Source organism: Nicotiana tabacum, chromosome 11, assembly GCF_000715075.1.
Source record: "Nicotiana tabacum cultivar K326 chromosome 11, ASM71507v2, whole genome shotgun sequence".
Taxonomy (NCBI): Eukaryota; Viridiplantae; Streptophyta; class Magnoliopsida; order Solanales; family Solanaceae; genus Nicotiana; species Nicotiana tabacum.
This window is the reverse complement of record NC_134090.1, coordinates 90561433-90633521: the sequence shown is the minus strand read 5'-3', so window position 1 is coordinate 90633521 and position 72089 is coordinate 90561433. Positions and strand designations below refer to the sequence as shown.

At 39.9% G+C, this 72089-nt stretch overlaps 1 protein-coding gene and 1 long non-coding RNA gene across 2 annotated transcripts; one reads left to right on the top strand and one right to left on the bottom strand.

Moving 5' to 3' along the window:
• The first annotated feature begins 35975 nt into the window (after positions 1-35975).
• LOC142166313 (uncharacterized) lies at positions 35976-62655 on the top strand. Its single transcript, XR_012696643.1, has 3 exons — positions 35976-36396; positions 61244-61311; positions 61776-62655. It is a non-coding gene; the product is annotated as an uncharacterized LOC142166313 (long non-coding RNA).
• Positions 62656-66394: 3739 nt separating this feature from the next.
• On the bottom strand, positions 66395-69756 carry LOC107817933 (peptide methionine sulfoxide reductase). Its single transcript, XM_016643828.2, has 2 exons — positions 69211-69756; positions 66395-66958 (listed from the first exon to the last, which is right to left on the bottom strand). The coding sequence occupies exons 1-2, from the start codon at positions 69574-69576 to the stop codon at positions 66707-66709; spliced, it is 618 nt and encodes a 205-aa protein (XP_016499314.1). The 5' UTR covers positions 69577-69756; the 3' UTR covers positions 66395-66706.
• Between the last annotated feature and the right edge of the window lie 2333 nt (positions 69757-72089).

Below are 72089 nucleotides of genomic sequence, written 5' to 3'. Positions count from 1 at the left end.
TGGACGTTGCCTCATTAAAAACCTTGTCGGCAAAAACCCATTTCGGGATAAAAACTCGATCGAAAGAAAAGAGTGCAACGGATGCTTCGAAACCTCGAGGTCCTCGAGCCGGATCGGCACCTCGACTACTTTGGTCGATGTCCTGTGCAAGAGTTATCGTAAAGTAAAAGATAGAAAAAAGGAGAGATGATTATACCTTAGTGGAGATGGTGCTTTTGGGTTCCGGCATTCGTTCGGCGGATGCGATGTGGTCGTTTATTTGAATACAGTCGAGGGAGTGTATTAAAAAATCATGTGGAAGACGTGTCGGGGTTCATCTACTTTGTCCTTTTTGGTTGTTTCTCTTTCTCGGGACTGGTTTTTAGTTCGGTCATTGAGGAATTCCTGAAGGTGTCCGTTATCGAGTAGACGGACCACTTCCTCCCGGAGTTGCCTTCAATCCTCAATTTTGTGCCCGCACGACTTGTGAAACTCGCATATCAAGTTGTAGTTCCTTTGGGAAAGATCCGAGTTTATAAGCTTGGGCCATTTGGCGTCCCTGATTTCTTTGATGGCAAACACGATGTCCGACACATCAATATTGAAGTTGTATTCTGATAGGCGAGGTGCCCCTGTTGGCCCCGTTTCCCCGTCGAATCTGCCTCTGTTGATGGGTCCCCGAGAGTTCTGCCCTCTATTCACCAATCGATAGTTGCGAGGCAGATTGTGTCTTGGGGCATTCCTCCTATCATCAGGGTACGACTGATACCTCTCTTTGTTTGATTTTGAATCCTTCGTCAGGAGTCTGCTCGGATATACTAAACCCAAGAGGGCTCCCAGCCGGTCATCCTCAACCCCGATCTTTGACTTGTACCGATTGTGGATGTCCGACCAGGCCACAGCGGGATATTCGATCAGATTCTCTTTCAGCTGCCTTGAGGCTACTGAGCTTCATTCATTTAGGCCTTGAGTGAAGGCCTGCACCTCCCAGTCGTCGGAGAATGGGGGTAGTTCCATTCGTTCCATTTGGAAACGAGGCACGAATTTTCACAGCATTTCATTCTCCCTCTGCTTAATCTTGAATACGTCGGACTTCCTTGTTACCACTCTGATGGCACCGGTGTGTTCCTTTGTGAAGGAATCTGCTAGCATGGCAAATGAATCTATGGAGTTGGGAGCTAGTTTGTGATACCACATCATGGCCCCCTTCGAGAGCATTTCTCCGAACTTCTTCAGTAAGACGGACTCGATCTTGTCGTCTTTTATGTCATTGCCCTTTACTGCGCATTTATAGGCAGTGAAATGTTCGTTGGGATTTGAGGTCCCATTGTATTTTGGGAGTTTTGGAATTCTGAACTTCTTTGGAATGGGCTTTGGAACCGCTTCCTCTAGGAGTGGCCGTTGTACGAACTTCTTCGAATGTACACCCTTCAGGACCGGAGGTGCGCCCGGGATTTGGTCGACTCTGAAGTTATAGGTTTCGACCTTTTTGTCATTGGCTGCTATCATTTTCTCGCCTGACTCGATCCTTTTGGTGAGGTCCTTTAGCATTTTTACGATGGCAGGATCGATTACTGATCCGTTGTTGCTCGATTTCTCCAGTACCTGTTCGACTAGGGGAGTAGTTTCCGGTGCTTCTATGCTAGGAGTCTCTGGGTGGCTTTGCAACTGAGTGATAGCTAACTGTTGTGCCTGCAACATTTCAAAAATAACATGAAGACTAACTTCCTGCTCTCCCCGAGCTGTGGTTTTTTGGGCTTCCTATTGGTCGCCATGTCGTATGCTCCTATCGGTGTATGAGGTTTCGTCGACCTACTGCGTGTCCTGCGAATCCGCATCCGCTGGAATTGGTCCGGGCGCGTTATCGGGGTTCTGCGGTGGCGCACCGACAACTAGAATAGCCACACTATTTTCTCCGTGGTTTTCAAGGTTGTCGTTCTCAACTTTGTTTACTAAGCCAGACATTTTGACCTGAAATCGAAGATCTCAGAAAAGAAAAAGAGTGAAAGATAACTTGCGTTGTGTAACAAAACTAGCAAGAAAATAATCACTATTATTTTTAGCCCCACGGTGGGGTGCCAAACTATTTACCGTGAAAATGGTAATAACAATTAAATTTGTTAATGGGACTCTAAAAATATGTGAACTATTTTTATGCTAGTTGTTAGAGCAGTTGATGCTAGATATGTGAAGATAAAATATGAAATGCGAGCTAAAACAGCGTTACGATCAAACCGATGAGTTAGCTGTCCGGGCCTCGGGCTAACCGATGAAGTGCCTCAAGGTCGATGCCTGGGCTCGGGCTCAAGCTATCAGGGATAACCGGGAAGGGACTAACAGTTAGAATATAATTAAAGGAGGCTCTTTATGGCCGATATCAAGCAATAAATGAAGAACAAGTATGAAAGCAATAATGATAGCGTCGAGAGAATATGTTAGAGAGAAAAGAGAAAGGAAGTTGTTATTGATCTTGTGTAGAATAGTTTGAGCAACAACAGCCCCTTATAAAGTGATGGGGATCCCCTTTATATAGGAGGGGAAATACAACGTAGTACAGAATACATTAATTGTAAAGATACGGAAATGGGACGGCTAGACATGATACCACACTTTGTAGGTGCTACCTGCTCGCCTTGGGAATTCACCATCCTCGGCATTGTCATTGGGTCGAGCGTAAATGAACATCGAGGGAGAGAACTCGACCGCAACCCCATAGCCTCGAGATCTCGACATGACTTCCCAAAACCCCTTAATGACAAGAAATTGGACCCTCCGATTTTACCGTATACAGGTATCTCATCTTTTTCATCTGAATCACTATTCTCATGTTGCGTTGCCTCATTACATGTCGCAGTCACTGGTTCATCAGGAAAAGTAATAATAACATTGTAGAAAGGAAAAGTGTAAAGATAGTAGTGAATAATAAAGAGCAAATGCATTTGATTAAAACTGAAAAATCATCCAGACAAAGTACGACTCGACGAATCGAGCATTTATTTTGAAACAAGTAAATCTCAAAACAAAATTGCAGGAAATCTTAAATGCCTAGAATGGCTATAGAAGTAAAATCTTCCAAGCTACCCAGGGACTCAGCGGGCTCAGGATGGTGTAGCGGTCCAATTCCTGAGAACGGCTCCATTCTTTACGTTTTGAATGGTGAGGCCTTCTTCCTCCTCCTCCTAAATAATGGCACTGCAGTCCATGTCCTCATCCTCTAAGAACAAATTCTTCAACCCAGCTAGTGCTTCCTCTTCTGCAGTCCCCTATATCATATCAGCTTGGTGAAAAGCTTGTTCCAAGCGTGGCACTGGTTGCTCGAGAGGGTAGTACGGTCCATGACATGGAGGCGACCAATTTCGATACTCTTGCCATGTGTACTGGTATCCGAGCCCAAAGGTGGTACCATGATTTTTCAGTTGTATTGGTTTGGTGATACCTTGGAGGTTCTTTCCCAATCCTTTGCCGGGTTCATATCTAGAGCAGGCCAACATGCTTTCTATTTTACTGCTCCACCATTTATCCTTCTCGATGGCATTAACCCGTTCAATGTGATGATAGGTTTCCCCTCCTAGCCTTCTTCTATGTCCAATTGCCGGGATAGTTTGACTAGTGTAAATAGGGTTACTTCCATCTCCATGAATGATTACCTCCTGACGGTTTCATTTAAACTTCACGGCTTGATATAGTGTGGAAGGCATAGCTCCAGCGGCATGGATCCATGGCTGGCACAACAGAAGATTATATGAGGCTGGTATGTCAAGCACCTGAAACTGACGTCGAACCAAGTTGACCCCATATACAAGCAAAGATTGATTTCCCCGATCGTGGCCCTTGGGGATCCATCGAAAGCTTTCACGTTCATGCTTCTTACCCGTATTTCATGAAAACCTTTGTCCAACCTTTTAAGAGTGTCTAATGGACAAATATTTAGGCATGAAGCTCCGTCAACCAAGACCATGGCAATGAATTTGTCTTCAAATTACACTATAATGTGTGATGCTTGTGAGCATGTGATTTTTGCTCTATGAGAACTACTTCCAAAAATTCAAAATAAAATAATTTTCCTTTGTTTGCAATTTTGAGAATTCGCGTGGCTTTTTTTTTGGATAATTATTTGTATTTTGTCTGTGAATGTTTATTCTATTTTAATTAATGAAAAATACAAAAAATATATGTGTTGCATTTGCATTTACGATTTAATTTTGCAATTTAGGATTAATTAAACAGTAATTAGTTTTACGAAAATGAAAAATCGAAAAAATAACGTACTTCGCATTTTTAGTGTCTAATGTCAAAATTGTGTAATTATCTTTGTATTTAATTTTGTGTGATAATTATTATTAAGGGTTAATTAGTATTTTCTAAGTTAATTTTGGCTTTACAATTTATTTTAGAATTTTTGATAATTAGGAATTAAAAAGAAAATAAAAGAAAAAGAAGAAACAAGAGAAGAAGAGTTAAAAATCGGACTGGGCCAGTTTTAAGGAAAAGTTCAGGCCCAATGCCACACCCCATATCCAGGCCCAACCGGCCGGACCAAGAGACCATACCAAACGACACCGTTTCGTCGCCAATCAATCTCAACTGTTCAATCACTCAATCCAACGGTCCAAGATCCCCCTCCCATAACCCGTCTCTAGCCTGACCCGCTTACCCCGAACCATACCCGCCCCAGCTAAGCCTAGCCGAACCTGTTTGGCCTAAGTGACTTAATCTGGACCGTTGGTTCCCATCATCCAACGGCCCAGATTAATCAACTAATTTTGATATACCAAACACCCCCCTACTCGTCTCTTCAAAGACCAAAACACACACCACAACACACTACCGCCTTCCGCCCGCCGGAAATTGCCCACGGCGGCGGAGGTGGCCAAATAACCCCAAATCAACACCACATACCCCCCGTGACTCCTTCATAAGGAATTCATCATGGATTCCTTTCGAATCAGACCAAAGTTCGTCAAATATCAAATCTAAGTTCAAGCCTTAGAACCCTAAATTGGGATCAGTGCACAAGAGGGCCGTTCGTTTGGATTTCTTGGTTTATTCAAGTCCGTTTCAGCATAAAATAATGATGCCCGTTTGTTCTCCAACAAGAACAAACGTTTGGCATTATGTTGTGTTGACTCAGCATGTCATTTCCCAGTTCGAGCCTGGCCGGTGAGTTTATTTCCTAGGTTTGTTTATTCTTTTGTCAATCTTTCCCCGTCTTTTTTTCTTTTCTATAGTCGTTTTCGGATTGAAACTCGACCAGTCCTCTATTTTGGCATTTTGTTTATTGGACCATTTTGTTTATCAAGAACAAACGTTTGGCATTTTGTTTATTCTGTTGCCAATTCGTTGTTTTGTTTGTCATAATATTTGGGGAATCTGTTCTTGGTCTCACAAGTCTGTATAATTAGTTGTGTGAAACCCTGCCTTGTTTAATAATTTAGTCAGTCAAACTGGTTCATTTCAACTTAATAGAACATGTTCATCTTATGCTCTTGCGTACTGTTAAACAATCTTATGGGTAATTCAGTGTTGTCTTGCTTCTTTTGCTGTTGGAATAAAACATTGAATTGGTTAATCAGTTGAGTTTTGTGAATTTGTTTTTTTTAGATGTTGTTTGAATCTGTATCATGCTTGTTAGTCGTTTTAGGAATCATTAGTTAATGAAGTTAAGGGTAAATCACTGAAGTGAAAGTGTTAAAATCAAGTGGAAGCCCATTCTGGTTGTCAGGGCATGCTTGAGTTTTAAATTCAGGCTGCCCATACACCTTTGAGTTAAATAATGAAATTACACACTTAGTAGTGGCTGTCAGGGAATATGATGGAAGAAATACATTTCTTAATGATCTAAGTGTTAAAACAGGCTGGAAAAGGGGTCTGTCTTAGGGTATAAAATACAGGGCAGACCTTAGAATAGGGGGGTTCAGACCTTAAGAGGGCTAAAAGAGAGACAGAGTTAGGGGCGGAATTTTTTTTGAGAGAAGGGAGATCAGTCTTTGATCAGTTTTTTTTAGAGAGTTAAAAGAGTTCAAAAGGTTCTGAATTTTGAGACCTTAGGAGTTTGAGAGAGGTTCTGCTTTTGGTTCCTCTCTAATCAGTCTTAGAGAGCAGTTTTGAGGATCCAAAAGATCAGTTTTATTTGAGGGCTTTTAGGATCAGTTTTCAGAGGTTAAATTTAAAAGAATCTTTGAGGAGAGTTGAGGCCAGTTTTTGAGAGTTTTAAACAATCAGTTTCTTTTAGAGAGTGCTGGAGAGTTTAAGAATAGAAAACCAAAAGAAAGATACGGTTTCATTGCATCCATAGGTGTAATTTGAATTCTAGACAGTGATTCTCATTCCTTTTGATTGCTTAAGTTGTTCAGTGGTCTACCGGTTCAGTTTTGGGTTTAATACAAGCTTGGTTAAGTCTGTTTGTCTTGGTATTTCCTGTTGTTGTTGGTTTACAACCTTTCTGGGTTTTTCTGGAGTATTGATTGAGTCGCTGCTGCTGGTGTATTGTTGTTGTATTGACTGCTACTAGCCTGTTGCTGACCTCCTTCTCTTCTCATTGTATTGCCATTTCCAGGTATCACTTGAATCCGTAGAAGATGAGATACAGAAATATGTAAAGTTGTAATTACATGAAGCTTGATGAATGAATGATCTTTGGCCTTCAGTCTTCAATAACAACTTATTTGGAATCCAGTAGCATAATGTGAAATTAGTTAGTTTAGTCTGTTTCATCCTAGTACAAGTAGTATATTCTGGGAATCATGTTGCTCTTTCTTTCTTATCTGAATATTTATGGTATGTAAAGTTAATTGAATACTTGAGATACTGTGTATATGGACTATTAACCTATGCCTATTCTCTTCAATAGAATCGACTTTAGTGTGGTTCAAATTTTAGTATAGTCCAAGTATGGCACCCTGTTCTATAAAGTATTAAAACTGGAATATGATGGAGCCTAAAGGTTAGGAAGAATGTCTATGTTCGTACCAGTAATTCCATGTATAATAGATGGTAGAAATGGTTTATACTTCATTGTTTAGTGTCAATAACCCTAGTTTGGATATCATGTAGTCATAGTTCAGAAGTTGCATCTCTTCTAGCTTCGATATTGAGTTATTATGATTCGCCCACTAATTGCATATTGAAGGAAAGGATTGAGGCATTAGTGTAAGTTCGTTTGGTTAAAGTCTGAAATTTTTTGACCATGGAGATTGGGCTTGAATGCGTGGCAAACAAGTCCAAAGATTTCTAACCCACAGAAGGGTCTCCTAGGGGAGATTAAAAGAACGTTGGGCTCTAGAACTGATCCACGACTTTGAGCCCAAACGCTGGTGGCTGAAATGCCGGGTTGCTGCAATCGTGCACAAGCAAATTCATTATTTGGATTTGGCTGGAAGAATTCAATTCATAGTTCAACGTATTATAATTCAATACATAATTAACTAGGACTCTTTCTTTTAGTTTAGAGACAAATAAAGTAGAGAATCATAGTTGCTCTTAGGTTTGCCCTTTAAATAATGAACGAGATGAGCCTCGCCAAATAAAGTACCTAGATTACGAGGCCCTCGTTAAATGTATATAAAAATACTTAGATTTTGGGACGGACCGTTTAGTAAATTTTCCGGCCTTTCCTAAAATAATAACGTGTTAGTCTCTTTTAGGCGCATATTTTAATAACATTACCTCCCTAAACTCGGGTGCGCATTTATGTGACCCAAATCCAAATCTCAACGATGTTAAAATATGTCAAAAACCACGGGTGCATTTATGTGACGTGGTTCAAGACGTGTTTTAATGACGTTGCAATTCTCTTTTAAATAATAATAATAAAAGCGATAAAAAGTTAAAATTTGCACATAGGTTCATAATTATTAAAATCAGATAAATTAAGCCGAATATAACAGTTGAGAGACCGTGCTAGAACCACGGAACTCGGGAATTCCTAACACCTTCTCCCGAGTTAACAGAATTCCTTACTCAGATTTCTGGTGCGCAGACTGTTAAATAGAGTCATTCTTTTGCTCGATTCGGGATTAAACCGGTGACTTGGGACACCATAAAAATCCCAAGTGGCGACTCTAATTCTTAATAATAAATCTCGTTTCGATTGTCCTTTAATTGGAAAAACTCCCTTTACGTCCCTGGGGGCGCAGGTAAAAAGGAGGTGTGACAGCTCTGGCGACTCCGCTGGGGACGACACCCAGAACTTCTAATTCATGGTTCAAAATTCGAGCTTAGATGAATTGTTATATTTAACTTTATCTATTATCTGATTTTATTACATGTTTGGGCCTAATGTGCTAAATGTTGCTTTTACCGCTTTGATATTATCTGAACTGTATATAAACTGCTACGAAATCATTCTCTTCTCATCTTTGGGGATGTGCTCGCTGGTCGAGACTCCCTATTCTGTTAGTGTCATACCTTGAAATAATAAAGAGGCTCGGACAAGTTACTAAGCCGGATGGCCTTTTGGTTCCCGGTACGTACCCCCATCCTCGGCTCGAGTTATCCGCTCGAGTACATAGTCTAGAACATATACCCAGGTTTTGAACCTAGAATAACTCAGCCTCATGCCGGATCCCTAGTAGGAACGTTTGTTTGCATCACGTGCATTTGACTTTGGAGGCTCAATACAGGGGTTGGGTCTGTCTAGGACAGGTGTACCAAAAATGAAAAAGACCATCCTGATGCATCTTACTTGCTACTTGTGCATTTATTTGCTTCGAACTTGCATGTTGACCGGCTTTTGAAAACTTTGAGGAAAGAGAAATAGTGGTATGAGGGTTAAAGGGAGTAATTGCCTGTTTTGAAGAAAAACCAATGTCCAAATAGTGTCGAAACTATGCCAAATTTTTGAGGAAAAAAAAGAAGGAAAAGGGGGTTTTTGTTTATGAAAAAAAATAATAGTTTTATTTGCCAAAATATTTTTGTTTTCAAGGAGAAGTTTGTTTTATCTGCCCGAACTACGCCAGTTTGATTCTCACAGGGCGTGAGATACGTAGGCAACCCCCATCGGGTCCAACTTCCTTTTGCGAGAATAGCCAGAATGTTTTAGTTAGGGTAATGTTGTTTTGTCAAAAATAGCCGAATGTTCCCGAAACGGACGCCGGAAGGCTGATTTTGCATAAACAGCAACCTTTGGGCTTTTTCCAAATTTTGGCCAGTTAGCGGGCACAGCTTTAAAATCTCCCTCCGGAAGTGCTGAAAGGCCGTATTTGCAAAATCCGGACTTTGGTCTAAAAAAAAAGAAAGTCAGTTTTGAATTTGAGTCAAAATAGAGCAAATAATGATCAATCACCTTAACAAATGTGCAGAATGAGCACAAGCCAGAGTTTACCAATAACAATTATGAACAATGTTACAACCCATATCCACATGTGTTAGTTCATGCCATATATTAGTTAACATAAATCCAAGAAGGAATTATCTTTGAGATGATAAGAAGTCAATCCTATTGGTCTTAAGTGATACAAGAGTGTATAAGGGTGATTAACAAGTATTAGAAGTTAAATGAATCAAGGATGTTGTAACTCGTATTTTCAGGTAATCTAGTGGTGCTTAATACACTCAAGAGTTCATTTATTAAGGTATTTTAATCATATAATATCCGTATCATAAGTCTTGAAGTCAAACAAGTTATGAAACAAAAGTCGACAAAAGTTGTCGCAACTTAGGTTCATAATTTTACTTAAACATTAGGTCAAATGTTTCTAATCTTTTATCCTAATTTATAAGGAATTACGGGGTGATCTACAAACCAAATTAAATATCTATGAGTCTAGTTTCCAACGCATTAAACCGTTTATCAATACGATCTTGGAGTAGAGAGATATTCGTGTTTTCATGAGACAGCGCCAAGCACCTCTCTATGGGGCCCACTAAGGCGGTTTAAGATATTTGGACCTATATAGGATGCCTCCAACCCGTTTTAAGTCATTTATTCTCACTATTTTAAGACCTTAGAACCCTAGTAACATCCTCTCAAGGTTCTCTCAAGATTTAAGACCTAAAGAAAGGGCAAACAACACAAATCAAGTGTCGGGAATTCCGTGGCGCTAGTAAGTCTCTTGTTCTTCTTGTTGTTGCTCATTTTTGTGTCGTTCCAGCTTGTGTGGGAGGTTGTTTTAAAGGGTTTATGTTCTTTAAATGCTCCCTCATGTTCTTAATATCAATCCTAGGTGATTTCAAGCCTTCTAAAGTGATTCTAGTGCCGAAAAACACTAATTGATCGCTAGTTTCGCTTTTTTGTTGTTGTGGCAGAATTGGAGGGATATTTCATGGAAATTTAAGGTCAAATTGGAGTTGTTCTTTATGTATAATGGTAAGGAACCTCTTACTCTATATATATTTAAGATTATCCAAGTTGCGGCTAAGCCATTGAAGCTAGAACTTGTGAAATATATATTGAAAGGCTTGGTAGTAATGTTATTGTTTTGTGGACTGTTTTGCGTTGCTGTTGGGCTGCGTATTTTACTATTGTTTTGTGGAGTTTTGGAGGATGAAGGGTGTGGATAAACACCATATATATGTAGGGTTATGGGCTTATAGTTATTCGTAACATTTCTAGGTTGTTTGACACGACTACGGTGGTCGTTGTATGTATGGAGTGATTAGGCTGTGTGTGGACTATTTTGGGAGGCTCAATATGTTTATTATTGATGTTGTTTGGGCTGTTTGGTGACTGTTTTGAATGGTGTGAGGTCATATATATAGGGGAGGTACTGTCCGTTTCATCGTAAAATAGGTTGTGGTCGATACATAATAGTTATGACGCTTAAATGATAACGATAGTATCGTTTCTCTTATTGTAGACTAAGGAGTTTTGACAATTGCATAGCTTGAGATTGGGGCAGTATATACAAGGTATGTGAGGCTATCCCTTTTCTTCTTTTGCACGACTCCGATTGTACATAATGTAATGAACGAGCTTCCAAGATACTCTACTCTTAGAAGCTAGCAGTACTTACATTGTTTTCCCTCTTATAGAACGATTGATGTTAATGTTGCTTCTCTTATTCTTATGTTATCAATGTTGTTGGTACTTCCTGATTCTTATAAGGTTCATAGTGAAGAGTTAGTCCTAATAACGTGTACAGAGGATACCGACCTTACGTCACTTCGAAAAGTTTAGAATGTGATTCCATGAGTCGAGCATGCATTATATATATGTATCTATTTTACTCTACCGAGCCACGCTATAGTTGGCCGGGTACGGCACCTATTGTGCAACCACTGATCAGTTGGGTTTTACCGAGCTCCACGTGGCCGAGTACGATTCTATCGAGCCTTATGATGGCCGGGTACGTTTTTTTACCGAGCCTATTATGGCCGGGTACGATATGATGATGATGATTCCCACAGAGGCGAATGTTTTAAAGGTTTATGTATTTATACATATGTATCATGCATTTCATGTCAGTAGCCCTCAGAGGTACTAAGATGTTACAGTTTGTATATTCTCTATCCTTGCTTACATTACTGATCGTATTTATGGTTCCCTGCCTTACATACTCAGTACTTTATTTGTACTGACGTCCTTTTATTTGTGGACGCTGCATGTCGTGCTGCAGGTCCTGATAGACAGGCAGGTGCAGCTCCCCCACCACAGTAGGCTGTCCAGTTCAGCGGTGATTGGCGAGATCCCTTCTCCGGACTTGCCTTGGTCTTGGTATGCATTTTTGTTATAGACATTATGGGTATGTCGGGGCCCTGTTCTGGCTATGTTGCAGCACTTATGTTCCTTTAGAGGCTCATAGACAGGTGTCGACTCATGTATAGTTTGGTATGCCTTGTCGGCTAGTTTTTGTTGTATAGTCTTTCATAGTAGCGTGGTAGCTCATACCTTATATGTAGTTTCTTGATTGTCTGGTCATCCCCTACTATGCATGTTCATGCCGTCATATTTTATTGTTGGTTGTCCATGATCCAGGTCTACCATTTATATTGATCTTGTCAGCCCTAAAAGATAATAATGAAGGTTAGATGAAATGTACGTTGGTACTCGGCGAGTGTGGTCGGGTGCTAGTCATGGCCCTCCAGTTTGGGTTGTGACAAACAAGATCCCTTTGGAGTTGCGCATGTGGTGGGATGACTTGGGCGAATCAGGACGAGACACGGTCAATCTATATTTGGGAGGCCTCGCTGGGTTGCTGAAAATTAATCCCAGAGGGGATATCATAAAGGCATTGGTCACATTCTGGGACCCGGCTCACAACGTATTTCATTTCTCAGATTTTTAACTTACCCCAACATTGGAAGAAATAGCAGGATATATTGGGGGTCCCAAAGTTCCTCTGAGACACCAGTACCTAATTGCTCCGAGGGACATAGCCGTACACAGGTTCCTAGACTCTTTGAAAATAAGCAGGGGGGTCCACAACCCAAACTTGGCAGCTGGATTTTGTACTTTGAAGTTTATATACAATAGATATGGTCACATAGGGGGGTTCAACAAGCCAGAGAACAAAATCTGTAGCAAAGGAAACCGCCTTAAGTGGGAAGAACATAGGTGTTTTGCATTCATGGTAGCCTTTTTGGGACTCCTGGTATTTCCTAGAAAAGATGGGAACATTGACATACGAGTATCTGGGGTTGTCAGCACTTTGCTTACTCAGGCCAACAGCACCCTCGCACCAATGATAGTAGCTGAAATCTTCCGCGCTCTCACAGCCTGCAAAGCCAGGGGAAACTTTTTTGAGGGGTGCAACGTGTTGCTGTAGATGTGGATGATCGAACACCTATGTCGCCGTCCTCAATTTATATGGGTCAATAGAGAAAACGTGCATAGAGGAATTTTCTACGAGGGTTGACGGAATAAGCTTACCAGAAGGGGTCATAGAGTGGACAGCGCGCCTCCGTTCTGTCACTGCAAGCCAAATAGAATGGACATTTGGATGGTTTCCTGTGGATGAAATCATATATATGCCAGCCACTAGACCAAATTTCCTTTTGATGGGACTCAGGAGTATCAGCCCTATGCCCCGTATCGAGTTTTGAGGCAGTTGGGGAGATGCCAGATAGTTCCGAAAGATGAAGACCTTAGTGGCCAAATGGTCGAGATCGGGCCTAACGGACAATTTCACGAAGCAGCGGTTCGCCAAATTTGGAGCGAGTGTCAATACTTGATGGCGAATACATGTGTACGTGATCGATCCAAAGGTAAAGTTTCGTCGGGGTACCTTGCTTGGTATAGGAGAGAAATCGAGTTTGGGAGGCCGGCCAAAAGACCCCATCTCCAGGAGTTCGTTGAGGCGTCACAAGAACCGTGGGCTTGGTTGGCCAAAGAAAACGAGTACAAGGCCACAATAGGAAAGCTGGAAAAACAAGTCAAAGACCTTCAATTTGAGAATGGCTTACAAGCAGCGGCGGATGAGGGTGAAAAGAAAAGGCTAGCCAAAGAAAATGAGGCCCTTCGAGCTCAAATTCAGAAACTGAAAGTAGCGGCAAAAAATCCAGTCCGAAGTAATAGAGATGAAAAGCTCGTAGCTAACCTGAAGCAAAAGGTGGGCGAATATAATTTTAATCTGAACAAAGCAGAAAGTGAATTAACTAGGGCTCGAAAACAATTGGCCGAAAACTCGGCAGAACGAACACATCTGATTAAGCAGATGAGAGAAAAGTATGACAATGAGGTTGCAGGGCTAAAGAAAAGGATCATCGCCACAGAAAACAAAATGATCAAGGAGGCAAAGGACTTCAGGGTTGAAAGGGAACATTGTTATACGGCCTTGGCGCAATTAGAAATAGATCTGCAACAACTTCAGAAGCAGAATCATGTGGTAGAGCAAACTTTGGAAGCCAGGGCCTAGCAGATTAGGCGTTTGTTACAAGAAAAAGGCATCGTAAGAGAGAAAATTAGGAACATCGCCGACTACATCGTCATGAAATGCCAGATCTGTGAGGATATGACCCGCACTACCTTCTTCGTAGCAGTGATGACATTTGTTAAGCAGATAATGAGTGACTTGGACCGACTTCAAAGGGATCTTGCGTATAGGCCCGCGGCGAGACCGAATGATGTCCCGCGGGCACTAGGAGCATTGATGTACTAATGAGTTTCCATTTGAGTCTGTATTTCCTTTTCTGTCAGAGTCTGGGAGTCATGTTAGGTTTGTATTTTTTTCTGTTTTGAGTCTATATTTCTTTAGAGTATGATAGCTTAATTTTGGAGTCTGTTTTTCGTCTTTGCATCAGAGTCTGTTGGTCTTTTGAAATTTGTTAATATTGAGTCTTTGTAATTGAAGCATCTGTTTTTATAAAAATTAAAAATCCCAAAAAAGTTTATTTACTTGCACACTTATCTGACAGAACTACGCACGGTCTGATTCATGCGGGGACATGATACGTAGGCAATCTCTATAGGATTCGATCACCACTAAAAAAAGGGAAGAAAAGAGGGAAAATGAAAAAAAAAATAAAGGATAGAACAAAAGAAGCTTAAAAGAAGGGGCACAATCATGAGAGTCCGGAATGACGCACGCAACCGAAGCAAATGCATGATAGAAAATGGTTAATTGCCTAGGTGCATTGCATCCCAACTTGTGATTGCATATGTATTAAATTCTAAAAAGCTAACCAGTTTGTTGATTTCCAGAGAATTCAAGCAGTTAGTTTATTTAGAGGATACTTGCACATTATCATTACCAAACCAGATCGAAGGGACCAATACCGGAAATCATGTCTATCCCAGATGTCGACACTAGTGTTGAGGTAGAGGAGTTGGACGTCAATAAAATGAAAGAGGAGATGCTCAAGCTTAAGCAACAGATGGCCGAAATGTACCAGGCCTGGTCCAAAGGGCAATCACCGCCAGCTTACCCTGCTAACCCTGTTTTTACCCCACCATTAGCTCAGTCTCAGGATCATCCCGCGACTGACCCAGGTTTTCCCATTTATCAACACTACCATGGCATTACTTCTCATATGCCACAAGCTCCACCACCAAAATCAATTCCATACCCTCCTCCGCCAATCACCCCTGTCTTTGTGGCATCTCCACCAGCTGCACTCCATAAATCCCCAAGTGAACCTGTGTTCCAAGCTTAGGACAACCAGTATTATCCCCCGGAGCTTACCTTCAAAGCACCCGAAACCTATCCATATGATCCACATTCTGACATACCGGGGAAAGCAGAAAAACTGGCCAGGAATCCTGAATAGGAAGAGATGTTCAGAAAAATGAAAAGTATAGAATAATCCTTCAGGGATATGAAAGGGCTAGGAGGTCAGGTAAGTGTAGCTTACAAAGACCTGTGTTTGTTCCCAAATGTACAACTACCGGCGGGGTTCAAAATGCCCAAATTCAACTTGTACAACGGACACGGTGATCCGGTGGCTAATCTGAGAGGTTTTTGTAGCAAGATGAGGGGAGCAGGCGAAAGAGATGAATTACTGATGGCGTATTTCAGCCAAAGCTTAAGTGGATCTGCGTTAGAATGGTACACCAGACAAGATCATAGCAGGTGGTACACATGGGACGATTTGGCCCAAGCATTCGCTTGTCACTTTCAATATAATCTTGAGATCATTCTGGACCGATTGTCCCTGACCAAACTGGAAAAGAAGCACAGTGAAAGCTTTAGAGAATATGGTTTCCGGTGGAGGGAGCAAGCAGCAAGGGTAGACCCCCCAATGAAAAAGAGTGAGATGGTTGATTACTTTTTGCAGGCTTTGGAGCCGACCTACTTTGTTCATCTGGTGTCTGCAATTGGCAAATCTTTTAATGAGGTTGTAAAAATGGGAGGCATGGTCGAGGAGGGGCTTAAGTCCAACAAGATCATGAGTTATTCAGAGATCAAGGCAACCACCCAGACCATTCAAAGCGGCACTTGAGGTGTACTTGGGAAAAATAAGAAAGAAAATGTCACGACTGTTGAGTCCGGAGCTTGGTTCGCATTTAGAGGCCCGTCACCCTACTATAGCCAATCATGACCCTACTACCAAAATTACCCCCACACTTCATATAGCCCTCTACAGCACTACTACACACCGCCAGATCCCCATTTTGCCATCCATCATGTACAAGCCTATACCCAAACCTCGGCACACGTACAATGGTGTGCGTCAGCTCCACAAAATCCATACCCAGCTCCACAAAACACGTATCCACCCCCAAGAGCCTACAGAAATCCCTCCGAGATGGGTTTCCAACCAAACAAAGCCTTCAAGAATGAGAGGTTACCGAGGCAAAAGACTTTTACTCCACTAGGGGAATCATATACCAGTCTATTCCACAGGTTGAGGTAGTTGGGCATGCTGAATCCAATTGAGCCCAAAATGACAAATCCTCCTCCAAGAAATCTTGACCACTCGGTGAGTTGTGAGTACTGTTCAGGAGCCCTGAGGCATGATACAGAGTAGTGTTGGAAACTGAAAACAGTTGTGCAAGAGCTTATTGATACTCATCGGATCGAGGTTCAGGCCCCAGAAGCACCAAATATCAATCAGAATCCACTGCCAGCTCACCATGAGACCCATATGATTGAGTTGATACACAAAGGAGGGGATCCCAAGAAGCCCTCACAGACGGTAATGATGATTCGTTCCAGCAAAACCAGCTCGAAGGAAAAGGTAACCAGTGGGAAATCAGCGGTCCAGTTGAAAGGGGTAGACGATAAGCCCGTTGTGGCAGCCGAGAGAGGGTCGTCAAGCATTGTTGCAGTGAAACCAGAGAAAGCTAAAGTGGTAGTGCCAGGGGTCGCAAGTAAACCTGTTGTGGTCGTAAAGGGTGCTTGCACAGAGCCTGTTATTATAAAACTGGTAATTCAAATTCCAGTGATCAATAGCAAGGTTGTTCCTTGGAATTATGAATGGGTGACGGTGATTTACGAAGGGAAAGAAGTCAAAGAAGAAGTTTGTGAAGCGCAAGGTTTGACTCGCTCAGGATGGTGTTTTACTCCCGAAGAATTGAGAAGAGCTAAATATGATCCAACGCCGGTAAAGAAAGCTATAATTAAAGAGGAGGCAGAGGAATTTTTGAGGAAAATGAAAGTGCAGGACTATACTGTTGTAGAACAGTTGAGGAAAACACCCGCTCAGATTTCATTACTCTTATGCTAATCCATTCAGATGAGCACCACCAATCACTGATGAAAATCTTGAATGAGGCTCATGTTCCCGACAAGATCTCGGTAAAACATTTGGAAAAGATAGCCAACGAGATTTTTGAGGTAAACAGAGTCACTTTTTCCGATGATGAATTGCCGGTAGAGGGTACTGAGCTAACAAAGCTCTTTACCTTACAGTGAAATGCGAGGATTCTGTGGTTACCCGGGTATTATTTGACAATGGTTCAAGTGCGAACATTTGTCCTCTCTCCACTCTAAGCAAGATGAAAGTAGAATATGAAAGGATCCATAAAAATAGTATCTGTGTCCGGGGATTTGACGGCGGAGGCAAAGACTCAGTCGGGGACATAATGTTGGAGCTGACCATAGGTCCAGTAGATTTCACAATGGAATTCCAAGTGTTGGATATAGCTATTTCCTACAATTTTCTATTAGGGAGACCGTGGATTCATGCCGCTAAGGCAGTACCATAGACACTCCAACAGATGGTCAAGTTTGAAAGGGACAGACAGGAAATAGTTGTGCACGGCGAAGATAATTTGTGCGCTCACAGCAACACCATTGTGCCATTCATTGAAGTGGAAGATGACAAGGGACCATGGGTCTACCAAGTTTCTAATGCAATGTCAGTCGAGAAAGTTCCAGAAGGGGAGTGTATCCCAAATCTAAAGATAAACGTCGCAGGAAAGGGTTTGGGGTCAGATCTGCAAGGCATCATACAGCCCGTGTCCCTTCCTGAAAACTCGGGAACATTTGGTCTGGGATTTAATCCCACAGCCACGGACATAAAAAGAGCCAGGAAATTGAAACAGACGGTATGGGTCCTTCCAAAGCCGGTCCCACGTCTTTCCAGATCATTTGTCAAGTCCGGGACAAGGAGTCGCCCAGTGACAGCAATTCCCAGTTCTGTGATTAATCCTAACAAGGAGTTGATTGAAAGATTTGAAAAGTTGTTCGATAGTGTGAACATGGTGGAAATTGGAGAGGGTTCTAGCAACGCGGAAGTGCAATTTATCGGGCCAAAAACAAAGCTTAATAATTGGAAGGCTACTCCTCTCCCTACTCGGAAGGAGTCTTGGTAGTTTGCTTTGATTTTCCTTTAAGTTTGTATGGATTATTCCAGGGTTATAATCCAGATTTCATTTTTTCAGTCTGTTTGAGAGTGCAAACCTTGTTATCTTTTATCATTCAATGAAATACAATTTCCCTTTCTTCATCATTCCTGATGGTTTTTCTTTTGTTTTTGTTTTCTTTTCTATACAGTTCTTTTTACGCTGGTTCTAATGACATGACATGCATAAGGAATCCTCAGCCCAGTCTTAAAAATCAATCTGACTCCGAAATATTAGTTCAAGAAGTAGATTGTGATTACGAATCATAATACGATGATGAGGATGAAGCCTTCGAAGAGATTAGTAAGGAGTTAATTCACTTCAAAGAAAAACCCAAACCCAACCTGAATGACACAGAAGCAGTCAATTTAGGAGACACAGACAATGTCCGAGAGACTAAAATAAGTGTCCACCTTGAGCCAAAAATCCGGGAGGAGTTTATCAAAGCACTCATCGAGTACAAAGATGTTTTTACATGGTCATATGACGACATGCCGGGTTTAAGCACTGATTTAGTAGTCCACAAATTACCCACTGAACCAGCATTCCCTTCCGTCAAACAAAAGTTGAGGAAATTCAAAACTGATATGAGTGTGAAGATTAAAGAAGAAGTTACCAAGTAGTTGGATGCGAAGGTTATTCGGGTCACTCGATATCCTGTTTGGTTGGCTAATGTCATGCCTGTATCGAAGAAAGACGATAAGATCAGAGTATGCGTCGATTACCGCAATCTCAACAAAGCAAGTCCGAAGGATAACTTCCCAATACCCAATATCCACATTTTGATCGATAATTGTGCCAAGCGCGAGATTAGATATTTTGTGAATTGCTATGCCGGTTATCATCAGATTCTAATGGATGAAGAAGATGCAGAAAAGACGGCGTTCATCATGCCATGGGGAACTTATTGCTACCGGGTAATGCCATTTGGTTTGAAGAATGCTGGGGCAACTTATATGAGGGCGATGACTACTGTATTTCATGATATGATACACAAGGAGATTGAGGTATACGTAGATGATGTGATCATAAAAGCAAAGCATCAGGCCGACCACGTCGGGGATTTGAGGAAATTCTTCCAGAGGCTTCGCAGGTACAACCTCAAGCTTAACCCCGCCAAGTGTGCATTTGGTGTTCCATCCGGAAAACTGTTGGGATTCATAGTCAGTCGGCGAGGCATCGAGTTGGACCCATCAAAGATCAAAGCCATACAAGAATTGCCACCTCCGAGGAACAAGACTGAAGTGATGAGTCTGTTAGGAAGGTTGAACTATATCAGCAGGTTTATTGCCAGCTCACGACGACTTGTGAGCCTATTTTCAAGTTGCTGAAGAAGAATGTTGCGGTCAAGTGGACTGATGAGTGCCATAAAGCATTCAACGAGATAAAGGGATACTTGTCTAGCCCGCCTGTGCTGGTACCACCAGAACCAGGGAGACCTTTGATTCTTTTCTTGATTGTCCTGGAAAATTCATTTAGATGTGTACTGGGGCAGCATGACTCCACCGGCAAGAAAGAACAGGCCATCTACTATCTTAGCAAGAAGTTCACGGCTTATGAGGTTAAGTATACTCACCTGGAAAAGACATGTTGCGCCTAACTTGGGTGGCACAGAAGTTGAAACATTATTTGTCATCCTACACTACTTACCTCATTTCACGCTTGGATCCATTGAAGTATATATTTCAAAAGCCTATGCCGACATAAAGACTTGCAAAGTGGCAGATTCTGCTCACAGAGTTTGACATAATCTATGTGACTCAAACTACGATGAAAGCCCAAGCATTGGCCGATCATTTGGCCGAGAACCCGGTCGATGAAGAGTATGAGCCACTGAGGACTTATTTTCCTGATGAAGAGGTGATGCATATTGATGAATTAGAACATGCCAAAAACCCAGGTTGGAAACTTTTCTTTGATGGGGCTGCTAACATGAAAGGAGTGGGAATAGGAGCTGTGCTTATTTCTGAAACAGGACATCACTATCCTGTTACAGGTCAACTTCGTTTTTATTGTACCAACAATATGGCTGAGTACGAAGCATGCATTTTGGGTTTAAGGCTAGCTACAGACATGGATGTCCAGGAAGTCTTGGTCTTGGGAGACTCGGATCTTCTGGTACATCAAATTCAAGGAGAATAGGAAACACGAGATCTGAAGCTCATACCATACCGACAATGCTTGCATGATCTTTGCAACGGTTTAGATCAGTGGAGTTCAGGCATATTCCAAGGGTCCATAATGAGGTCGTCGATGCTTTGGCTACCCTAGCGCCAATTCTGCACCATCCGGACAAAGCCTATGTCGATCATTTGCACATTCAAATACGAGATCAGCATGCTTACTGCAACATGATTGAAGAAGAATTTGATGGCGAACCATGGTTCCATGATATCAAGGAATACATCAGAATGGGGATATACCCAGTGCAAGCCACGGGGGATCAAAAGAGAACAATTCGACGGTTGGCAAGTGGATTCTTCTTGAGTGGAGGAGTTTTGTATAAAAGAACACTAGACCTTGGATTGTTAAGATGCATAGATTCTAGACAAGCTACGACTGTCATGTCCGAAGTACATTCAAGAGTCTGCGGACCACATATGAGCGGATATGTGCTGGCAAAGAAAATTCTCCGAGCAAGTTATTATTGGCTCACCATGGAGCTTGATTGTATTAGTTTTGTGCGCAAATGTCATCAGTGCCAGATACACGGAGATTCGATTCATTCTCCACCATCGGAATTGCACACAATGTCAGCGTCATGGCCCTTCGTCGCTTGGGGCATGGATATCATTGGACCAATTGAGCCAGTAGCATCCAACTGGCATAGGTTCATTCTGGTAGCCATTGATTATTTCACCAAATGGGTTGAGGCCAAAACTTTCAAGTCTGTGACCAAGAAAGCAGTGGTCGATTTTGTTCACTCAAATATCATCTGTCAATTTGGAATCCCAAAGGTGATCATCATGGATAATGATGCTAATCTTAATAGCAATTTGATGAAAGAGGTATGTCAACAGTTTAAGATTACACACCACAATTCTACCCCATATCGTCCCAAGGTGAATGGAGCAGTTGAGGCAGCCAAGAAAAACATAAAGAAGATACTTTGGAAAATGGTAGAAGGTTCTAGGCAATAGCATGAAAAATTACCATTTGCGTTGCTGGGTTATCGCACTACTGTCCGTACTTTAGTAGGGGCAACTCCTTATTTGTTAGTATATGGAACTGAAGCCGTAATACCTGCAGAAGTTGAAATCCCGTCCCTTCAGATTGTCGATGAGGCTGAGATTGATGATGATGAGTGGGTCAAAACCCGTCGGGAATAGTTGAACTTGATTGATGAAAAAAGATTGGCAGCTGCGTGTCATGGCCAATTATATCAAAAGAGAATGGCAAGAGCATACAACAAAAAGGTATGTCCCCGGAAATTTGAAGTGGGCCAGCAGGTGCTGAAACGTATCCTTCCACACCAGGCTGAAGCGAAAGGCAAGTTCGCCCCAAATTGGCAAGGGTCATTCATTGTAACCAGAGTATTGTCCAATGGTGCCTTATGTTTAACAAATATCGAAGGAAAATGCATAGACATGGCTATCAATTCTGATGCAGTAAAAAGATATTATGTATGATTTCTTTGGTATAATTGTTGATTGTTTGTACTTGGCATTATTTCGAAGATTGAAATGACAAAGGTAATTTGTTCTACTATCTAAACACTTTACCCTTTTGTTCCCCTTTTTGAGACTTATTTATTTCTTTCATACCCCTCTTTAGAATCAATAACGAAAAAGAGATAAAAAAAGAAAAGAAAAAGAGAAAAGAAAAGAAGTGAAAAAATATAACAACAAGGAAATTCAGGTGTAAACTACATTTCACCTGATCCCTGTTAAGGGTACGTAGGTAGCTTCACAGCTCGGTCATAGTAAAATAAAATATCCAAAGATCCCCAAGCAAGAAACTGGGGTAGAGGTTGTATTTGTAATAAGAAATGTGATTCCAAAAGTTATAATTTTAAACCTATGTCAAATTATTTTGAGCCTTTGATACCCTTTCTTTCTAATCCCATCTAAAAGCCCACATTATGGTCCAAAGAAAGACCTTCTGATCAGTTTTTCGAGAGATGAAAAGTCGAGCAAACAGAAGTGATTCATATCAGGGTAATACTCCGGTCCAAGCAGGGAAATTAATGAAAATGAGAGAGTCTTATTGGTGAAAACCTTCACAGGCATCATAAGGAGACGGAAGTTGAGAGAAATAAAATGAGAGAGTCTTATCGGTGAAAACCTTCACAGGCACCATAAGGCGATGGGAGTTGAGAGAAACGAGAGAGTCTTATTAAGTGAAAACCCCTCTAAGGGCACTATAAGGCGACGAGGAATTAAAAGGGGGCAAACAAGATAAGCTTGATGGAAAGGATCCGTCGAGACATCAAGCAGAATAAAGATGTTTTTTCGGCAAAAGAAGATGGGTTGCGGGACCTGTGAAATGCAAAGTAGGGACATCAGAAAGATTGATTGATGTAAATAGACTGGGTTGATTGATCCAAAAATGCACGACATGACCATTGGGAACGGTTATACCATTCAGATAAGTTATTTTCTCCTCAAACAATTGTTCAAAAAGATTTTTCTTGTTCTATCTTTCGAAGTCATCATTTTCCATTTCTTTTTTATCAATAGTAGTTTGTTTTTAAGAAGGATTTTCAGAGCTAACTACCAGTTGCCAACGTGGTGCAAGGTAAATGGGGATAAGACATGCGAGGATAATGTAATGGGACGAGAAAGACGTCGTTGTAAGACCAAATGATAGATTGGTCTAAGATTTCGGGACAGCATGGAGCAAAGGTGGAAAACAACGGTCGAGAAGTTGGTGAATACAGAATCATCAAGAAGGTCGGAAGTTATCGGCCAAGTTTCAAGATGGTCGAACAATGTAGAGCATGGAAAAGAGCGAAAGGGAAAATCGTCCCCAGCAGGAGCATCCCCACGTTTTAAACTAACAAATTCTCTTCGATTTTAAGCAGGGATAGGCAATGTTATTGATGACAGAAAGACATGCCACAAGAAAGATTGCCAAACTGGGGCAGAAAATTTTCTTTCATTTTGAAAATTTTCTGTAAGTTAGGTACACACTTGGGGAAGAAGGAAGATAACACAAGTTTGGAGAAAAGTGGTATCCTCAGCAGTTTTTGGAAGAAGGCAAAACAAGTTTTAAAGAAAGCAATTTTGGGAGGAAGATAACACAAGTCTTAAAGGAAGTAGTTCCAGAGGAAGGAAAACACCAGCTTTAAGGAAGTAGTCTCTGAAGGAGGAAAATAACATATTTTTGAATGAAATACCAATGTTATCCCCAGCAATTTTCAGAGGAATGAAACAACGGCAGGAAGGAAAATTCAAGTTAGAAGGAAAATGGTTCAGGAGGCAGGAAGGAACAACGGCAATAGAACGCATTTTTAAGAAGTTGTTGAAGTAAGGAGCCCGCCTGGAGAATGGAGGTATTATATTTTTAAGTTGTAGTTGAAGTCAGGAGCCCTCCTGGAGAATGGAGGTATTATATTTTAAGAAGTTGTTGAAGTCAGGGGCCCGCCTGGAGAATGGAGGTGTTATATTTTTAAGAAGTAGTTGAAGTCAGGAGACCGCCTGGAGAATGGAGGTATTATATTTTAAGAAGTTGTTGAAGTCAGGAGCCCGCCTGGAGAATGGAGGTATTATATTTTAAGAAGATGTTGAAGTCAGGGGCCCGCCTGGAGAATGGAGGTGTTATATTTTTAAGAAGTAGTTGAAGTGAGGGGCCCGCCTGGAGAATGGAGGGGTTATATTTTTAAGAAGCTGTTGAAGTTAGGAGCCCGCCTGGAGAATGGAGGTGTTATATTTTTAAGAAGTTGTTGAAGTCAGGAGCCCGCCTGGAGAATGGAGGTTGTTATATTTTCAAGTTGTAGTCGAGTCAGGAGCCCGCCTGGAGAATGAATGTATTATCTTTAAGTTGTTTATTGAAGTCAGGAGCCCTCCTGGACAATGGAGGTATTATCTTTAAGTTGTTTATTGAAGTCAGGAGCCCGCCTGGAGAATGGAGGTATTATTTAAGTTGTTTATTGAAGTCAGGAGCCCGCCTGGAGAATGGAGGTGTTATCTTTTTAAGTCGTAGTAGAAGTCAGGAGCCCGTCCGGAGAGCGGAGGGTTACAACAAAAATTCCCAGCATAAACTCAAGTGCAGAAGTCAAAAGAGAGGCAACAATGGTCAAAGGAAGATAATTCGCGTGTCGGAGGAGAAACGATTCGAATTTCACAAGAAAGAAAAAAACATCAGAAGAAACACAAGTCAACAAGAAAGCAAGGCAACAAGAGCAAGTTTAAAGATCTAGATAAGATTTTGTAATTCCTAGTTTCGTCTAGCTTCTTGTTTTCTTTTACCATGATGTAATAAGGAGGTAAGTAAGCGGTAGCAGCAGCAGCAATAGCAGTAACAGCAAAATTACAGTTCCATGGTAGTCCCAGCTACCAAAACTTCTTGAACTACATTGACCTGATTCCCTTTTAGCCAGGGATATGTAGGAAACTTTCGAAGCAGAGGTTCGGTCAACTCTCTTTCAAAAATATGCTTCACACGGAGTATTCCAACGGGCAAAAATCGCTCGTATCCGCTCACTTTATCTTTGCACGAAAGCCCCTAGTGTTTTCGGACAAAGAGGGGCAGTTGTGAGCACGTGATTTTTGCCCTATGAGAACTACTTCCAAAAATTCAAAATAAAATAATTTTCCTTTGTGTGCCATTTTGAGAATTCGCGTGGCCTTTTCTTTTTTATAGATAATTATTTGTATTTTGTCTGTGAATGTTTATTCTATTTTAATTAATAAAAAATACAAAAAAATATATGTGTTGCATTTGCATTTACGATTTAATTTTGCAATTTAGGATTAATTAAACAGTAATTTGTTTTACGAAAATAAAAAATCAAAAAAATAATGTACTTCGCATTTTTAGTATCTAATGTCAAAATTGTGTGATTATCTTTGTATTTAACTTTGTGTGATAATTATTATTAAGGGTTAATTAGTATTTTCTAAGTTAATTTTGGCTTTACAATTTATTTTAGGATTTTTGGTAATTAGGAATTAAAAAGAAAATAAAAAAAAAAGAAGAAACAAGAGAAGAAGAGTTAAAAATTAGACTGGGCCAATTTTAAAAGAAAAGTTCAGGCCCAATGTCACACCCCATATCCAGGCCCAACCGACCGGACCAAGAGACCATACCAAACGACGCCGTTTGTCGCCAATCAATCTCAACCGTTCAATCACCCAATCCAACGGTCCAAGATCCCCCTCCCATAACTCGTCTCTAGCCCGACCCGCTTACCCCGAACCATACCCGCCCCAGCTAAGCCTAAACGACCCCGTTTGGCTTAAGTGACTTAATCTGGACCGTTGGTTCCCATCATCCAACGGCCCAGATTAATCAACTAATTTTGATATACCAAACACCCTCCCCCCTCACTCGTCTCTTCAGAGACCAAAACACACACCACCACACATCACCGCCTTTCGCCCGCCGAAAATTGCCCACGGCGGCGGACGGTGGCCAAACAACCCCAAATCAACGCCACATACCCCCCGTGACTCCTTCAAAACGAATTTATCATGGATTCCTTTTGAATCAGACCAAAGTTCGTAATATCAAATCTAAGTTCAAGCCTTAGAACCCTAAATTGGGACCAGTGCACAAGGGGTCATTCGTTTGGATTTCTTGGTTTATTCAAGTCTGTTTCAACATAAAATAATGATGCCCGTTTGTTCTCCAACAAGAACAAACGTTTGGCATAATGTTGTGTTGACTCAGCATGTCATTTCCCAGTTCGAGCCTAGCCGGTGAGTTTATTTCCTAGTTTTGTTTATTCTGTTGTCAATCTTTACCCGTCTCTTTTTCTTTTCTCTGGTCGTTTTCGGATTGAAACTCGACCAGTCCTCTGTTTTGGCATTTTGTTTATTCGGCCATTTTGTTTATCAAGAACAAACGTTTGTCATTTTGTTTATTCTGTTGCCAATTCGTTGTTTTGTTTGTCATAATATTTGGGGAATATGTTCTTGGTCTCACAAGTTTGTATAGTCAGTTGTGTGAAACCCTCCTTGTTTTATAATTTAGTCAGTCAAACTGGTTCATTTCAACTTAATAGAACTTGTTCATCTCATGCTCGTGCGTATTGTTAAACAATCTTATGGGCAATTCAGTGTTATCTTGTTTCTTTTGCTGTTGGAATAAAACACTGAATTGGTTAATCAGTTGAGTTTTGTGAATTTGTTTGTTTTAGCTGTTGTTTGAATCTGTATCATGCTTGTTAGTCGGTTTAGGAATCATTAGTTAATGAAGTTAAGGGTAAATCACTGAAGTGAAAGTGTTAAAATCAAGTGGAAGCTCATTCTGGTTGTCAGGGCACGCATGAGTTTTAAATACAGGCTGCTCATACACCTTTGAATTAAATAATGAAATTAGACACTTAGTAGTGGCTGTCAGGGAATATGATGGAAGAAATACATTTCTTAATGATCTAAGTGTTAAAACAGACTGGAAAAGGGGTCTGTCTTAGGGTATAAAATACAGGGCAGACCTTAGAATAGGGGGTTCAGACATTAAGAGGGCTAAAAGAGAGACAGAGTTAGGGGCGGAATTTTTTTTTTTTTGAGAGAAAGGAGATCAGTCTTTGATCAGTTTTTTTTAGAGAGTTAAAAGAGTTCAAAAGGTTCTGAATTTTGAGACCTTAGGAGTTTGAGAGAGGTTCTGCTTTTGGTTCCTCTCTAATCAGTCTTAGAGAGCAGTTTTGAGGATCCAAAAGATCAGTTTTATTTGAGGGCTTTTAGGATCAGTTTTCAGAGGTTAAATTTAAAAGAATCTTTGAGGAGAGTTGAGGCCAATTTTTGAGAGTTTTAAACAATCAGTTTCTTTTAGAGAGTGCTGGAGAGTTTAAGAATAGAAAACCAAAAAAAAGATACTGTTTCATTGCATCCGTAGGTGTAATTCAAATTCTTGACAGTGATTCTCATTCCTTTTGATTGCTTAAGTGGTTCAGTGGTCTACCGGTTCAGTTTTGGGTTTAATACAAGCTTGGTTAAGTCTGTTTGTCTTGGTATTTGTTGTTGATGTTGGTTTACAACCTTTCTGGATTTTTCTGGAGTATTGATTGAGTCGCTGCTGCTGGTGTATTGCTGTTGTATTAACTGCTACTAGCCTGTTGCTGACCTCCTTCTCTTCTCATTGTATTGCCATTTCTAAGTATCCCTTGAATCCATAGAAGATGAGATACAGAAATATATAAAGTTGTAATTACATGAAGCTTGATGAATGAATGATCTTTGGCCTTCAGTCTTCAATAACAACTTGTTTGGAATCCAGTAGTATAATGTGAAAGTAGTTAGTTTAGTCTGTTTCATCCTAGTACAAGTAGTGTATTCTAGGAATCATGTTGCTCTTTCTTTCTTATCTGAATATTTGTGGTATGTAAATTTATTTGAATACTTGAGATACTGTGTATATGAACTATTAACCTATGCCTATTCTCTTCAATAGAATCGACTTTAGTGTGGTTCAAATTTTAGTATAGTCCAAGTATGGCACCCTGTTCTATAAAGTATTAAAACTGGAATATGATGGAGCCTAAAAGGTTAGGAAGAATGTCTATGTTCGTACCAATAATTCCATGTATAATAGATGGTAGAAATGGTTTATACTTCATTGTTTAGTGTCAATAACCCTAGTCTGGATATCATGTAGTCATAGTTCAGAAGTTGCATCTCTTCTAGCTTCGATATTGAGTTATTATGATTCGCTCACTAATTGCATATTGAAGGAAAGGATTGAGGCATTAGTGTAAGTTCGTTTGGTTAAAGTCTGAAATTTTTTGACCATGGAGATTGGGCTTGAATACGTGGCAAACAAGCCCAAAGATTTCTAACCCACAGAAGGGTCTCCTAGGGGAGATTAAAAGAACGTTGGGCTCTAGAACTGATCCACGACTTTGAGCCCAAACGCTGGTGGCTGAAATGTCGGGTTGCTGCAATCGTGCACAAGAAAATTCATTATTTGGACTTGGCTGGAAGAAATCAATTCATAGTTCAATGTATTATAATTCAATACATAATTAACTAGGACTCTTTCTTTTATTTTAGAGACAAATAAAGTAGAGAATCATAGTTGCTCTTAGGTTTGCCCTTTAAATAATGAACGAGATGAGTCTCGCCAAATAAAGTACCTAGATTGCGGGGCCCTCGTTAAATGTATATAAAAATACTTAGATTTCGGAACGGGCCGTTTAGTAAATTTCCCGGCCTTTCCTAAAATAATAATGCGTTAGTCTCTTTTAGGCGCATATTTTAATAACATTACCTCCCTAAACTCGGGTGCGCATTTATGTGACCCAAATTCAAATCTCAACGATGTTAAAATATGTCAAAAACCACGGGTGCATTTATGTGACGTGGTTCAAGACGTGTTTTAATGACGTTGCAATTCTCTTTTAAAATAATAATAATAAAAGCGATAAAAAGTTAAAATTTGCACATAGGTTCATAATTGTTAAAATCAGATAATTTAAGCTGAATATAACAGTTGAGAAACCGTGCTAGAACCACGAAACTCGGGAATGCCTAACACCTTCTCCCGGGTTAACAGAATTCCTTACTCAGATTTCTGGTGCGCAGACTGTTAAATAGAGTCATTCTTTTCCTCGATTCGGGATTAAACCGGTGACTTGGGACACCATAAATCTCCCAAGTGGCGACTCTGATTCTTAATAATAAATCCTGTTTCGATTGTCCTTTAATTGGAAAAACTCCCTTTACGCCCTTGGGGGCGCAGGTAAAAGGAGGTGTGACAATGTTTGATTGTGATTCAGCCCCTCAGGTGGTAGCTCATCTTCATGGAAGATAATCTTATGACTTTCCAATTAATCTTATGACTTTCCAATACTTGCCCTACTATATTGGTCATTTCTCCGCCTGTGATGTTATTGGGTACATAAGCCTCACTCAGCTCTTTCATTAAAGCGTTCTTATGTACCTCTGAATTTTGCAATAGTGACAGGATAGATATCTGAGTTGGGTTTTTGTTCAGATGGTCAATGATGGAATACTCCTTTGCCTGTACTTTCCTCCACATGTCATCCGGCCCTGTCTCAATGACGGGCGGCCTGGTAGTGGCATCCTGGCTTGATCTTCCCAAGTGTTCAGGCGTATAGACTCTCCCAGTCTTAGTTATTCCTTGTACGACGTCAGATTCCTCTACCTTGGCCTTCCCTTTTTGCCTAGCCTCGACAACATAATCCTAGGGTATTGCTTTTGAGTTAAATAGAGGTGTGGTTGATACTGTCACAGTGGGTGGCTACAGGCGGAGCCACCTTCACCTCGAATGGAACTGATGCGGTTACCTCAACCTCGATTGATGACTGAGTATGTACTATAATAGGAGTAAGTGTGACTGCAACTTTAAAGTCATCACCTTCTCGAATAAGCCCAATTGACTCCTCAGGGCCCTATTCTTCGTTCGTCTCTATCACATGGACACCATCATCTCTATGATCAGGGAGGGGGTTGTTGCGGACATTAGGTGCGGCTTTCTTCGCCTGTATGACCTTGTTGTCAATCAGCGTCTAGATCTTATCCTTCAATGTTCGACACTCATCAGTGGTGTGCCCCTTCATGCTAGAATGGTACGCACAAGTTTTGTTAGGATTGACCCATTGGGATGGTTTTTCTAATGCCACAGTGAGAACATGAGTGATGTAACCCGCGGCTTTAAACCTTTCATACAACTGGTCGATGGGCTCAGCAATGGCGATGTATTGTTTGGGTGGCTTGCGATCGAAGTTGGGTCTTGGTCTTGGAAAGTTTTGGCGAGTTGGAGGTGATTGGAAATGGGATGGTTGGGAGTTATAGGTGTGATGGACAGCGGCTGGTTGGGAATATCTGGGAGATGAGGGTTGATATGTGGGCGGTGGTGCTTGGTATGTAGGTTGAGGCGTTTGATATGTGGGTGGAGGTATTTGATATGTGAGTGGGGGTGTTTGATATGGTGGAGGTGTTTGATATGTAAGTGGAGATTTCGGGCCTTGGGCCACTATTACTGCCCCAACATCTCTCTTCTTTGATATGTTGCCTGATTGTAATGCTTTATTTGTGGCCTGTAGTGACCTCAAAATTTGTTACCATCCCGCTCTTGATCCTTTCTTCGATTTTTTCTCTGAGTTTGATGATATCAGAAAATTTATGATTTTCGAAAACCATCAACCTTTCATAATATTGCGGATCATGTGCTCTGATGAAGAATTTGTTCATTTATTTTTCGTCCAAAGATGGCCTAACCTTGGCCGCTTCCGACCTCCAACGAGTAGCATACTCACGGAAAGTCTCAGTAGGTTTCTTCTTAAGATTCTGAATGTAGATAACATCCGGTGCGGCCTCTGTGTTGAACCTGAACCGGTCCATGAAATCTGACCCCATACCTAGTAAGACTCCTCATAAAGAGCCTCATCCGGATCTTTTCATCTTTCTCGACCCCGACAAGCTTGTCACAATAGGTCCTTAGATGAACCCTAGGATCACCTATGCCGTCGAACATCTCAAACTTGGGAGGTTTGTACCCCTCTGGCAGTTCTACATCTGGTTGTATGCATAGGTCTTCATAGTTCAAACCTTCTATTCCTTTGTCGCCTTCAACACCTTGGACTAGGCTTGTCAACTTCTTGAGTTCTTCAGCCATATTTTTAATAAGTAGGTCCTTTTCGGAGGATTCTGGTGTATAGGAGATGGGTTGGATGGAGTGAGGTACGGTGTATACGTATATATGGTTGCTTTGGTGGGTGTTAGGGACTTGGGTGTAATGATGGTCATTGGTGAAGTTTTAGGGATTGGGAATGGGTTGTGGTGTGTTTTGGGGAGTGTGGTAAGTGGTGGTTGGTGGGTATTGAATTGGTTGATGGTGATGTTGTGGCAGAGTTGATATTGGCAGTGGATTGAGATTTTGGGGTGGAGTTGTGTATTGATTTAGCGGGGGAGGATTCTTGTTTTGTGTGTTCTGGGGAGGTGCTGGGTTCTTTATGTTTTGTTGGTGGATGTCGGGACATTGAGGGTGAGTGATAAGTTTGCCAAGTTGCGAACCTGCTCAAGTTCTCCTTGCAATTCCAGTATCTTTTGTTCCAATCTCATGACTAGATCATTTGGGGCCAGAGTACTACGACCATCTGAAGTTTTTGCATTCTCAATATTCTCCTTTCGGATATCGCTTAAGTCATCCATTTTTGCTTTTCCTCTGCCTTTTGTGTTGCTTGGAGAGAGAGGAGGTGGAGGGCCTCTAGATCTGGTGTGATACGCTGATGAGGCGAGTATGAGTGAACCAACCTAAGGGGATGAGAATAATAATAAAAAATAAGCAAAAACAAAAAGGTAACAAGTCAGTGAGGATTCTGAAATGTTTGCAGTATTTAAACACATATTGCAAAAATGTAAATTCGTGTCCTACTTTGGGAGTCTCGTTGTTCCTGAGGTAGGCCTAGCGATAAATAAATTTGGAGAACTTTAAATGTCAATAAATGTTTCATTTCATAATATAAAAATAGATGAATCCCAAAACGATACTAAGATAATAAAAATAAGTCACTACTGACACTTGGCCTTATTACATTTTAGAAAAGCAAATAAATCTAGCCTATTTGGTCCTAGAAGGACCTTCCCCAGATTCAATCTTCCTGACTCCATCATATAGGTCTCCCAGCTCACGCAGACCCAGCAGCAAGTAGGCTCTGGCCAAATGTCCTCCTTCAGCTTCTTCAGCGTTCTGGCAATCCTTGATCCTTTTTATGACTTTACCTTCCAACTCCACTATTCCTCGCTCCAGATATTCCAGCTTTATGTTGGAAGTAACTGCCATTTCTTTCTATTTCTCAATCAACCTGACATTCCTCTCATGTATTTCCCGATGCTCATTCTCAGAGTCGTGGACCTTCTTGCGCAACCTGTTGTATTTGACTCGAGCTTCAGCTTCTTTGTCTATGATCCTATTCCCTCGACCAGCTCCTGGCATCACCATTCCTTTTAGATTGTCCTCCAACCATGCTGGGTAGAGAGGCTCACACCCTGCATGATACCTGTCTGGCTCAACGGTGTTCTTTTCCATAATGATTTTGCAATGCCACATGTGCTGAGCTTGGCACTTGTAAGGGACGTCGTGATCTTGAAAGTCTGGCCTAAAATGGCTCATTTTAGCAACCCTGGGTACAACTTGTTTCCTGCCTTCTTGCCTCATAACTTGGATAGGGACATAAGGGTATATCCCTCTCAACCCAATCAGCACCAAGTGTGGAGCATCTCTAGATCTGATGATGAATTCGTCTGTTAGGAACAATTCAAACATCCATTGCACTTGTTCATCTGTCAGATTGTCGAAGAACTCTACCCATTCTTTGGCGCTTTCCGGCTGAGCAAATATTTCTGGAATGTAAGTCATCCACTTGGGGTGATGGAAGGCGATGTGGTCATTCCACGCCCTTCACGGAAATTCTTGGCGGTAGTGACCCTTTTGAAAATATTCGAACAACCACAACTGCAGCAACAAGTTACAACCCTCGAAATGCTTGACCCCTCTTTGGCAGTGCTCCAGATCCATGTAGATGTCGGCTATGATCATGGGGACTATAGTGTATGTCTATCCATTGATCCCTTCCATCAGAGTTTTGGCGACCATTGCCAACCTGGTGTGGATTCTTTCCCTTTTCATTGGGAATACGATCAGGCCCAAGAAGCACACAATGAACACAAACACTCTGCGGTGGATGTGGCCCACAGAAGTGAGAGAGATCCTATCATGGTAGGTACGGTAGGACTTGCTATGGCCATACCTCTCATACAGATATTCAAAGGGTATGTAAGATTCTTTCAGGCATACCAAGTCAGCATTATTCTTCAACCCCATCATCTTTAAGAACCTTTTACCGGTACGGTTTTCCGGCACCTATAACCCGGGACTATCCCAAGTCAATCTCGCAAGCCCTCCAATTTCTTCTATGAGTGGTGTCATTTCTATGTCACCGAAACAGAACACAGACCACTCACTATCCCAGAACAAAGTGGCAGCCTCGATCAACTTGTTGTTTGGCTCGTTGTCTAGCAAGGAAGGCAAGTTACCCAGGTATTTCCTTACATGTTTCTTGTCACTTGAGGAAAGGTCCTCCCACCAATATAGCAGCAATGGTGGAATATTGCTAACCATACCGAATTTAGGGACATCGTACCTCATTTTCTACAAAACAAAAGGGTTAGGTCTTTCTCCCCCACCAGACTCGACTATTTATACATTCATGATCAGCATATTGGCATTTAGTTCTTCAAATTAATGTACAGAACGTGGTTGTGTCTGTTGGGATTATGGAAACCCTGGTGGACTTTGGATAAGGCTTATCTTAAAGGATCATTATGTGGACAACATAACTGGTTCAACTAGGTTTGACCATGATGCATGCACAATTTAGATCAGAGTAAGGTTACTATGGGGTTTTAGACTGGTACCCTCAAGCGGACAACTTGAGGGGGGAAAGGCATGGAACCATCGACTACAACGCTGATCGACTGGTTTTACCGCAAATAAGACTTTTCGAATTTAAGGGTAATAAATAGGAAGAGCGCAACCACTCATAAAGCGTTGCTACATGATTTGATATGCACGAGTGGAATATGATGTGGAGCATGATATATGCAGCAATTAATAGCATGTAGTCAAGTATTTGCATGTAAGAAAAATAAATACAGTATTTAAATAATTGAAAAGACAGTTACAGAAAAAGAAAACAAAGAGACAAGTCAGTTTCATGAATAAAAGGAACATAAATGCTTAAAATAGGCAGTTAAATGCAAATAAGGGGAAAGGGTACGGGATAAAGCATGCTTGGACTAATTCATAAAAATAAGTATGTTATGGTAAGAGCCTAAAGGTATCCTCAGCGGAGTCGCCATGCTGTCGCGCCCCCTTTTTTTCCCTCCACGGAGAGAAGGTCCGGGTTTCGACATTACATGGGTGAAATAACTCGTTTCCTTTTGGGAATTGGGTATTTGAAGAGTCGCCACCTAACGGATTATGGTATGTTAGGACACCCAGAGTGATTAACTCTTGGATTGGTTTGAATTACTAGAGATTTAAGGTAAGGGATCGAAATAACCTCGAGGGGAAGGTGTTAGGCACCCCTCTCGGTCCACAACGGTGGATCCCGGCTGAACTTATACTTGTGAACTAGTCCATTAACAAATAAATAGTTTTAAACACATAATTACAAATAAGAGCGGGTTTTGGACATTACATGACTCAAATAATGAGACAAAGGAAAGGCTTAAACAAATTGTATACATATAGAGAAGTAAAGTTTAAGCAAAGGAAATTTGGGAAGGAGGGGTCCTAGGTTGGTTAGCCTACAGGATCACCCCACGCAATGTCCGGTAAACACTCCTCGATGAGGGGCTACACGTGACATTAGCACATAGTCATCATATCACATATCTACCCTTCCCACCCCTTAGCAGTTATTAAAGCGAGCGTCGGTTAGCGATCTCTATTACATGTTGTTACCCGTCCCTTCTTAATGGTCCCGGAGGAGGTTAGGACCTCTACCTACAGGCAATTCTAGATAGACCCCTAAGGTTTAAAGGAGAAAATACTAAGGCGACAAGCAAAAACACATAGGACATTAGCAAATAAAAGCAGGAAGGGGCAAATAAGAGGCTCAGGTTTACCTTCGCAGATAATGCATGCAAACAGCACGACTCAAACACATACAAGGGCAGTATTATTAACAGGATCCTAAGACATGATGTCTAGGTGAGTATCAGAACACAAGAGACACGCAGATTGGATTATAACTCAGAAACATGGGCTCTAATCAGTTTGCCTACTGATTTTAAGCATGTTAACCATTAAGCAGTAAACACAAAGAACAGTTTCCAGTTTTATAGAGGTTGATTACCTGAGGCTTGCTAAGCGTAAGATAATGCACAACAGTTATAAGAATTATTAAAAGAGTTTAGAAGTTATTTTACCCAAAGCATGTTATTCTAAGTGTTGCAAATATACAGGGATTATGACCAGTTTTACTTAAACAGGATAAATATGACATTATTTTTACATCTTTCATAACCACTAGTTTAAACTAGGTATGACCGAGCGAGTATGTACGAGATCCTAAAACAGGGTGCGAGCACGTGATTTTTGTCATATATGAAATACTCCTATAAAATCAAAGAAAATAGATTTTTTCCGATTATTTGCCATTTTATAGAATTTTTTGTAGGATTTTATTAATTATTTGTATTTTTGTGCACGTTTAATTTTTGTTAAAAAATAAAAGCATAAAAAATATCAAAAAATACCATACATTGCATTTAGATTTTTGTTTTTATATTTTAGGATTAATTAGTAAATTAATTGCTTTATTAAAAATGAAAATCACAAAAATGGCTCATTTTACATTTTTACCTTTTAATTTTTAGATTAGTGATTTTTCTTTTTTAATTTAGGATCAACTAATTTTTATAACTATTATGGTTAGATAATTAGCTTAATTTTACTATTTGAATTAATTTAGGATTTTAATTAATTAAAGAAAAAAAATGGAAAAACAAAGAAAAGGAAAATAGGAAGAATATATTTTTGGTCCGGTTTCTTTTAAAATTGGACTAATTCCTAGAATGGTCCAAATTAATTTTAAATCTCGACCCAATTCCCACGACCCAATTCCCTTCGGCCCAGTTCCCTTGACCCAAATCCCCTCATTAAAACCCTCATATTCCTCTAACCCTAATATAGACCATATCAGATCTTTATACCTAAAAAAAATCAAGAGTAAACAAATCGGAACCCCCCCCCCCCCCACCACCTGAAGAGCAGAACGTCGTTGCTCCATTTCTCACCATCACCAATGAACACCATCCCCCCCCCCCCCCTTTCTGGATTTCCTCTTCTTCTTATCACCTCACACACACGAAAATACACTCCTTGTCTGCTAGAAACCAAACTTTCAAAAATTCGAAATTCTCAAGAGAGATCATAAATTCTGAGAAAGCGAAACCAGCTCAAAAATACGAAGAAAAGCTTCAGCAAAGATTTGAGAGCTGAAAATTTTAAAAAGGGAGGCGAAATCAGTGATGAAAAGCTCTTGCTGTCTGGCCGAAATTTTGCTGAGCTATAGCAATTTTCTTATTTTTCGGCATTTAGGTCCATTCTATCACAAACAGGTATGTAGTCTTACTTTTTTTGTATTTTATTTTCAGACCTGGTTTGATATAAATCATGACTACTTTATTTTATCTTTTATTGCTGTTTGGATTTGGCAAATCTAATTTGGCACTATCACACTTTGGCAACATATTCTGAAAAATTATTATTAGTTGTTGAATATTTTATACATTAGTAGCCGACTAGCTTGTGATTGAAATGTTGGGTGTCTGTTGGTAAAAGTTTGTGTATTGGGGTACTGTTGCTATCATTGGTTTCATGTTTAGTTTTGAATTGATTAGCACTTTTATGGTTAAACGCTTTGATGGCTAATCCATTTTGTACCCGAATTGTTTTCCAGTATTATTTGGTTAAATAGGTCTGTTTGTTCTTTTGGGTAATTGGTGCGTTAATGTATAATTAACTGAAAGTTGCTTTTTGTGGTTTTTGTTCAAATGCTAGTGAGATGATTTGTGAACAAGGAAATTGAGCAAATGTTCCATATCTCAAAACGATTTCTTTTCCAGTTGAATTTTTATATTGAAACTAAATTGTGCAAGTCTTTGAGAGCTCGTCATGTCTTAAGTCTCCATGCTACTGCAAACCGTATGCTTCCATTATCTAAATGTGTTGGCATGTCGATTGAAACTTTTGCCATTCATTGGTTTTGCTAGAATTGTCATGATTATTGACGTGATTTGAGTCGTGCAACTAAAGGTAACGAACATGAAATCTCTTTTAGTAAAAGTACTCCGTAATTTATGGCTATGCACTAATCCCAAAATAGTTTAGGAAATAATTAATTCAAGAACATCGTAGTTTGTCTTAGGCGCGATTAAATAAATTATCGTGACTATGGGTACGGTTCCCGTGACATAGTCATGATACCTAATTCCCAAATTCGGGGGTACATTTCACGAACCCGATTATAACAACTTCGAATAATAAAACCCTTTGAAATAAATTGGGGCATTCAATGCCAAACAAAATTTATAATCCATGGCCTTCATAAGATTAGATTTAAGAACTAACACTTATAGAAAAAGGTTTGAGGTGTGCCATAAATAAATTAAATCATCCATGGCCCTCACAAATATTGCTATAAAAAATTGAATCTTCGTACTTGATTTGGGCGCGTTATTTAAATAATTCATCATAGCTATGGGTACGGTTCCCGTAACGTAGTTGTGATTTTTAATTACTAAAATTCGGGTGGACATTTTATGTGACCCAATTTCAATCTTCAACAATAATAAATAAATATGTCGCGAATCGCGGGTACATTTCATGTAGCGTGGTTTGCGACGTGTTCCAAAACAAACAAGCGTACGACAATCGTAACTTGTTAAAAAAATCCATAAATCCTAAAAGCGATTTAAAATAATTAAAAGGCTGTTATAAGGCTAAAATGCACAATGGGTTTAAAATATGTAGTAAATCAGATAATAGGCCAATATTAATAGTTTAAGCGACCGTGCTAGAACCACGAAACCCAGGAATGCCTAACACCTTCTCACGGGTTAACAGAATTCCTTACTTAGAATTTCTGGTTCGCAGGCTTTTAAAATAAAGTCAAAATTTTCTAGATTTGGAATTTTAAAATAAACCGGTGACTTGGGACACCATAAAATCATCCCAAGTGGCGACTCTGAAAAAATGAATAAAATAATTCCATTTTGAATAATGTCACTTTAATTGGAAAAACTCCCTTATATACCCCCTCGGGTCGGGTAAAAAGGATGTGTGACAGCTCTGGCGACTCTGCTGGGGATCATAACCCAGAACTTTTGGTTCAGGGTTCAAGAATTCGAGCTTAGAATAACTGTTATACTTGGCTTTATTTATTATCTGATTTGTACATATTTGAGCCTAATGTGCTAAATGCCGCTTTTTACCGCTTTGATATTGTTTGGGCTGTATATAAATTGTTACGAAACCCTCTTCTCTCTGAATCTTCTAAATCATCTAGGATATGTGCAGTTTGTGTGACTTCTTTTCTGTTAAAGTCATATCCCAATTTTAGAACGAGGTTCGGACAAGTTGCAAAATCGGTGAAGCTTCTGTATTCCCGGTACACTGCCCCCCGGCTCGAACTGTCCGCTCGGGTAAGACAGGTGTAGAATACAACCCCAAGTTTTAAACCTAGAATAACACAACCTCATGCCGAATCCCTAGTAGGAACGCTTGTTTGCATCATGTGTATTTGACTTTGGGGACAACACAAGGGTTGGGTCCGTCTAGGACAGGTGTACCCAAACTAAAAAGAGTATCCTAATGCATCTTACGTGCTACTTGCGCATTTGTTTGATTCGGTTTGCATGTTGACCGGTTTCTAGAATAGCGAAAGAAAATCAAAAAAATAAAAATAAGAGTGAGAGGTAGGTATTTGAAAATTCCGAAACTCTGCCGAAATTCTGGAAAAAAAAAAGAAAAAAAAAAGTCATTTCAAAATGAGCCAAAATTTTCAAGTGTCATATTTTTCTTGTTCCTTTAAACTGACCGAACTACGCGGGTCTGATTCTCACCGAATGTAAGATACGTAGGCAAACTTCATCGGTTCCCACCCCAATTTTCAAAAATCCAAAAGAAATTCCTTTAATTCCTCCTTTAAAAGCATTTCCGTAGAAAATTCAAAAAAAAAAGGATTTTTAAACTCAAAAAATAATTTCCTTATTTATGAAGTCTTTCATACAAAAAAAAGGAAAAAAAGAAAATCAATCCAAAAATCAAAATCCAAAAATACTGGTCTCCTTTATTTTGAAATATTTTTCCCAAAAAGTTAAAAAAAAACTCCAAAAAAATATATTCTTTTCCTTCTTTAAAAGTCTTTCTTTCGTAAATATCAAAAAAAATTGAAAAATTGAACTCCAAAAATATTTTCGTTTTTCTTTAGAAGTGCTTTCATAAAAAAAATATCAGAAATCCAAAATATTTTCTTAAAAGTCCCTCTTTCGAAAAATAAGAGGCAACATCCAAAGTCCAAAAAATATTTTTTCTTTCTCCTTTAGAAAAGAGAAAACAAACCAAAATTCAAAAAAAAAAGTTCCTTTTATTTTTGAAATTCCCAAAGTTCAAATCAAAAGAAAAAGAATTCTTAGAAGTCTTTCTTTCAAAAAATAAAAAAATCAAAATCAAAAATCAAAAATCAAAAATCAAAAAAAAAATATTTCTTTTCTTCTTTTAAAGCATTTCTTTGGAAAATTTCAAAAAAAAAAAACAAAAACAACAAATTCAAAAAAAAATATGTTTTTCTTTTTTTAAACCTTTCATTGTCTGAGTGTTATAAAAAGAAAAACAAAAAACGAGTTAGTTCATTTACTCTATTCTCAATCTTCCCGAACTACGCAAGATCTGATTCATATGGCGTCATGATACGTAGGCAATCCCTATTGGATTCAATCATAAGTTGAGTATAAAATAAAGAAAAGAGTGGAAAAAAAGAAAGAGGAAACAAAAAGTGCCAAAAATAAAAGCGGCAAAAATGAAATGAAAAAATCAAGGGTAATTAAAAAGAAGCAGAAATAAAAGAAATGAGATATTGAGTGAAAAAGAGAGTTAGTTAAGGCCGGGATGAAACATGCAATCGTTCAAACACATGGTAGAAACGTCTTTAACTGTTTAGGTGCATTGCATCCAAACGTGCGATACCTATCTGTTAAGCGTCTCAAAACTAACAAGGTTGTTGGGTATGCAAATTAGCCAGGTTTTGGTGGTTGGTTTTGTTGGAGTCTAGCCTCCCCTCCTTCACAAGATCCAAAGGCACAGATGGCCTCCGCAAGCAATCTACCAATCATCGGTCCTGAGGATAGCCTGGCATCGGCTATTCTGTAGCTAGAATCAGCAGCTGCTGAAGAGAATAAGATGTTGCGTCTCCGCATATTGAAAATGTGGGACGCCTGGTCTAATGGTAGGGAACCGCCAAGTGCAATCCCCGGATTCCCTGAATTGATCCCCAGGTCAGATGAGATTACCAACACCCTTGTGCCCAACCCACTCATCCCATGCGGGCACCCTCCAGTGCCCTTCATTAATCCTGGCATGCCTTCTGTGGTTCGCCCCCAGGCACCGGCTTCAAGGGCACACCCTCCAATGTTCATCTTTCAGGATCCACAGCTTCAACCAAAAATAAGATATGTGACCCCGTACTCTTTCACTCAACCTCCGCAACATTATCTCTCGGAGGAGCAAGAAAAGGTTGTTAAAAATCCCGAGCAAGAGAAAATGGCTCGAAAGATGAAGAGCCTAGAAGAAATCTTGAAAAACATGCAAGGTTTGAGTGGACAAAAAAGTATCCCATACTCTGACCTCTGTATGTTTCCCTATGTCCACTTGCCAGCTGGCTTCAAGATGCCAAAATTTGAAAAGTACGACGGGCATGGAGACCCGGTCGCTCATCTGAAAAAGAGGAGCTGCTAATGGCTTATTTTGGGGAAAGACTCACCGGAATCACTTCTGAGTGGTATGCGGATCAAGAAATTACCCATTGGCACGTCTGGGACGATACGGCCCGAGATTTTGTTCGCCGGTTCCAGTATAATGTGGACATCGCTCCCGACAGAAACTCTTTGTCCAATTTGAAAAAGAAAATCACGGAAATCTTCTGCGAATATGCTGTCAAATGGCATGAGCAAGCTGCCAGGGTAAAGCCTCCAATGGATGAAATTGAAATGGTCACATCTTTCTACAGGCCCAAGAGGTAGACTACTTCCAAAACATGATGTCCGCTATGGGAAAGCCATTTGCTGAGGCTATCAAAATTGGGGAGATGGTAGAAAATAGGCTAAAAACGGGTCGAATCTTGAGTCATGTCGCTTTTAAAGCCACATGTCCAAATGTTCAAAATGGTTCAGATGATTCGATAAACAGAAATGGGTTTGAAGAGGGAGCTATGATGGTTTCAAGCTCGAGGTCGCAGGTCATTCAGCCAATCATATGTGCCTCATATGGTCCCACCACACTATTATCCCCTTCAAGATGCTACTTATGTCGTGGCACCACCTCCTTATTCGATGACGAACGCGCAATCTTACCCGCGGCCACAACATTATCCACAAAATCGAGCTCCATCTCCCAAAAATGCCTATCCTTACCAAGCTTTATGTAATCCTCAACCAAATGATCCCCAGTACAATCCTCGCCCAAGAGAGCCTTTCAGAAAGAATCAGTTCACTCTTATTGGTGAATCATATTCAATCTTGTCCCAAAAGCTAATCATGCTAGATCTATTGCAGCCAGTGGCCCCGAACCGGCCAAACCCCGAGTACCCCTCGCAGCTAGCTGATGCTAGATGTGAATACCACTCTGGAGCAGTGGGACACCGCACGGAGGACTGTTGGACCCTCAAAAGAGCAGTTGAAGATTTGATTAAAGCTGAAAGAATCGTTTTTCGGGATGAAGAAGCTCCTGATGTGATGAACAATCTGTTGCCTACCCATAACATCGGGCCAATAGTCGGAATGATTTGTGAAGCTAGGGAATTTGATCCGGCACTGAAGGCCGTTGCAACCATTGTCGAGACAGAAGAAAAGCCAAAAAATAATCGCCAAGCAGAAAGTTCCCCATCAGAAGGGAGTCTTAGTAGCTAGTCTTGCTATCCTTTCTGCGTCCGGATTATCTCAGGTTGTGATCCGGATGTTTTACTTTATTGTCTTACTTTCTGATGTAAACCCTTCTATCTTCAAAAATTGAAAAAAAAATCAAAAAAAAAATCAAAAAAAACTAATATTCCATTGTCCAAGAATGTCTCTTTTCTTAAACTTGTCATTTTTCTTGTTCTCTTTTTAGTTCTGTCAAATGCAGATTTCATTAACATGACATACTTGCGGACTTCATGCCCAGATCCTAAAACATGGTCAGATTACGAAATAATGAATCAAGAATCAGATCGCAATGAGAATAAGTTTAAGGAAATAAAATAAAGATTTGGAACAACTGAAGGAAAATTGGTCCCAGATTGGAAAGGTTCATACATTGCAACAAGAGTACTGTCAAAAACGTGTGTTGCACTTGGGACACATCGAAGGAAATGTCTCAGAAACAACTGTCAATGCAAATGCAGTCACAAGGTACTATGTTGGATCCTTTATATATCATTAATGTTCTCCGATTGGGATGCAGAAGGCTTTCTTTCTCACTATCCAAACACTATCAATCCTTTGCAAACCCTTTGAGCCGGTTACCTTTCTTTGATTACCCTCTTTGGAACCTAAAAATGTTATTGAAAAAATAAAAAATGAAAAAATGAAATGAATAAAAAATGAAAAAAGAGAAGAAAAAGAAAGATGCAAAAAAAAGGAAGAAAAGACAAAGGAAATAAAAAATGATGAAAAAAAGAGAGGAAAAAGGAAAGAGAAAACAAAACAAAACAGAAAAACAAAAGAAAATCAAAAAATAAAGTTCCCTGAACTACGTTCGACTTGATTCCGAAAGGATACGTAGGCAGTCTCTCTCTGGGGTTCAGTCACACCAAAACAAAAATCCAATCTTCCCCAAAAGTGAAACTGGGGCAGATGTTATAATGGTTCGGCGATAATCCCGCCTGAACGGTTCCAAAGTTGTAATTCGATCCAATTTCTTTTACCCAAACCTTGTTCAAATCCTTTCGATCAATCGGTAAAAGATGTTCAAAATCGGAGAACACAGTTGTTTGGATCTGATGCAATCAAGATGAGAGAAATAAAATGAGAGAGTCTTATTGGTGAAAACTCATGGGTACCGTAAGGCGATGTTGAGCAGAGAAAATGAAATGAGAGAGTCTTGTTAGTGAAAACTCGCAAAAGAGCACTATAAGACGATGGTGAGAAGAGAAATAAGAGAGGTCAATCGGCGAAACCCCGCAAAAGGCACCGTTTATCGAAAAGAAGGAATTCCTTAGGATTATTGGCAGACAAGAGTCCTGGTAAGGTTCCTCTGGTTTTGGGATATGGATTATGAAGGGTTTTTGCGAGATTGGATGGCTGCACAGATCGGGTATCCAGTCCAACAAGCATGTTTTGTCTACTGAAGTCTGCATGCACTCCAGATAAGTCCTTCTTTCCTCCCCGAAAGGGACACTTCTCTTTAAATTCACTTTCCCCGTCCTTTGTTTACTTTTCTTTGAATCTCTTTCGGTTTAATTCTTTTCTGAAACTAATACAAAGAAAAGGTGGCAAGATTGGTTTTACAGGGTTTTGTTTAACAAAGGCCAAATCCAAAGAAAAGCACCCAGCCTCAGCGGGTGCATCAGGTCGATCCCAACTGGTCATGAAGGCCGATGCTCCGAAGTCAAAATTATTAAAAATGAAAGAAATCCGAAATCAAGTGCCCATAAAGGCAAGATAAGATGAAAAAGCCAAGGCCTCACATGGGTTAATCGTCATGTGAAGTTTTGGGAAAAGATAAGATACCCGGTTTTAGAAGAGAGATCGGTCTCCAGAAAGCCAGCAAGCGGTGAAGGATTTAAGCAAAAGAGTTAGGTCGAGATCGAGTGATCAAAACAATCAAGGCCATAAAACCAACCACCGTTTCAAACTGACAAATTGTTCTTTGACTTGAAAACAGGTGTAACCTAAGATAACTTCGCAAGGAGCGGGTGCAATAAAAGCAAGGTGCACAGAGACCAGAATGATCCTACAGCAGAAGTTAACCCAAAAAGGGAAGTCCCTTTCAAAATCTTCATGCATTCTCTTGAATAAAGAAAGAAGAAGAAAATTCAAAACCATGGTAGCATAGGGCCTCCAATCTCTAGCTATGTATTCTCAATATAGGGTCCCATTCCCTAATCGCTCCCAGCATAACCTGGTAGGCTTTGCCATTACAGGGTTTCACTCCCTAGTTGATTCCCGACATAACCCAAAGTCTTTTCTGGCATAACCCAAGGACCTTTTCTTTTCCGGCATAACCCAATGACTTTCCCGGCAAAACCCGTGGACCTCCCCGGCATAACCCGAGGACCTTTTTCTTTTCCGGCATAACCCGATGACTTTCCCAGCATAACCTGTGGACCTTCCCGGCATAACCCGAGGACCTTTTTCTTTTTCGACATAACCTGATGACTTTCTCGGCATAATCTGAGGACCTTTCCTTTTCCGGCATAACCCGTGAACTTTCCCGGCATAACCCGTGGACCTCCTTGGCATAACCCAAGGACCTTTTTCTTTTCCGGCATAACCCGATGATTTTTCCTGCATAACCCGAGGACCTTTTTAACCCGATGAATTTCTCGGCATAACCCGTGGACCTCCCCGGCATAACCCGAGGGCCTTTTTCTTTTCCGGCATAACCTGATGACTTTCCCAGCATAATTCGAGGACATTTTTCTTTTCCGGCATAACGTGATAACTTTCCTGGCATAACCCGAGGACCTTTATAACCCGAGGACCTTTCCCGGCATAACCCGTGGACCTCCCCGGCATAACTCGAGGACCTTTCCCGGCATAACCTGAGGACCTTTTTTCTTTTCCGACATAACCCGATGACCTTTTCCGGCATAACCTGTGGACCTCCCCGGCATAACCCAAGGACCTTTTTTCTTTCCCGGCATAACCCGATGACTTTCCTGGCATAACCCGTGGACCTCCCCGGCATAACCCGAGGACATTTTTTCTTTTCCGGCATAACCCGATGACTTTCCCGGCATAACCCGTGGACCTCCCCGGCGTAATCCGAGAACCTTTTTCTTTTCCAGCATAACCCAATGACCTACTCCGGCATAACCCGTGGACCTCCCCGGCATAACTCGAGGACCCTTTTCTTTTCCGGCATAACCTGATGACCTTCCCCGGCATAACCTGAGGACCTTCCCGACATAACGTGGTCATTTTTCCAGCATAACCCGGTAATCTTCCCAACTTGGGACCTCCGATCCTCATTTAATTTCATTTTAGATATAGGGTCTCCACTCCCTAATCTCTTTCTCTCAGGGATACATAATCCCGATTTTAATTGCCTTCAATAAAGAAATAGTTTAGATTTTGTTACAATAATTCACGAAATTTTCCTAGTGAAAACTGGGGCAGAAAAACTTTGTTCGTTTGTTTGCTTTGTTGCCTGAACAAGTTTTCACCGTGAGGCACACGGTTTGAGATGACCAAAAGAAGAAGTCTCAACCCAAATAAAAGAAAAGAAGTTGAACTCTAAGTGTAGAAGCGGAGGAAAGATGCGGACTGCTCAAGATATGATTGAAGTCGCAAGCTTTGCATGTCCCCCCTTGATCCAAAAAGCTAAAGAAGAATGAACCAGCGGTTGCAGCTTACGAGCATCAAGATTCAGATCAGAGTCTGCAGGAAGAACCAACCAGGACTCAAAATCAAGCCTTAGAAGGTTATATATAGGAATCTTGTAACTCATAGTTGATAGGTTTAGCTAGTTTATCTTTTTATTTTAAATTTTGGTGTAATAAGGAGCTCAGCAAGCGGAAACAGGAGTAACAACAGTGAAATCATAGTTTTTCGGTAGTCCCAGCTATCAAAACTTCCCGAACTACACTAACCTGATTCCTTTATAGTCAAGGATATGTAGGCAACCTCGGAAGCAAGGTTCGGTCAGATCTTTCAAAAATGCTTCCCACGGAGTATTCAAATGGGCAAAAATCGCTTGTATCCCCTCACTTTATCTTGGCCCGAAAATCCTTCGTGTTTTCGAGCAGAGAGGGGCAGCTGTGAGCACGTGATTTTTGCCCTATATGAAATACTTCTATAAAATAAAATAAAATACATTTTTCCGATTATTTGCCATTTTATAGGATTTTTTGTAGGATTTTATTAATTATTTACATTTTTGTGCACGTTTAATTTTTGTTAAAAAAAGCATAAAAATATCAAAAATACCATACATTACATTTAGATTTTTGTTTTTATATTTTAGAATTAATTAGTTAATTAATTGCTTTATTAAAAATGAAAATCACAAAAATGGCTCATTTTACATTTTTTACCTTTTAATTTTTAGATTTTGGTCTGATTTCTTTTAAAATTGGGCTAATTCCTAAAATGACCAAATTAATTTTAAACCTCAGCCCAATTCGCATAACCCAATTCCCATAACCCAATTCCCTTCGGCCCAGTTCCCTTAACCCAAATCCCCTCATTAAAACCCCCATATTCCTCTAACCCTAATATAGACCTTATCAGATCTTTATGCCTAAAAAAAATCAGGAGACTCTCCCCCATTTTTCAAGAGGAATGGCATAACAGACTCCCTCCTCTTCCTCTCATGTTTTTCTCAAAAATCACAAAAAAATCAGAACCCCCCCCCCCCCCCCCACCTGAAGAGCAAAACGTCGCTGCTCCATTTTTCACCATCACCAACGAACACCATTCCCCCCCCCCCCCTTTTTCTGGATTTCTTCCTCTTCTTATAACCCCCACACACGAAAATACACTCCTTGTCTGCTAGAAACCAAACTTTCAAAAATTCAAAATTCTCAAGAGAGATCAAAAATTCTGAGAAAGCAAAACCAACTCAAAAATACGAAGAAAAGCTTCACCAAAGGTTTGAGAGCTGAAAATTAAAAAAAGGGACGCAAAATCAGTGATGAAAAGCTCTTGCTGTCTGGCCGAAATTTTGCTGAGCTATAGCAATTTTGTTATTTTTCGTCATTTAGGTCCATTCTATCACAAATATATGTTGTCTTACTTTTTTGTATTTTTTTTTCAGATCTGGTTTGATATAAATCATGACTACTTTATTTTATCTTTTATTGCTGTTTGGATTTGGCAAATCTAATTCGGCACTATCACACTTTGGCAACATATTCTGAAAAAATATTATTAGTTGTTGAATATTTTGTACATTAGTAGCCGACTAGCTTGTGATTGAAATGTTGGGTGCTTGCTTGTCACGCCCCAACCTAGTGAGGCGTGGGTGGCACCCGGTGCCGCACTGGCCCGAGCGAACCACTCGAAACTCATTCATTTCTTTTGTAACTATCATGGGCCAACATGACCACAACTCGTAATGTACGATTGTAAGTGGATAATATTGTATTACTAAATAATTTTTTTTTCTTAAAACGTGAATACATATGGGTCGTCAAGGCCTCTGATATACTATACAAAATGAACCTTTGTCTACAAAGCCTCTAAGATTATTTGACATCAAATGGGACAGGGTATCAGCCTATCCATAAGTTTGTAGCAAAACTCTGACACGATGACTTATAGACTCGGCTGCACTCCAAATGAGGTGGAGTTTCACCGATCCTTCACTTGAGCTTCTGAAAGCTCACCTCACGCTCCTTCGTCCACTAGAACGGAGCACCCTTCTGGGTCAACCTGGTCATAGGGGCTGCAATCGATGAAAACCCCTCCACAAAACAACGGGAGTAGCCTGCCAAACCAAGGAAATTGCAGATCTCGGTAGCTGAGGATGGTCTGGGCCAACTCTGCACGGCCTCTATCTTCTTGGGATCCACCTGAATACCCTCACTCGATACCACGTGGCCTAATAATGCCACTGAGTCCAACCAAATCTCACATTTCGAGAATTTAGCATATAACTTCTTCTCTCTCAGCGTCTGAAGCACAGTCCTCAGGTGTTGCTCATGATCTTCCCGACTCCGGGAATACACTAGAATACCATCAATAAAGACAATGACGAACGAGTCAAGATACGGTCGGAACACACTGTGCATCAAATGCATAAAGGCTGTTGGGGCATTGGTCAGCCCAAATGACATAACAAGGAACTCGTAGTGGCCATACCGAGTCCTAAAAGCAATCTTCAGGATATCTGGCTCCCGAATCTTCAACTGATGGTAACTTGAGCGCAAGTCAATCTTAGAAAACACCCATGCGCCCTAAAGCTGGTCAAACAGATCATCAATACGAGCCAAAGGATAGCGGTTCTTCAATGTAACCTTGTTCAACTGGCTATAATCAATACACATACGCATAAAACCATACTTTTTCATCACAAACAAGACAGAAGCACCCCAAGTGATACACTGGGCCGAATAAAACCCTTATTAAGCAATTCCTATAACTGATCTTTCAACTCAGGAGGAGCCATACGATACGGAGGAATAGAAATAGGCTGAGTGTCCGGCAACAGATCAATGCCAAAATCAATATCTTTATCAGACGGCATGCCTGGAAGATCAGCTGGAAACACATCGGGAAAATCCTGAACTACTAGGACTGAATCAACTGAAGTGGTATCAATACTAACATCTCTCACATAAGCTAAATACGCGTCACACCCCTTCTCAACCATACACTGAGTTTTAACAAAAGAAATAACTCTACTGGGAGTATGATCTAAAGTACCCTTCCACTCAACACGCGGTACACCTGGCATATCCAGTGTCACGGTTTTGGTATGACAATCAAGAATAGCATAATGGGGCGACAACCAGTCCATGCCCAAGATAATATCAAAATCAACCATGTTGAGTAATAATAGATCGGCTCTGCTCTCAAAACCACTAAGAGAAACCAAACACGACTGATAAACACGGTCCACAACAAGAGAATCTCCCACCGGAGTAGAAACATAAATAGGGGAACTCAAAGAATCCCGAGGTACACCCAAATGCGGAGCAAAATAAGAAGACATATAAGAGTAAGTAGAGCTTGGATCGAATAGAACCGATGCATCTCTGTGGCAAACCAATATAATACCTGTGATGACATAATTGGGGGCAACAGCCTTGGTACGGGCAGGAAGGGCATAGTATCTGGCCTGGCCTCCCCCTCTAAGATGACCTCTACCTCCCTGACCTCCACCTCTAGTTGGCTGAGCAGGTGGGGTAGAAACTAGAGCTATAACCATAGCCTGAGAACTCTGTGGGGCACGTTGTGGCTGAGAAGTCTGTGGAGGTGCACTCCTCCCAAGTCTAGGGTAATCCCTCACCACATGGCATGTGTCACTACACTCAAAACAAGCTCTGGGAGGACGGAGGCTGTGACTAGCTCAGACCAGGTCTGCTGGACTGACCTCTGAAAGCACCTCGTGCAGGAGGCGCGCTAGAAACCAGAGGTGCATAATAAAGCTCCTAAGGCCTAGGAGGAGCTGGAGCACTACTAGCTGTTGGAAGAGTTGAATGAGTAGGACGACTCATATAACCCCTACCATGATGACCTGCAGCTGGGGTACGGGCACCAGAATAATGGCCTGACTCACGAGACCTCTTGGCCTCCCTCTCCTCTCTCTCCCTAGCATACATTCAATCCTCCTAGCAATGCTCACCACCTGCTAATAAGAAATGTCCATCTCCAACTTACGAGCCATGCTAGACTTGATGTTGGGAATAAGTCCCTCAATAAACCGGCGAACCCTCTCGCGAACAGTGAAAACCAAGGCTAGTGCATGCCCAGCCAAACTAGTGTAACGGACAGCATAATTTGAGGCAGTCATAGCACCCCTAGCGCAAATGCTTAAACTCTACGCGTCATGCGTCCCTGAGGCTCTGAGGAACATACTCTCTCAGGAACAGATCTGAAAACTGAGTCCAAGTCAGTGAAGCAGCCTCATCTGGACTGTCTAACTCATAGGTGTGCCATCACTCATAGGCAACTCCTCGAAGCTGGAAGGTAGTGAAAGAAACCCCGCTTGATCCTGATATACCCATGGTACGGAGAATGCGGTAACACTCATCAATAAATCCCAGAGTATCCTTCGACGCTAGACCAATAAATACAAGGGGCTTGTACTTCTTGAACCTCTCAAGCCTCAACTACTCATCCTCTAAAAGCCGCTGCCCTATCATCGGGCTGAACTAGCACTGCGGGCGGTATAGGTTATTATTATAGGGACCTGCTCAACATGCACTCACTACTTAGGAGTGCGGGCGGCGGGAGTCTGTGCTCCTCCCCCGGCCTGGGATGTGGCTGCAGCAAGGGGAAGCAACCCTACCTGAGCCAAAGTGGTGTACATGCTCATGAACTATGCTAGTGTCTCCTAAAGAGCTAGAGTAGTAGTAGCAGTGGGTGTGTCAGGTGCCTGGACTCCGGCTAGATCCACTGGTGATACCTCGGCGGTAGCTCGCGCATGTGCTCTGGCTGCACCACGTGCCCGTCCTCGGCCTCTACCCCGCCCCGGCCTCTGACGGCTGCAGTAGGGGGAGCGGGTGCCTAATCATCTTGAGTAGCACGTGTCCTCACCATCTGTGAGAGAATATAAGACAGAAGTTTAGAATTGTGATGTCAAAACATCGCACGACAAGGAAATCAAATGAAGTGGAAATTTTCCTAACAGTTATATAGCCTCTCGTAGATAAGTACAGACGTCTCCGTATCGATCAGCGAGACTCTAATAAACCGGCTTGTGATCTGTGACTCCTATGAACCTAGAGCTCTGATACCAACTTGTCACGACCCCGGTTCACCCTCCGTGAACCATCGTGATGGCACCTAGTCTCTACAACTAGGTAAGCCTAATTTGTGGAAGAAAAAGCAAAATTTGTGGAAGAAAAACAATTTAAAACAAAAATAAAGTAGTGATAGTGTTTAAATCCGCCGCTCGGCTTACACCATGTATAACTCTCAATACTAATACATAAATCCAAGACCTGGAAACCCACAAATCACAAGCTAAGAAAAGGAAATACTATATAGCTCTAACTCCGAAATTTGTCTAATAAGAACAGAAAGTACAGAATGGCTAAATACTAAAAGGCGGGAATAGAAAGGGACTCCTCGATCTACGGACGCGGCAGATGTACCTCGAAGTCTCTAAGTAGTCGCCTCCCTCAAGGATGGTAGGCCTGAGTAGAAGTACCTGGATCTGCACATGAAAAATATGCGCAGAAGAGGCATGAGTACACCACAGCGGTACTCAATAAGTGTCAAGCCTAACCTCGGTTGGGTAGTGATGAGGAAGGTCAGGGCCCTACTAAGATTAAATAAATATAAAGATGACAAGATAAGATAAGCAGTATAAATGAAAATCTACAGTAAGAATATACACAGGATAATAATAGTACAATAACGGAAATAGAGATGAAGGCAAACCACAAGGAAGTACCACTCATAACAAGGATGATAACCGGGGATCTCTTGGTATCTTCAATATATGCTAGGGATCTCTTGGTAACCCGGGGATCTCTTGGTATCCTCAATATATGCTAGGGATCTCTCGATATCCCGAGGACCTCTTGGTATCCTCAATATACATGCCAGGTATCTCTTGGTATCTCACACCTCAGTTCAGATCATAAATACATACGGGAGATCTCCCGGGATGCCGACCCGTAGCCCCAAAGTAAAACACACAACAGCAACACAAGAATACCCAATTAAGTTAAATTTCGTACCAAGTAAACAGTTAATCCTAGCCTAACATGCTTCACGTAACGCAATTAAGGCAGTTTAAGAAAATAGGCAATTAAGTCAACTAAACATGTTTTTCTAAACTAGCAACATGCTAAATTCACAAGTAGAATAAAACAGGAAAAAGAATTCAATTGAAATACTTAAGGAAAAATTGGATTTTCAACAATTAGCTCAAGTACACGCTCGTTACCTCACGTACAAGGCATTTCAATTATCAAATATATCATATCCTAAGGGGAAGGTCCCCCACACAAGGTTAGACAAGCCACTTACCTCGAACCGGCTCAAAATCAACCCAACACCACGTCTTTGCCACGAGCACTCGACTCCAAATGGCCCAAATCTATTCAATTCAATTGCATAATGTAAATAACACTTCAAGTAACTGATTCAACAATTAAATTCTAAGCTAATACGCGAAATTATATAAAATGCCCCTCTGGCCTGCATCTCGGAATCAGGTAAAATTTATAGTTTCAGAATCCCCACACTCTCACGAGTCTAACCATACCAAAATTATCCAAATCCGATGTCAAATCCCCAATCAAAACTCAATTTCTTGGCCTAAGAACTTTTCCCCAATTTTCATACAAATTCCGAAATTAAAGGATGAATTCATGTTTAGATTAATGGGTTACAAGAAAAAATGAGTTAAGAATCGTTACCCAATCGATATCTCTGAAAATCCCTCAAAATCTCGCTCAAATCCGAGCTCCCAAGCTTAAGTTTTGATAAAAATGGCTAAAACCCTCGATTTTAAAATCTTATATCTGCCCAGAAAATTCCTTCTTCACGAACGCGGTCAAAGCCTCGCGTTCGCGAAGCACAAAATAACTTTGACCATTTTTCCTTCTTCGCGAACGCATCCTTCACTCCACGAACGTGATGCCTTGCATAGACGAACCTTCGGAACGCGACGGGAACCACGTGAACGCGATGCACAAAACTCCACTGGGCCAATTCCTCTTCCGCGAATGCGAAACCCAATCGCGAACGCATAACACAACCATCCAGCCTCTTTGCGAATGCAGAGGCTCTCTCGCGAACGCGAAGTCCAAACTTTTCCCCCAGTCCCAGCTCCTCATCGTGAACGCGAGAACCCACTAGCGAACGCGATGAAGGAAACCAGAACTAACTGCTGCAACATTTTCTGCAATTTCCTAAGTTCCAAAAATGACCCGTTGAGCATCTGAAACACACCCGAGGCCCCCGTGGACCTCAACCAAACCTGCCAACCAATCTCAAAACATTATTCAAACTTGTTCCAACCTTCGGAACGCTCAAAACAACATCAAAAGACCTATTTTCCATCGGATTCAAGCTTAAAATTTCCAAAAACTCTAAAAACACACTTTCGATCAAAAAGTCTACCAAACCTCGTCCGAATGACCTAAATTTTTGCACACACATCCCAAATGACATGATGAAACTACTGCAACTCTTGGAATTCCATTCCGACCCTCGGATCAAAATCTCACTATCGAACCGGAAACTTCAAAAATTCAACTTCTGGCGTTTCAAGCCAAAATTAGCTACGGACCTCCAAAACACACTCTAAACACACTCCTAACCCCGAAATCACCAAACGGAGCTACCAGAACCATCGGATTTCCATTCTGAGGTCGTCTTCACATTGTTCCGACTATGGTCAACTTTCCAACACTTAAGCTCTCATTTAGGGACTAAGTATCCCAAACCTCTCCGAAACTCAAAACCGAACATCCTGGCAAATCGAAATAGTAGAAATAAACTTGGGGAAAGCAGTTAATAGGGGATCGGGGTAATGGGAGAGTGGAGCAACAGTCCAAACACAGCACCCAAAACAGGTTCATACATAGCCAAAGAACATAGAACCAAGGTAGGTTCAGCAACCATAAACAGGGGTAATGGGATTTAGGACACATAGGTCACATAGGTAAACACATAGTTGCAGGATCACTTACGTACAGAATCAGCAATATGCTAAGGGGTTAAGGAACTTCAAAATTAACACAGAATCAGGTAACTTAAGGATAGCCAACTACTTTGCACAGAGAGGTTCATGCCAGAAATCAGAGAAACATAAGTAAGGAAGAGTCACATTGGGGTTTACTAAAGGGGGATAACATTTCATAAATATGTTGAGTCTATGGGAGGGGACACATTCAAAAGCATGTTGATAAAGCGATAAAGCAAACATATTAGTTGCAAGTTGAACAACAAAACCATAAGTGAAAACAGACTAGAAACAGGATGAATCTAAGTAATAAAGGAAACATGTTGTTTTTGAAACTTTGAATTTGAAATCAGGACATACCAGCAAAAAAGACAGTAAGCACAAAGTGAAGGAGATCACAATAGTTAGCCTTGGATTACAGCCAGCTAACTCAGAATAATAGCAAGTAACCAAAGAAAGAGAGCAGAAAGTTTTGAGTGTGAGAGAGTTTGAACTAATGTGTTCATGTTTGTTAATGAGAGAGCATATGTATATATAATTTGAAACTAGGCAAAATAATAAGGTAAGAATCAAAGTCATGCAGTAATTATAGAACTAGGTATCAATTAGTACAAAATCAGTATAAGTACTCCCTTAATTAAGGGAGTTAACTTTAAACGGTAAAGACAAATAAGGAAGGAGATCACATAAGACTGGAATATAATACATAAGGAAATAATTTCAGCATGGTGCAAGTATAGAACATGTAATTAAGGCTAAGTACATAATATTTCAATTAAGGAAATAACATAAGAATCAGATTTGATAGTATAGTCGACCATAAAATAAGGCAAGAGAATAACTTAGAGGTTGGAAATCAATAAGGAGATCATCATAAGATATTAGTGAAAGGCATCAATTACAGGAATTAGGGGTTCAAATAGGAGTAGTAATGGTTAAGGGGAATTAGCACTGTAAACAAATGAAATAATCACAGTATAAGCAAGAAGGAATAAAATAAATAACCCTAATAAGCATAGTAAAGTAAAAATCACATAAAATCGGGAATTCAACTAGAAAAATAATACTGATTAGAGGAATTAGCATAAATTTCTGTTAATAAATAGAATAAACATAATATAGGCGGAAGAAGCAAAATCAGAAACCCTAATGAGCATTATAGGGTACAATCATAGAAACATAGAACATATTCATGAATAACAGACATGCGAACAAATTAAACTAACAAATAAGCAAGGATAGTTCTCAGAACCCAGGATTAAGACCAAGAATTAGAATTTTCAACATAATGAATCAGATAAAAGGAAAAACTTAACTAATCCATTTAAATATAGTAAACATCATAGAATAATACTGAAAATCAGAGGAGAAGTCATATTGAAAAAAGGTTAAGAAACTCTAGTTTTGAAGACATATAGGCATTTTTTGAAAAATCGGAGAGATTATCATGGAAAACAGTAAAATAACTCAAATACTCTTAGATCTGTTATAGATCTAAGAAGTCAAGAGATAAATTAGGATTTCAGGGAGAGATAACCCAGAGATGGAGAGATTCCGGCTTAGAAGTCATGGATCTAGCCGGAGAAATAGAAAGGTCTTACTCAGACGGGCCAAGAAGGCCTGAGAATGGCAAGAACAGACCGTAGGTGTGAGTTGAACAGCCGCTGGTCCCTTGAGGACCTCAGGGTAGCAAGAATCCGGCATGGAGGGGAGCCATGAAGGCTAGGGGTGGTGGTGGAACCACCATTGACATAGGCGAGCCAATGGCCGGTGAGTAGGAGCCATGGTTTAGCAGAGAGAGCTTGAGAGAGAATGATCCGGTGGAGAGTGATGAGAGAATGAGAGAAATGAACTTTGGAGGGGTAGACTATTAGGTTAATTATGGTATGGAGGGATCTAGTTCGTTGATCAAAATTGATCAACGGTCCAGATTAAGTAGGGATTGGGTCAGATAGGATTGTGGATTGGGCCTTGTGGGTATTGGGCAATTTTAATCAGGTTTGGGTCTAGTTTGATTTAGGCTAGAATTGAAATGAAATTAGGCTATTTGTTAAATATCCAATTAAATTAAATAAAACAATTTACAAAAATAGTTGATAATTGTACAAAATGACTTTCATGCATAGAAAATAGTTAAAAATGATTACTTAGTATTTAAAAATACAAATAATTAATTTTCGGTAAAAAATAGTATAAAATTATATGATTGGGCTATAATTACAAAGTTATTGTAATTGTAGCCAAATGATGCCAATTTGGCTAGTTATGAAATAATTTGGTTTAAATAGGACCATAGATAATAAATTAAATCAAGAGATGCTTTTGAAATCATTTGTAATGCCATTTTGTAATTATTTATTGGAAATAAAATGATGGGTAAATTAATAAAAATATAGAAAATTATGGAAAAATACCAATTGCTATTAATGCATGATTTTGGAGGTATATATGCATTTTTTAAAATATTTTGGGAAAATTTGGGTATCAACGTATACAATGTTGTATTGAGGCTGTTGTTACCAGACCAATTCTTCTTCAAGTTAATATGCTTAGGTTGAAGCCCTCTTCCTTATTTCCTAAGCTAGTCTTTCGTGGGAGTATTTGGGGAGATCCTCTGACTCTTGTAAAGCTACAAGCTTGTTCACCGTATACCCGAAGAAATTTTTGATGTTGTCATTCGCCTATTATTATCCTTAGTTACTTACCTTCGCGCCCTTGTGCTCGTAGGGTTGGTTCTGAACTGAAATTTTTGACTGTCTTCCTAGTGGCACCGTCTTTTATTTTTGTAACACTAATACGGTACCTTTAACAGCCCCAACTCCTATCTGAATATTTCTCAAGAATTACGACGTCATATCTGCGAGACTGAATTCACTATGTTGGGGTTCACTACGGTTATCTTGCACAATCTGCATAATTTGTCTCTATCCTCTTGTCTATCCATAACTAGGCTCTTCCTAAATCAACTACTAACTACCCATTGGTCCATTATCATATCTATACTCCGCGTAATCTCTCTTGGTATATGTCTTTTGTCTTAACTTATATCTTGCACTGGCTACTAACTTATCAAGTGTCTATTCGCACTTATTTATCAACAATATCCTGGCAGAAAACTCTTACTGCCTCTCCTCGGCGTCGTGCTTGCATAACTTTCTAGAGTCGCGGCATATCAGTAGAATCTGAATACACTCTCATTCATTTCGCCTTTCTACCACATTCTTCCTTTACTATTCCATAGTTACCTGAACCAATAACTCTGACGCAATACCATATCACATCATCTTCCCCCCTTTAGGAGAGTACTAAGACTTAGTGCTACCAAGATCTACCTATAGATGTTTTACCTCTTCATTTTGGCATCTCTTCACATCATCAATGACCCTTACTCGCCTTATGGTAACCCTTCTGTACCAGGGATAACTGGATTTCTTACGCACGAAGGTGACACCTAGTGTAATTGGCACACTTAGTCCCTTAAGATTAACTCTACTCAGAGTGCTTGCTTTAGGGAAACGACTTCCTAAATGACCTTTAAAGGTTATTCGCATGTTGTCTATTCTATTATTGTTGAAACACGATCTCTGAAATTCTCACAATACCGACTATTACCAATTTCTTCGATCCCTAATTCATATTCGGTTTTTTATCTTATTTACTGTCCCGTACTAAATTCTATTACTATGGGGGTCTAATTTTTCCTTCTGGTAATCACGTCCGAGTCACCAACTAAATTCTCGAATGAGGATATAGCCTTTGGCATATACTCTTTTATTGTCTCAAGGCCTGTAACATTTTGTTTTTTCCTTCACTTGACTATAGACTCTGTCATTCTATCATATTTTGATTTGTTGTTATCATCCATTTATTACATCTTACTCATAATGCTTCAATTACTCTCTTCTTATTCTCCGGCTAATATTTTTGTCAATCACTTTATTCTGATAACTTCAACAAAATATTCTTTCACTTTTAGCTCCCTTTGCTTCATCTCACTGGCTCTTCAGGTCATCTAGCATTCTCTCTTTACTAGGTACGAGAGCCATACAAAGGTAAATATTTATCCCTTCTAGGATTCCAGTGCCAATCTTCTAAAGTTTTCCAGACATTCTAGTATTCATATCTAAATGTACTATTCTAGATTGCACCATCTGGGTGTCTCACAAGGAGAACTATTACCACGTTTGCATTATCCTTCGAAAATGTTAGCTAATGATAACAATCCATCCACAATTTTGGGTTACTCTAATCCCAATTGTATACTGATCTCCGATCCTTCTCTTAAACTATATTTGTTAGCTCTCAAAGGGCATAATTCAGATGGGTGTGGTCAATTGCATATATCTTTGTTACTGTTAAAAGTAACTCCTAATGTTTATACTTTTCTACCTTAATTGTAAATACTAATAATCTTCACTAATTGTGATGTCGTATTTTTCTTCACCTTGCTTCTTTTACTTGTTGAAACTTGTATCTACCTTCTGATTATCTTATTGCTTTTTACCATATAGATGGATAGATATTCATTCCTTAGGGCTCCTTATAAAGAAGCTTACACGTTATAGTACACACATGATCTGCTGAAGACCTCACATTTACTCATTATAAGTATGATGCAAAATCGAGTTCCTCTGATCAACACTTCCACAACGATATTCGATCTCTTACCAACTGTCTTTTTGGATGTAGGTATCGTTGTATTACGAACAAAATAGAATTTAGGAGTTTGAATTCTTACAATTGAGCTCTACCACATGATCTAGAGTAAGAAGAAAGAGTGACAGACCTAAATGCCTTGTAGCCTCCTGCTTATAAGTGTGGTGTAGAACACACCCATAAACAAGACTCTACTAGACACGGCTTGTAGAATCCCTAGGACAAAACTACTCTGATACTACTTTTGTCACGACCCAAATTGGAGGGCCGCAACGGGCACCCGATGCCTCACCCAACCAAGTACCAATGTAACGTATCTTTTTTATCATACTATCATGGGTAAATAGGCCGAAGGGCCATCATGATATAACCAAAATAAAACATAAGGGAATACTCGACATATGACGACCCAATATGATATACAAACTTATACATGTGACATGCAGGCCTATAAGACCGAAATGATCATTTGGACACTCAAAACATAGGCTGACAAGGCTATACAACTATCCATATACATGACATCTGTCTATAAGCCTCTAAGAGAACATAAACATCATAAAGGTCAGGATAGGGCCCCGCCATACTAATCAATACATGTCCAAAGCATACTGACCAAATAGACAACTCCGGAGCAAGTGCAGTGCACCAACACCTTTTGCTGAGCTGATAGTCTACTAGGAGGAATGTCAACCTATCAATCAAGACCTGCGGGCATGAAACACAGCGTCCCCAGGCAAAAGGGACGTCAGTACGAATAAAGTACCAAGTATGTAAGGCAGGAAAGCATAAACAAGATCAGTAATGTAAAGAGAGATAGAGGAGATACAACCTGTAATATCTGAATGCCTCTGGGGGCTACTGACATGAAATGCATAATACATATATAGACATAAACTTTTAAAAACATACGCCTCTGTGGGCATCATCATCATCATATCGTACCCGGCCCCAAAGAGGACTCCTAAAAACGTACCCGGTCATCATAAGGCACGGTAGAATTGTACCCGGCCACGTAGAGCTCGGTAAACCCAACTGATCAGTGGTTTCACAATAGGTGTCATACCCGGACGACAATAGCACCACTCGGTAGAGTAAAATAGATACTATATATAATGCATGCTAGACTCATGGAATCACCTTCTAAACCTTTCGGAATGACTTAAGGTCGTTGCACCTTCGATTAACATTATGGACATCCATACCCTCAATATGAACCTCAGTAGGATTCGAGGATCATACAGACTTGCTTAGAATAATTTTATAAGGAAAGAACAACACGGCCAGCCTTAGTTGCTAGGAGTAGATCCTTATGAAATAGCGTATCATTTATGTTCATTTCATTTTAGATCATGCCAAAAGAAAGAAGAAAGTGCCTTAACATAACTTAAACCCATTGAGTCCTTAATACCTTCCAAGCAACTCTTGAAACAAGTCAACTCAATCTATCATAGTATAAGAAGATTTAAAATCAGTGCTGAGCAAAGGCTAAGTCTGTAACTTAAGCTAGTAGCTCATTTATGTAAATTCGGGAAGCATCTCCCCGGTAACAAAGGACTCCTCCAATACCATATACCAACAACAACAACTAGAGAAATCCATCAACATATAAATATCAATAACAAGACACCATATAACAACAACAACAACAAGTCACAACTGCTTCACGACGAGCGACAAGCTCTGATTGGAATCTGTATAACCCATATCACCCATTATAGACTTTTTACATTAACTCAACAGTATCATTAACATGATAATGAAGTCATTCATCAATTATTCCATCCTTATACCATATATTTATAACAAAGTAAACAATCCTCAACTCCAACTATCTTTAATTAGTAACTTTATTCTCTAGTTCATGTCTACTCCATCCATTTAACTTAATCAACAACAAGATAACCTTAATAAAACGCAAGAACACAATACACATATTTCCTACTGTAACTTCAAGTCAAAATCCAAGTTATATTCAGCTTACAACAACCCTCAATGGCAATACAATACCATGGAGGTGACTTAAGCTAATCAAAGTATTATCTTGTAGTTTATCATCCTAACAACTTAACAAACATACAAGCAAGCTTAAGCATAATTAGTAGGCTATTATACTCACTTTATACAGTAGCAACAACTTTGAATTTCATCCAAACAAATCCCACAACAATCCTCAATGACAACACAACCTCAAAGAGGTGTTGTTCTTCACTAGAACTAAGTTTTGATGTTGAAATATGGTGTAATCACTTTGGAATCACTTCAAACCCTTGTGGTATCTGTTTAGAAGGTTTAGGAGAAGTTTGGAGATGAAGTTGAGTTGAAAATGAGTTAAAAATAGGCATCCAAATCGTTTATAAAGAGAAGTAGGTCGACCACTGCCTAACTGGGTCCCATTGGGAGCTGTTTGCGCGGTCTCGCAAAAACACGAATATCTCTCTACTCCGATGTCTTATTGACAAACGGTTTAATGAGTTAGAAACTAGAGACATATATTTTCGATTTGGTAGGTAGACCACCCCATAATTCCAAGTATATTTGGAGAAAAGCTCAGCTACATTTGACCTAACTTTTAGCAAATTTATAAATGTAACTTGTGACGACCTTTGCCAACTCTTGTTCCACAACTTTCTTGCCTTCAAAACGTAGAAAATGACTATCACACGACTAAAATAACTCATAGCATAGCCTCCTTATCATGTTAAGAACCCTAGTCTCACCCCAAAGTATATGTTATAGCATTCCAAACTTGTTGACTTTCGACGAAACTTATTATCTTCAATTGGTGTAGCTTCAAAGCTTTCCAACCCTCTTGGTACTCATTATTCATGATATTAAATATTTGTAACCTCCAAGGTAACATGATTAACTTACTTTATTTGCTTTCAAATATAATCTCATTTCCGAGCTTACATTATTGGCTTACGACGTACTCTCACGTATGAAAACGTGGGGTGTAATAGATATATCTTGTGGAATCATTTCCTATGGCTTTTATTGATGGTATTAAGTTCTTTTGACTAGATTCGGGTCGTCCGGAGGTTGATACACATAGGAAGGACTTGTTAGAGGAGTGATTTGGCCTGCTTGAGGTAAGTATCTTACCTAAACTTGGTTGAGGCACTAATTTCCCGATTTATTTGTGATAGTTACATGCTATGGGTGCGCACATGTGTGGGATTTGAGCCTATGTGAGAGCACCATTGTATTTATCCATGTTTGGGGTAGTGCTTAGGCTATGACATTCTGTGAATTGATTGTTAAGCTTTATGCTGTGATGTTTCTCCTATTTGTAACCTTGTTGTGAACTATTTGATCCATATTTGAGGTTACATAGAGGCTAATTCCTTGAATTAATTTGTTAATTGTTATTTCAGTGATGAAATTTCCGATTAGAGCTATGATAGAACACTTTGCACATGCATACATTTTAACATGTCATTTATACCGGTCCATGAGCACGAAATCTAAGATTCATTGATCATATACATGTATTCTTGTATATTTTCTTCTGTGTGATATGATTTAGACTGATGCATGTGACCACACTGGGCAGATTGTGTTGTTATGCTTGTGACCATACCGAGCAGATTGTGTTTATGCCAGTGACTATGCCGAGTGGATTGTGTTATATGCATGTAACCACGCTGGGCGGATTATGATGTTGAGCTTGTGACCACGCCGCACTGATAGCATGTTGAATTGGACGTGTTGCGTATAAATATGGATTCATCTCTCTAGGGTCACCCTCTCATGTTTCTCTCTTGGTGGTGTACACGCAAATTTGAGGAAAACTGATCAGTGTTTTGGTACAGATATGGAAATACTGAGTAAACTATGGCCAATGTTTGTTTGGATTGTGTATTTCTTCTTTACTTGCAATTTTCTTAGATAATTAGCTAAATTACTTGCATATCATCTTTATACGTTGAATCTATGACTGAGTAGAGTACTTGAGTAATTGTGCTCACACACATATAGTTCTTTCTGTGCTTTATGACTTGATCACATTGTTGTCATGTACTTGTGGAATTTATGAACTGAACAGGTTATAGCAAGTATCATTTATAATTCTTGCTTTTTTTACTTCGCGGAGGTTAGTTATGATACTTGTTGAGTACATGGGATCGGTAATACTCATGCTACACTTTACACTTAATTGTGCAAATACAGATTGTCAGACCCAATCATTAGCAGCGGAGTTGCTTGTTGAGCTGATCATCAAGAGACAAGGTAGAACTGCATTCTCGATCGCAGTTTTGGCATCTCTTTTATTATGTATTGTTGTCTTTATTTTAGACAGTATTGTATTTGGTCATTTTAGACTTGTACTTTCGTATTAGAGCTTATGGCTCTGTATTTACTAGTCCAATGGAGTTTTATTATGTATTGGCAGTATTGTACAATATCAAGGTTTCAGACTCATGTTATTTTCAGTCATTTTTGCTATTATGGTTCATTATTTTTATGTCCGACTTTTCTAGCAAGTGTATTAGGCGCCATCACGATTGGTTGGGTTTTGGATCGTGACAAAGATCAATTTTTGTAGTCCCTCAGAGCCAAGGAGGTTAGCCTATAATGGTTGAAAATTAAGGTTATGAAGACAAATTTTAGCAAGAAAAGAGGGAAGAGAAGAAGATTAAATTGATGCCTAAGCTGAACAGTGCATATTGTTGTTGATCAGGCACTCAGTAGAATGAGAATCCATTTTTTCCAATATTTATCTGTAGCCAGAGGTTTCAGGTAATTGGCGACCTCCACCAGTAGGTGGCACTCATTTGAAATCGTGAGAATGACACTACATTTTCCTCTAGGGTTTCTAATGGATGACGGGTAAGTGTTCCCTAAATTCTCGTCGTCGGATGATCATGGGGAGTGAACATCTTCTATTTGTTCGGTTGGAGCCGGTGGATAAATAGCAGTTGGTGTCGAATTTGTTGAGGTTACAGTTGTTGTAGAAGTTGATGGCGTAGGAATGTCAGGAGTAGAATTCCTCTAAACGGAAGCGATGAAAAGTGCTTGGAAATGAGATTCATCATTTTCAACTATATCCATTTCCATGAAGAGTCCTCGAAGCTCTCCCATTTGAGGTGCTTGAGGTTCTCACGGCTGAACATCCGGTTGAGTTGATGAAGATCTTTTTCTTCTTTAAAGCGGAACTGCTTCATCATCAGTTCCTTTTTCATCAAGAATCACTGTGGCCAGTCCAGTTGGAGCTTCATTTATTGAAGTTTTCTTCTGAGTCCTAGCCATAAGGTATGTCTTCTCTTCGATTTCTTATCTTTGTACTTGGGACTCCGGATTGAGGCACCTTTACTGGAAGCAAGGGCGACTTCATGAGCCTTCTTCCGATTAAGGACATCTTGCAATTGTCGTTGAGCCTCCTCTGGGTCATCAGAGACGTCAACAACGGGGCAAATGGATGACCCCTTCGGAAGGATATGTATTACGAAAAGGAATTAGTGAATTGGTTCTAAATCATGTTGAAGGTTAAAAAAGAAAAAAAAATAACTTTTACCATGGTTTTTGGCTTTCCAATTAAATCCGGGGGCCATTTATTTCCACTTTCGAGAGCCCGGTGTGGAAACGTCTAGAAGTTTTTGTACCCATTGGGCCAGGTTATTAACCGATAGTGGTTCCCAATGAGTAGCTGGAATAAGGAAAATAAAAGTTAGGAAATTCTCTTTAACGTGCTAAGGAAAAGATAATTGAAGACTTACGATCAAAATTCCAAGATTTATGAATGGAATGGGATGTTGCCAGGAGAATGTCCTTGGTAGCAATGACACCGAAATGTTCCATCTAACCGCGGTCATTGTCATCGTCGACACTGGTAACAATGGCATGGTGTCTACATTTGTTGAGTTTAAGCTCACCTCCACGAAAGTTCTTCGGGTAGTAGAGGTTGATTAAACGTGCGAGAGAGAGGGTTTCCCCGCCTCGGAGCACAGTTTTCGAAGGCAAGCCATTGTATGCCATATCGATGAACTCACCTAAGCCAAGAAGATTTGGTATCGGTGACAAAATTTTAAAATTATGGGATCAATTTTTTGACTCAATTTTAAAGTAAAAGAGTATGTGTAGACACACATGAACCCTGGTTTGCTAAAGGTGATTCTTTCCACCTCATTGGGGGAAAAGATTTCAATGTTATTTCAATTGAAATCTTCTTTTATAGTAGGAATGCTAACAAAGCGAATAGAAGAAGGGTATCGGTGGACAAACCAATTTTTGTCATTATTGGGGTTGATAGTTTCCTTTTGAACTTGAAGGTCCAATTGGAGTTGAGTTAGGAAGGTATGATGGATTTAACGGTAGGATTCTCATATTCAACATCGGCTTCCTTCATTTTTTTTCTTCTTACGGCCACCACCGATGAGAAGGTCAAAGTTTTCGAGAGCAGAAGTAATAGAAAACATGATAGTAGAAAATCTGGGTAAGAAAGTTTTACTGAGAAAGTAAGGTTTCTTAGTAGGGTCCAAAGGAAATTTGAAGAAGAAGAAGAGTTTGTAAAATTGAAAGGTAAAAGTGATGAGTAGTGAGAAGTTTATAGACGGCAAAATTTCTTGTCATGGTTACCTTGAAAATTGGCGAAAATATTTGTTGAATTACAGAATAACACGTGTTCGGGTCATTAAATGTAAGAAGATGTGCGTCCTTTCAAGTGTCAGAAACTGTTTAGGAACTTTTCCGCCAAGAAATAAGGATCTTATCTACTTTCCGGTAATACAAAGTTTTGTCATCGGAAAGTAGGGAAACTATCTGTGTAAAATTGATTAGCGACAGGTGGATGAACGACGAGATGACATGTGGAACTGAAGACAGGTAATATATGAGTTAGCAAATAGTTGGCACCGGATACAAACATGTGACCCGTGCTGAATAAGTTCTGAAGACATTGGAAACGAGAACGAAGATTTGAAAGGAAGACGTCGGTTGGAAAAGACGGCATTCAATAAGCAGCCGTTACAAAAAAGTTTTGCACTAATGTCAACTGTTATGCAGCCATCAATAGGGGCTTTATTCTCGTTCAAGAACAACTTAAGTTGGGGATCTTGTTTCCCTGAATAGAGCCATAAATATGAGAATTTGTATCCATTGTAGGACGTGAAATATTCTGTACGCAAAAGCTAAATCAGCTCTTATTCTATCATATCGTTCTCTTTCTTTTGTTCTTAACATTGTTCTTGTTATTGCTACCGGAGAAGCTAAATTCACAACCACACTTGTAGTTCCTTTAAATTATTTTGATAATCTTATTTCTGTCTTTATTTATTTTATATTCTTGGATCAAATTAATTCACGTGTCTATAAATCGCGTTATAAATTCAACTGTACCGTTTTACGGGTAAACATGTATGTTTCATATGAATGAGGGGTTTCTTGTTGATCTCATAAACAATTCCGTCATACATCGTTTAAACGTCTCGCCACTTTTGTGTTTGATCTTTGCTCAGTCTAGTTCGATCTAATAACTAGTACAAACTACAAACAAGATTTATCCTTTCAGAAAAAGGGTGGGCAATTTGATACTTTTATATGGTCCAGGAAGACCTGGGACCTATTTGTTATGAAAAGCTTTAAGAGTTCTTTTTTTCAAAAAAATAATTAACTGGTAATTAATCTCTTATACATCGCTAGGATCACATTGGAGTGTAAAACTTTTGTTAATTTCATCACCTATATTGAAGCCTTGCTAGGAAACTATTGATGTATAAAAGAAATCGTCCAGCCCAGAATTCCCAAATTATATATATTTACACTGGAGACTCAAATCCAAAGCAGTATTGCCAGTAATTATAAGAGGGACAAAAACTTTAAAGAATTTCCTGCAGGAATGGTTAGAAACCAGCTAGCCATATAAAAGAATTTGGACAGAATCATGTTTACTTCCAAAGCACGAAATTGAAGATAGTAACAAAATGTTGGATTGTCCCAAGAAAATAAGGGGTAAAGAGAATTCAGATGGATCTCACAAGTATATGTTTTTCATATATAGGCATCACAGGATGTATTTGCTTTTGTAATAGAGGACCGTTTTGTTCACAAAGTATGTATGCAAAAATTATACTGCAGGGATCACACAGCCAACCCACAAATTCTGTAAGCTCAATCTGCGAAGTAAATTTTTAGATTTAATTCACTTCATAGAAATACAGAAAACGGTAATTCTACTTTCTTTTGTTGGGGTAGGAAAGGAATTAGGACTGCCATTGGCTATCATAACTCAAATTCAACTCATCTGATTGACAGGAACTGTTTCACTAAGGTAATTTATGGCGAGGGCATCAATAAACATGTACAAACATGAAATCTGCAACCATATACATTACAAATCTATGGTGAAGCTACAGATGTTTCATTTTCCTGAAGCAAGTATAAGCGGGTAGATCTAAAACACACAGCAAAAGCACAGACATATCTGAACCTATTAACAACCTTAGCTTAGAAGAACAGATTTATTTTTATCGTGCAAATGAAAACATCTTAACCGTAGCATCGAATGGGATCATTGCAGTCTTTCTCAGCAGACTGCTTTGAACCAAAGCGACCCCCTTTTGCAAGGTACTGCTGATGATACCCCTCAGCTCTGTAAAATTTCTTAGCCGGCAAAATCTCAGTAACAATATTCCTGTTCAGAAGCTTCTGCTGTCTGTCCCGGGATTCTAAAGCTGCCTTCTCTTGCTCGGGTGTGTAGAAGTAAATTCCAGACCTGTACTGAGTGCCCACATCATTCCCCTACAAACAAGAGAAGCATCATGTTAGATGCATTTTAAAGAAGGATAAATCACTGACCTGTCAAGCAAATAACTCTACTTAAGAATGTAAAGTTCATTATAAGCAAAACGTCTAATGATGAAACTTGACAGTAATGAAAGGTTGCAACAGCTATTGAATGGTAGTGAGAGAACCAGAGAGATGATGAGAGATGTTTTTTTCTTAGTCTTGGATGCAATTACGCAGAAGTTCTCATTTCACAAGAAAGGGACTTCCCTGGCAATAATTTGGACCTGGCAACTGAGCAGAAAGCATGTCTATGTCTGCAGTGACAAATCTCCTTGCTTGGCTATTAGGAGCAGAAGCATGCAAAAATATGGGGTTAAATGAAAAAAAAAAGCATAGGAAACTTACACAAACATAGGTTACTAAGAGTGCAGGAGCACTAGTGCCCAAAAAAAGGGATGAGGGAAACAGTCAATGAAGAAACGTTGCATGTCTGAGCAATCAGGTAAAAGAAACTAGGAGGAAGATTCCAATGATGTTCAATGGAAAAAATGTTGCATGTTTTAGCAATCAGGTAAAAAGAAACTAGGAGGAAGATTCTGATGATGTTTTCTTTTTGATAAAGAAAGAATCCCAATATTGATACTAGTAGAGTGATCTCGGTTTAAAGGACCTAGGAGAGGGAAGTCCGCAAAATAAAACCTAGAGAGACAGAATATCTAATACTGATGATCGACTAATAAGAGATAGCTAATGCTAATCAACAAATGTCAAAGATGGATGTATTTAAGGTCACACGTCACAGAAGATGAAATGAGCTTTCTGCTTATATTTTATGCCTTGAACATGTCAATTAAAAAGTATTTTGTTAGAAAAAGCTAATGTGATTTTATTGATATGAATTGCACCAAAAGAATGTTGGTCACAAAAACAACAATATCTCAGTCCCAAACAAGTTGGGGTCCGCTATATGAACCCTCACTAACCATCTCCATTAAATTTCATCTCAGGCCAGCATAGAGGATGTTGAGTCGAAGAAACTATTTACAAGCGAGCAAAAGCTCTCTATTTAGAATATACTCGTCCAATCGAATCCATCATTTTATTTTATGCCCATCACCACTGTTGAATTGAGTATTAACTCTTGAATTTTTGCCGCAAATTCTTGATATGTTTCCATATACTGCATCCATTTGGCTTTACAACCTCTTTTGCTTCAATTATCCACTCATATTTAGCATTTGGGACATTTTTCCACATTGTAAGATTATATCCACAACCGCTTAAATAAAATGTAAAATGTTGTCAAGCCTTTTTGGTCCAACATAATTAGAACTCCGCTATTGTCTCCTCCTTGGTGCTAGAAAACCAGATGAATAACAATCACAGTAGAAGCAAAACAAGCAAGATTCATATTTAAAGATCAACACAAGGCAGAAGAAAACAGAGAATTCTGATGATGTTCACTGTGAAATTTGCTTTAGCGGGTAAAATGCTAATTGGGTACATGACCACTCTCGTCTATATAAAAGTACGTCAAATTTCTTAGACATTTTGCAGCTTGAATCTTCTTGGCAACATTCTGAAGTAAGCACGACGTCGGGCGTTACCATCAAATGAAGACCTGATCTTCAGTATATTATCAACAAAACATTAGGTGGCATTTGTTTACAGAACATCTTTTGAAATCTTGCAAAATGTTTTTGCAAAAACGTGTTTGTCCAATTTTTTGGAAGAACTTTTTGCAAAAACCGGTTTATGACGTCGTTTGAGGGTGTTTTTCAAATAAAAATCACATTTTTCGACAGTAAGTTTCACCCTTTTTTCATTGAAAGTTTCTTATTCAATTCAAAAAGTCTTGGAAAAACTACAACTATTCAAACACATTTCTTTAAGAACAATTTTAATCCAAACATGTTCTCTTTATGCAAAATTGTCCATACGGCTTACAAGATGTCCTAGAAGGTTATTATTAGGCAAATAGTTTTATGCATCAGCAGGTTTAAGAAGAAGTCACTGACTAAAGCCACAAAAACTAAAGAGGAACTCGCACTCAATGAAGATTTCAACTTCAATTCTAGAAAACAATCAAAGTAGAAGCCTCAGGTAATACATCAAAGAAAAAGAAAAGTTCATTTTTTACATGGACTCATTAAAATTTTCCCAATTAATTAAACTAAGCATATGATTCCACAAATAAACTCAGCAAAAAAAAATATAACCAAATATTATACATGAAAAAAGAAGCCGAAAAATTGAAAAGCCACCTGTCGATTGGGGGTGGTGGGGTCATGACGAGACCAGAAAACATCAAGCAGGGAATCATAGCTACATTCCTTAGGATCATACTGAACCCTAACCACCTCTGAATGATTAGTAGTACCGCTACACACATCTTCATATCTCGGGTTATGTACATAACCCTGCGAGTATCCCACTTCAGTCTTTGTAACACCCGCCACTCTCTGATACGCCAATTCTACTCCCCAGAAACAACCCGCTCCGAATTGAGCAAACTGTCGAGCCGGGGCGGGTATGTCATCGTCGGGTCCTTGAGGAATTGCAGATGAGTCCATAGCGGGGGATTGATCAGTTCGAAAACCGAAACCCAGTTTGTTGAGCCAACTGCTCATTTTTGGGGAAGAATGGAGAGAAGGGTGTGTTAAAGTTGAAGGGAAGGGTGAAATTGGGAGAATTTTGATGAAGGGAAAGGAAAGTGTGGGTTTTTCGGAGAAGGAAAAGAGAATTGGAGAGGGGTTGGTTATGGTGGTTTAAGGAGGAGCATTTGGGGCAGTTTCGTGTTGAGATGGATTGGTTACGTGTGTAAAGTGTTTAATGGAATAAGTATTAGATGTGATGTGACAATTAAGTTTCTTAAATTACTTTTAAAATAGGCAGAATAGTCTAAATGGCATCTGTACTTCAATCACTTTGTCATGCTGGTCCCCAAATTTAAATATTTGTCAATTGAACACTTATACTCATTCAAAACGTGAATAATAAACGCCTATCCAACGTGGTTGATCCTATGTGTCATATGTGGCTTCAATGTAAGGGGCGTGAAGACAGTTTAAAAAACTTTAACGGTAATAATTTAGCCTATTTAATAGCCATTTTCTTCTTTCTACCTTATTTTCCATTGTTGAACATTACATAAGCTAATTTCTATCCAAATCTGATGCCTTCTTCTTTCTTTGTTAGCTTCAACAGTGAAAAATAGAAATTTTTTTTCCCTGTGATTCTTCATTGCCCATCAATTTTTGTCATCTCCTTTTGTTTTGAAAGTCGATTTTTTTCTTCTTCTCCTGCAACAAATTCTTCTCCTTCAACAATGAAGAAGGAACATTTGTGTTATTGTGGACTTGCTGCAGATCTTAAAATGTCACGAACACCCACCAATCCTAGAAGAAGGTTCCTAGCTGCCGAAGATATGAGATTGGTGAAGGTTGTGGCTTTTTCAGATGGGTTGATCCTGCGATTGAGGAAGAACACTACAAGACTCTTCTTACGGCTCTTATTAAGAAGAGTGATCGATGTCATTGTCAAAGAAGACAAGGAAGGTCGAAGTTCAGAGTTGTTGCTATTATAATTGCGGTTGTAGTTGCTCTAATGTTAGCTGTCATGTTATGTGTTTAGGATTGATAGTGTACTTTCTTATTTCCTGGGTTTAGGCTACATATTTTGTGTTGATGTAAAATTTTGTTCATGAAATATATTGACAAAGGCTCCATTACAGCAACAAGTACTAATATAGTGGCCTGTGTTATAGGCAGTTAATAAAAAATCCAAAATAAGGAAGTTGGTTTACAAAATATTGCCAACGATAGGCAGTCAACACAAACATACATAATAAAGTAGCTTTACAAAATATTGTCTACCACAGTCAACAAAAACATACATAATTAAGTCTTCAAAATATGTAAATATCAGTTGAGCACTTCAATTAATGTCTGTTGTGGCTTGGCTGCTTGGTGTGGATTGTGTAACTGGTGTGGCTTGAGTGGTTGTAACAGAGTTTGCCCTTCTGTAACTCTGTTCTTGCAGCTGCCTTTGTGTAACTGCAGATCGACCCTTCCACTTTAGTCCAGGTGGTTTGAACCTAAGTTCAATGTTGGTAGAGGGCAGAACTTATGAGTGTAGAAGGATTGTGTACCACTTTGCCAGTAGTTCCAGACTGCACAAAAATAAAAGGTTGTGAGTCAGGGATTATGTAGTAAACCATATATGTTGATTGTGTAATTGAGTGGAACTCTATATCACAGTGCCACTTGAATCAAATAGCACACTATATCCTGCTGCCTTTGGTCTCTTAGACCCTACCTTTGCACCACCTCTTCTAGGCTCAATGGTCTTCCTTTTTGGACCTCCTGCAATATTAGTTGATTGTTGTGTGCTTGGATCAGTGATTGGTGGAGTGAAGGTGCCACTTTCCATAGTTGAAGGTGTTGTTGTTGATCTAACTGCTGATGATGATCCAGTTGCTGGTATTGATGCACTTCCAGCTGTTGTTGATGCACTTCCACCTGATGTTGCTGATGCACTTCCACCTACTGCTGTTGATGAAGCATTTTCAGCAGTTTCACCTCCAACTGAACTAGTTCTAGCCCTTCCCCCTTGGTTTCTCTGCATATACATAACAAAACTATCACTAGTAACAAAACTATTCTGTCTTTGAAGTTCTTTGCAATCCATGGTGGGTTACACATCTTGTTCTTTGTCTTCTTGTAGCATTTATGGACAGGGTAGTATGTAATCACCCTAAAATTATTGGTGCTACCTTCTATGCTACCAAGGATATGCCATGGACAGCCTTTCTTTGTGCACTTTGCCCTAACCCTTTCCTTCTCATTAGGTTTCAACTTAAGGTTCACACCTTTTTGAATTGAATATGTCTGCAATGCCTCCCTAAATTGTACAGCATTCTCAAATACCATATACAGTTCAAATAATATCTTTTTGCAAGTTGTGTCAAAGTAGACCTTCTTACTTGGATTCCTAGCTGGTGCATTTCTTACTTCATCAGGACCAACAAGTTCTCATTCAACATCACTACACTCATTACCTGTATCTAAGCTATCAAAATACTGGTTATCCCCTCCTAGTTTCCCTGCATATTTTCCCCTTTTGTTCTTATGCATATCTTCAA

Excerpts from the sequence above, each read along its gene's own strand:
- LOC107817933 (XM_016643828.2), bottom strand. The coding sequence starts at position 69,576 with ATGAGCAGTTGGCTCAACAAACTGGGTTTCGGTTTTCGAACTGATCAA. Across the intron at positions 66,959-69,210 it reads CCACCACCCCCAATCGACAG|GGGAATGATGTGGGCACTCA; the intron begins GTGGCTTTTCAA and ends TCTTGTTTGTAG.